The following is a 72,089-nucleotide window of genomic DNA, read 5'->3' as shown; positions in this document are numbered from 1 at the left end:
TTTCTTGATGAGTCTGGCTAACGGTTTATCAATTTTGTTTATCTTCTCAAAGAACCAGCTTTTAGTTTCATTGATCTTTGCTATTTTTTCTGTTTCTATTTCATTTATTTCTGCTCTGATCTTTATGATTTCTTTCCTTCTACTAACTTTGGGTTTTGTTTGTTCTTCTTTCTCTAGTTCCTTTAGGTGTAAGGTTAGATTGTTTATTTGAGATGTTTGTTGTTTCTTGAGGTAAGCTTGTATTGCTATAAACTTCTCTCTTAGAACTGCTTTTGCTGTATCTCATAGGTTTTGGATCGTCGTGTTTTCATTGTCATTTGTCTCTAGGTATTTTTTGATTTCCTCTTTGATTTCTTCAGTGATCTCTTCGTTATTTAGTAGCATATTGTTTAGCGTCCATGTGTTTGTGTTGTTTATGTTTGTTTTTCCCTGTAATTGATTTCTAATTTCATAGCGTTGTGGTCGGAAAAGATGTTTGATGTGATTTCAATTTTCTTAAATTTACCGAGGCTTGATTTGTGACCCAAGATGTGATCTCTCCTGGAGAATGTTCTGTGTGCACTTGAGAAGAAAGTGTAATCTGCTGTTTTGGATGGAATGTCCTATAAATATCAATTAAATCTATCTGGTCTATTGTGTCAGTTAAACCTTGTGTTTCCTTATTAATTTTCTGTCTGTATGATCTGTCCATTGGTGTAAGTGAGGTGTTAAAGTCCCCCACTCTTATTGTGTTACTGTCGATTTCCTCTTTTATAGCTGCTAGCAGTTACCTTATGTATTGAATTGTTCCTATGTTGGGTGCATATATATCTATAATAATTATATCTTCTTCTCGGATTGATCCCTTGATCATTATGTAGTGCTGGACTGCAAAATTTTTATTGTCACATTATCATTTAGCAGTTAAATCTCTTCCATTACAAGGCAACAAATAACATCAGTATTTCCTCAGTAAATAACAGGGACCTGCATTGTTTTAGGCATTGAGATATTACAAAGGAGAAATTAGACATAGTCCCTTGACTTCTGGTTTCTGAGATCTGACCAAAAAGATACGACAACTTAACGGTGAAATCAATAGAGAGGTGGGGAGAAGGTCAACTAGAAATAGGCTTAACAATTTTTATAATTAATGTAGACTTTTTACAAGGCCAAATTTGAAAGGAAAATATTTTGTTATTTTTTTTATATTCTTCTTAGCTTTGTTCACATTTATCATAATTTCATTATGCTTTTATTTTCATGCTTTTTTTTTTTTTTTTTGGTTGTGTCTTCATTGCTGTGTGCGGGCTTTCTCTAGTTGCAGCAAGTGGGGGTTACTCTTCATTGTGGTGCACGGGCTTCTCATTGTGGTGGCTTCTCCTGTTGCGGAGCACGGGCTCATGCATGTGGGCTTTAGTAGTTGTGGCACGCGGGCTCTAGAACGCAGGTTCAGCAGCCATGGTGCACGGGTTTAGTTGCTCTGCGGCATGTGGGATCTTCCCAGACCAGGGCTTGAACCCATGTCCCCTTCATTAGCAGGCAGATTCCTAACCATTGTACCACCAGGGAAGTCCCTTGCTTTATTTTTTACTATGCCATATTCATTATGTTTTAAGAGGAGATGATGAGACCAAGGTAAAATGAGGCCCCCCAAAAATTCAGTGACATATATTTTCTCCAAGGAAAGAAGTCTTTCAATGACAGTGTTTGTGTTTTGAATTATACATCTATAAACTATTGTTAAAATCTTTGCATTACAATATTTGCTCATTTACTCATTATATGGAAACATTTCTTAGAGGGAGTTTTGCAGGTTACATGAAGCCCATTTTACATAAAAGAAAATGTACGCAAGCGGTCATGTGACTTCTCCAAATTCTCACCACGAGTCATAAAAGCAGAAATCAAGTTTCCTGACTTAGTCTTTTGCTGTGTCCACTTCATGCTGTGTTCACTGATTTTAAAACATGGCTACTTCAATCCATTTCCATATTCTTTTCATAGTTGATTATAGTTATACCTACAGTGGCTCAGGAAAATATCTGTCTTTTATGTGTCCAGCTTTCTCAAAGGATATTGACATTTTCACAGAACTTCAGAGCTGGAGCGTCTCTCTAAGATCTAGTCCAACACTCTCATTTTATAGATTAGGAATCTGAGGCCCAGAGTGGTTAAGAAGCTCCAAGAGAAGCTCCAAGGTAAACAGTGGTGTAAAAATGGATCTTATGAGAAAAGGTGAAAGGCACCAACATTGTTTCCTCAGAACAGCTAATTTAATACTGACCTCTGAGTATTAGAAGAATTATGATTCAGGAAGTTTAATAAGGATGTTTTGTACTTCTCTCTGTCTCTACCAAAACAAAACACAAAAACAAAAAAAAAAAAACAAGAGGGAATGAGTTTTGATTAGACTGAGCAAAAAGAATGAGGATAAATATGAAAAAGAATTTTCTGGCAGCCAGGATGATTAAAAACTGAGATAGGAAACCTAGAGATATGGTTCACATACCACACAATTCCCCTATTTAAGGTGTAAAAGTCAATGTTTTTTAGTATATTCACAGTTGTGCAACCATATATATAATCCATTTTAGAACATTGTCATCAACTCAGAAAATCCCCATACCTTTTAGTTATCACTCCCTGTCCCCCCCTTTCTCCTAGCCATAGGCAGCCACTAATCTACTTTGTCTCTATAGATTGACCTATTCGGAACATTTCATGTAAGTGGAATCATATAGTATGTGGTCTTGTGTGACTGTCTTCTTTCCTTAGCATCATGTTTTCAAAGTTCATTCATGTTGTAGCATGTATCAGTTCTTCATTCCTTTTTATTGCCAAATAATACTCCATTGCATGGATATACCACATTTTGTTTATCTATTCATCAGTTGATAGGTATTTGAATTGTTCCCACCTTTGACTTTTGTGAATAATGCTGCTAAGAACATTCATGTGCAAGTTCTTGTGTAGGCATATGTTTTTATTTCTCTTGGGTATATTCCGAGATGTGGAATGACTGGGTCAAATGATAACAATTATGTTTAACTTTTTGAGGAACTGCAAGACAGTTTCCAAAGTAGCTGTACCATTTTCATTCCCACCAGTGGTGTAAGAGGGTCCCAATTTCTCCACATTCTCACCAACATTGTTATTATGACTTCTTGATTCTAGCCATTTTAGTGAGTGTGAAGTGGTATCTCACTGTGGTTTTGATTCTCACTTCCCTGATGATTAGCAATGTGGAGCATCTTTTTGTGTGTTTATTGGTGATTTGTATGTCATCTTTGGAGAAAGGTCTATTCAGATCCTTTGCTCATGAAAAAATTTCTTTTTGAAAGGTTAAGTGTAGATTAGATTCTTAATCTCTTGGTTGCTTCAGATCTGGTCCTCTATTACCTGAATTATATGAGTCCTAGTTGTATGAATTTGAATTGTACCAATTCTTTCTAGTTCCATGAATCTACAATTTGGAAGAATTTTCCTATCTTAAATTTGATTTTTATAGAATGGAAGGTGAAGGATAAAATGTAGCAAAAGGTCCCCACTTCCTGCAGAGATGAACTTTCGAGTTAAAAGTGCTATCAAGATGCATTTCTGGAAAGTCCTCTGTTGGAGTAGTAGGTCCTGCAAAACAGGCTTCCATATTGGTGCAAAACCTGGCCCAGAAATGAGCCAGTGGGCAAATGTGCTTAATTTCCCATGGCCTTTGAAAAAATAAACCCAGCTTTTGTCTGAATTACATTATGGGGTGATCCATCTTCAACCAGCTAAGAGCATAGCTGAGTTGTTTCACCAAATGTATGATGTAGCATGAAAACATACATCCCAAGAAAAGCAATTCAGCAAGGTCTCAGTATAGACATGTTCATGAAGGGTGCAGCCTTGGGAGGGGAAGCCAGCACTTTGCTTCCAGACCACTCCCTTCCTCTGAGTTATTATGTTGCTTAATTTAAAGATGAACATTTAAAATTTTTTAAATTATTTTTTAAGGTCTGCAGGCTCTACATTCCCCTAAATAAGGCTAATGATGGTAGGAAGGAAATAAGTATGTACCAGTTTGTGAGTGGGTAGATGTAGTGGTTTGAGGTTTGAGATTTTAGGGTAAAAAGGTATGACCTGGGGCAGGTGAAGGCACCACAGTTGATCACTTGAACACAGTATGAACTCACTGAATAGTTAAGAAATAATGACAGGAGTTTTTCTTTTTTCAAAAACAAAAGATATTTGCATTATCCACCACTAACCTCCCCATCTCCATCTCAAATAGTAGTAAAATGGTGAAGGCTAAATGAACAGCTTGAAGGATCCAAACCTATTGTTAACTGAAGAAGGACACCATATCTAAGTAATCACTAGAAGGTTTACATTTTAAAAAGAAAAAGAAGAGATCATGGAGTTTTCTGATTATCCAAGATTCTCACAGCTCATCTGTGACTAACGTGGAATATAAGGCAAATAAGGCCGTAAGGCAAAACATCCACCCCAGTTCTCCTATACCTGATTTTCTAGCCTACCTTATCCACCATGATGCTCCTTACTCAACTATTTTTCCACCTGTTGTACCTGCTGATGAAGAAATCAATAGATATTCCCCATATTCCAGTCTTTGGTGTAGGCTTGAAATGTCCAAAGGTCAGCCAGGGCAGCTGAGGTCAGCCAGCAACTGGTCAATTTCCCAGGGACTGAAGGAATGGCTGAGATTCATTTTTTTAATATGTTCGTCATACATCTTACAGTCAGTTTGTAACTGTTCAGTCCTTGCCTCTTAACCTGCAAAACTTCTGGTTTTGGACTCTTGGTAGGATCCTTAAGCAAAACGCCATGAGGGTACCTCACTGCCATGACCCCTGCCCACCAGCCATAACGTCAGAACAAATAACACGTGATGGAAGTGAGGACAAAGAAGCAGGGAATTGCACCAAAGAACTTTCAGGATTTGCAGAGAGACCTTGAAAGTGCTTAGACCTCATATTTTACCAAGAAAAAAATCCAACCTTTATAAAGTGGTCTGCATGTGTCTTATAAAACAATTTCATAAACCAAAAAGTTTGATTTTCATTAATTATCGATGAAAATTAAGAAACAGAATGAAGAAATATTAAATGTAGTGGTCATCAAGGACCAAGACAATCGAGGGCAAATCTGATAAATCAATATATCCTATAAGAACTTAAACACAGACTGAAATGCCATAAACTTATTTAACAGGGAATTTCCTTTTGCTTCTATGTAAATTTATCTTTGTCCGTTTGAGAGATGAGTTTCTGTTTTTAGTATTGAGTAGTGGAATAGAATTGAAATCCTAGGTAAAGAAACTGAGTAGTTTCAAAGGTGAAGTTGCTGATACGTTTGGGGTCCTAGTAACCCCCAACCACATGTTTTGAGTTCTCAAAGGCCAGCGCTCCTGTCCCTTCTATGGCTTTGGGAACAGTTAGGTCAGCCGATAACATCTGAATGACTGAACCGCCTGGAAAGCTTGTATGGCAGGCAAGTTGAAGTGGGCCGGCAGCATGGCACTGCTGACCTGCAGCGGGTCAGAATTGTAGTCAGAGGTCTCCATGGTGATGTTTATGAGCCATGAGGTTAGAACTGTGGCATTAATGACATTCCACAACTGGAGCAACTATAGTGCTGAGAATAGCTTGGACTACGGTAAGTCATCCCCAGACCTGAGATTTAGATGAAAAAAATGTAAGAACTTATCAATCCACACCGAGGGACAAATTAGGGTGATTCTGGAGGGCAAGTCTTTCTGTGTGAGATCCTGGAGGGCCTTTTCGCTCTCTCACCATGCAGAGTCCCCATAGTTGTTCCGACAAGAGAGGAAAGGCCAGAAAAAGTGATTCTGAGAACTGGAATAGACTGAAACCAAGAATGAAAGAATGCGAATTCAATGATTGCAAGTTGTTCCTTGATATTGTGTTTTAAATTAGCTGGTGACCGCCTCCGTGTACTTAAGGAAACATCACTTGATTAGAGTTGCTCCAAAAAATGTAGGCTACTGTCCTAATGATCTCGGTAGTCGTTCTGAAAGAGTCAGAAATGAGTTTTTATTTCATTTAGGTGGTTCTGGAGAAAAACCTTTCCAGGACCCATGAATGGGCACAGCTGTTTTCCCTGATCAGGATCCTTGCAGCACCCAAGTTAAGACTAAAACTAGCAGATATATTTTGTTCTGTCTCCGGCCCCTGTGAATTGCATTCTTTATCTCCTTTAAAACAAAAAGCTCCTACTATTTTCTTCTACAATTCTGATATTCATTTCTTGATCATTTCACCTTCTATTCACTCAAGAATCAAAATCCAATCCACCAGGATTTTCTACCCCGCTTTCCTACAGAAAAATAAGTACTTAAAAGCAGTTTGATTCTTTAATTTCTCAAGCGTCTCAAAATAAGTTGTTTCAAATCTTTAGAGTTCCCATCTTAGGCCTCTATACATTCTGGCTATTCCCTCTCAGAGGCTGAGGACAAGTTATCTTAATTTTTTGGGACCACAGGCAAGTAAATGAGGAAAAACATAATTCATTTTTATTGTGGGAAAACTAAATCACTAAGTAGTCAAAAGACTACTTACTTGATGGACTACCTTACTTAAATGCTTCTCTGAGAACTTAGCCCCCTAACTAGGTATAAAAAAGCCAAAATTACAGAGAAAAGTATTAGATACAGGGGACTTGTCAATGGCAATACTTTTATTATATAAAGTCTAATTTAGACCTTCCTAAACAGTTTTGCTTCATTGCTCTGTCACTTGTGTTTATGTGTATATATGTTGGAACCTCCATAACACTAGCAGTAAGAGACAGCTTTGTGCCGGGGCATTGTGTCAGCATCTTAGCAGAGTTAAGCTTCTGGAACACAGTTAAGAACCCCTAAATGAAAAATACCTAAGTGGCCAATTGTAAAGCTCATGCATGGGACTCTACTGAAAATATGCTCAGCTTTCCCTATTTCATATACCATTTAATGTACTTGGTTATTTAGTCTCCAAAGCACATAGCAAACCAGCTGATCAGAGCAGCTGACAAGTAGAGACAGCTGTCATTTTACGTTGGCAGCTACAAGAAGTGGCAGCTGACTGACAGGAAAAATGGAAGAAGAAAAAAAAGAAGAAGAAAAGAAAAAACTTCTAAAAAGCAGTCAGATATAAGACCTCAAATCCCAGAGACACAGAGCAGTTTTGTTTCAGGACAAGCAACTCTAAGTGGCCTCTGTAGTCATCTATTTCAACACAGTGCGATAATTGACTTAATTACCCTCAAATGTTGGAGCTGGAAAGATGCCCTTGGGATCTAGCCCAGCTATCCCAATTTACAGGTGAGGAAATGGAGACCTAGGGAAGCACTGAGAGCCCAGGTCAGCATAACAGCTGGTTAGTGGTGGAGCTGTAGCTGGAACCAGTTTGATCCTGACCCCAATGTACTTTTTCTTGACAAAATGGTTGAAGCCTCATTGGTTAAAGATGAGGATCAAATGAGATTAAAATACAGAAGGTTAGCACAAACACAGAAAGAGATCAAAATCTTGTTAGCTATTATTATGAATTTTTAAATCTGATCTAAAAGATGGTTGAGCATTTTTAATATGAATCTTTTAAATAACGTTTCTCTTTCTGAAAAGTAATTTCCATGAAGCAATCCATTCTTGGGTGCTAAAATGTCACCTCTCCAGAAAGGTCTTCCTTGACTACCTTATTAAAAATAGTACCTCTTTCACTTTCTATCTCCTTACCTTGGTTTAATATGTCTTATAACCTATCACCATATGAAATTATACACACACACACACACATATACACACAGAAGACTGATTATAACAAGCCTGATTAGTAACATATAATGGAATCCCTTTATAATGATGGTGTTTAGATACAAGTACCAATATTCCCATCTTAAGCTAAGTTCTATCAAGATTTTCTATCTGTAGTTAGGTTTAAGAGGAAATATTTGGCCTGTGGTAGAGCTGGATCCCTGTAACACTAGCATTTTTCTGACATGTTTCCAATGTCACTCTTACTGTACATGGCAGATAGAAATTAAAACACATTCCTGCTTTTCCCACTTCCTTTCTACGTTCCTTAAAAGGGCCCAGGCTATTACCTCTGATGACCGAGCAAAAACTTAAGTGTAAACAAAAATTAGATAAGAGCTTAGATTGAGACGGGAAGAGGACAGCATTTGACATCTTAGATATCAATTTGATCTAATTTCTTTAAAGAATTATTTGAATTCCATATTGTTTAAAGCGTGGTTTCTAAGTGAGAGGTGGAGAAGTAGATGAGACTGTAGGAGGGCTGAATGGCTGAAGGTTTAGAGAACATAGTATTTCCTTAGCAGCACCACCACTACTACTTTTCCTGAAATATGAAAAATAAAAACAATTCCCCCAAATAAAATGCTGTGCAATTGACCTTCTCTTTAACATTTGTACTTACTTGTTCTTCCAACTATCTTTACATTCATTAGTGGACTCCTAGGTGTTAAAAGGCCCTTGCAACCAGAGATCAAAGGGAATTAGAATATGAGGTGACATGTTCAATGTGCCAGTTCTCTCTTATGATTACATTTGTATTATGAATGAATTAGAAACCTCCTCTGCCTGACCGCTAGTGTTGGGATGTCTCAGGGCTGAGTCCTTGGCCTTCTTTTCTCTTCCCCAGGCAATCTCATCCACATCCACACCTTTAAGTGTCATGAATGTGATGACTGAAGCTGATATTTCCAGCCCTGCCCTCTTCCTGATCTCCTGGCCCCTCTGTCCAACTACTTGCTGGACATCATCACTCGAATGCCTAGTGGCATCTCAAATTCACCATGAACAAAGCCCAACTCTTGTTTTCTTCTCTCCAGACCTTACCCCAAACAGATCATCTTAATGACATCACCGGTGCTCAGACTCCAAACCTAGGCATCCTTGATTCCTCTGTCTCACCCCCATCAGAGGAGGACCTTCCATGAAGCTCGTGAAGCTTCAGCTGCCGGGCCCTTCACTTGCATAGAAGCCTTGCAAGGAACCTCATTTTCTGTTCAGATTTTAATTTTTCTTACAGAGGGCCCTCAGATTGTGTACATTTCAGGTCCAGTAAAACTTGGATCTGCCTCTGCACCCTGCGTCCTGATGTATTTTCAAAAGAATACTATCTAAATCTGACCACTTCAGACATGATCTCTGTTGATCCAAGCCACCACCTTCTCTGACCTCGAGTACTACAATGACCTCCTAATGCTCCCACAGCTTCCTCACTTCCCTCCTACAGTCTATTTCCTATATAGCAGCCAGAATGATCTTTTGAAACTGTTTTTCAGGTCACATTCCTTACTTAACCCGTTGGCTTCCCATTCCACTTAGAATAAGTCACACCACTGAACTATCACAGTGCCCCTGGGTCATCTGGCCCCTGCTTACCTCCAAGCCCCTTTCCTCACAGCTGACTCCCCTCTAGCTGTACCCTTCTTTCCTTGCTGGAACACACCAGACTCTTTTTTTGCCTTGGGGCTTTTGTACTCGCTGTTTCCTCTGCTTGGGGGATTTCCCCCATTTCCTCATGTGTCTCCTCATCATTCAAGTCTCAGCTCAAACATCACGTCCCCTCAAAAGACTGTGTCCTCTGGGTGGAGACCCAACTCCTCCCCGGTCATTCATGATCCCATTATCCTCTTCTTGTCATGTGTCACAATAAGAAGTGATCTACTCAGTTTACTTTATTGTCTGGCTTCTTTCAAAGGACTGTAAACTCCGTGAAGTTCCACTTGTTCACTACGCATCTCTGCAGTGCCCACTGCAGAGAAGCTGCCATTAAATATTCGCTAAATAAATGAATAAGGGAAATGCTTGTTAAATAAATAATATAGTAAAATATGGTATGAAGAGGTACTACATGGAGAGTGGGTAGAATTGAGGAATATGAACTATTATGAAGTTTTTTTGTTTGTTTCTTCCTTATTAACTGAAGACTGTTAAAAATCTATCCTGCCAGTGGATGCAAATTTGAGATGTGCATTGATGTCACAATTAGTATTCCATTTTGTATGTCATCATAATGCATGAGGTAAAATGTATATGTCATTGGGTCCAAACTGTAAGGTACTTGCCATAAATAGCAAGTAAGTGGAGAGGAAAATATACAGACTAAATCTCATCTGGATCTCCTCTTCCCCCCACGTATTGGCTTAGGAATGCCCAGAAGGTTTGAGGGTTATGAATGTTATCAACCATGTATTCTGAACGGAGCTAAATATATTGTGGAAAAATAGAAAAAATAGGAAAAAAAATCAGTAATTGAGATCTGCATCAATTTCCTTCAGCTCTCTAAGAAAAAGCACTTTTTAAAATATCAGCTTTATTGGGATATAATTCACATACCATAAAGTTCACTCTTTTAAAGTGTACAATTGAGTGTTTAGTATATTTACAAGAGTTGTGCATCCCTCACATTCCAGAACATTTCATCCCCCCAAAGAAACTCCATACCCATTTCTAGTCACTCCACATTCCCTCCCTTCCTCTCCTGTCCCCTCCCCTCCTCTTCTGTCCCCTCCCCTCCTCTCCTGCCCCCTCCCCTCCCCCAGGCTCCTGGCAACCACTAATCCACATTCTGTCTCTCTGAATTTGCTGATTCTGGACATTTCAGATAAATGTAACCAAAAAAATGTGACTTTTTATGTCAGGTTTCTTTCACTTATAATGTTTTTAAGGTTCATCCATGTTGTACCATGTGTCAGTACTTCATTTCTTTTAATTGCCAAATAATATCCCATTGTATAGATAAGCCACATTTTACCTATTCATCAGTTGGCGGACATTTGGATTGTTAATTCTTTTTGGCTATTATGAATTATGTTGCTATGACCATTCATGTACTGATATAAGTTTTGTGTAGACATATGTTTCCATCTCACCTGAGTATACACTTGAGTAGAATTGCTGAGTCATACGGTGGTTCTATGTTTAACTTTTAAAGAACTGCCAAATTGTTTTTCAAATTGACTGCACCATTTTATATTCCCATCAGCAGTGTATGAGGGTTCCAATTTCTCCACCAATCTCTCCACCAACACTTGCTATTGTCTTTTTTATTATAGCCATCTGAGTGGGTATGAAGTGGTATCTCATTGTGGTTTTGATTTACATTTCCCTAATAACTAATGATGTTGAGCATCTTTTAATGTACTTATTAGCTATCTGTATTCATATATCTTCTTTGGGGAAGTGTCTATTCAAATATTTTGACCATTTTTTAATTGCGTTGTTTTTTTGTTTTATTTATTTATTTATTTATTTTTGGCTGCGTTGGGTCTTCGTTGCTGCGCACAGGCTTTCTCTAGTTGCAGAGAGCGGGGACCACTCTTTGCTGCAGTGCACAGGCTTCTCATTGCAGTGGCCTCTCTTTGTTGTGGAGCACGGGCCCTAGAGCGCAGGCTCAGTAGTTGTGGCGCACGGGCTTAGTTGCTCCACGGCATGTGGGATCTTCCCGGACCAGGGAGCGAACCTGTGTCCCCTGCATTGGCAGGCGGATTCTTAACCACTGCGCCACCAGGGAAGCCCAATTGCGTTGTTTTTTTGCTATAGAGTTGTAGAAGTTCTTTATACATTCTGATACAAGTCCCTTATCAGATATTTGATTTGCAAATATTTCTCCCATTCTATGGATTGTCTTTTCACTTTCCAGATGGTTTCCTTGGAAGCATAAACGTTGAAGTCTTATTTATCTATTTTTTTTCCTTTGTCTTTTTGTGATTTTAGTTTTCTTCTGAGAATGTTATAGTTTTAGCTCCCACATTGAGGTCTGTGCTTCATTTTGAGGTTTGTATTCGGTGCAAGGTAGCGGTCCAGCTTCATTCTTTTGCATGTGGATATCCAGTTGTACCAGCAACCTTTGTTAAAAAGACTGTTCTTTCACGCTGAATGGTCTTGGTACCTGTATACATCAGCATTCTCCAAAGAACCATTAGGATATATTATAGAGAGATTTATTTTAAAGAATTAGCTACCATGATTGTTAGGCCTGGCATGTCTGAAATCGTCGGGCAGGCCAACAAGTGGAAATTCAGATAAAAGTTGATTTTGTAGTCTGGAGTCTGAAATTTGCAAAGCAAGCCAGCAGGTTTTTCTATGTTGCAGTCTTGAAGCAGAATTGCTTCTTTCTCTGTAAACCTCAGTCTTTGCTATCAAGACCTTCCATTGGTTGAATGAGACTCACTCACCTTATGGAGGGTAACCTGCTTTACTTAGATCAACTAATTGTAAATGTTACTCACATCCACGATACCTTCACAGCAACATCTAGACTAGTGTTTGACCAAACAACTGGGCACCATAGCCTAGTCAGGTTGAAACAAAATCAACCATCACAGCACCCTTGTCAAAAATCAACTGACCACAAATAGGTTTATTTCTAGATTCTCTATTTATTCTCATTAATCTATGGGTCTATCCTTATGCCAGTAGCACAGCGTTTTGATTATTGTCATTTATGGTAAGCTTAAAAATCAAGGTGTGAGTCCTCCAATTTTTGTTTTGTTCAAGATTGTTTTGGTTCTTTGTAGTCTCTTGCAACTCATACGAATTTTAGGATCAGCTAGTCCATTTCTGAAAAAAAAAAAAAAAAAGAAGTTGAAATTTTGATATGTGTTGCCTTAAATCTATAGATGAATTTGGGGAGTATTGCCATCTTAATATTAAGTCTTCCAATCCATGCATATGGGATGTCTTTCCATTTATCTAGGTCTTCATAAATTTCTTTTAGCTATATTTTATGATTTTTATAAAAGTATTATACTTCTTTTGTTAAATTTGTTCATGAGTATTATATTATTTTTTGATGCTATTATAAATGGGATTTCCTTAATTTCATTTTTTTGATTGGTCATTGCTAGCATATAGAAATATAATGGATTTTTGTATATTGATCTTGTGTCCTGCAACCTTGCTGAATTCATTTATTTGTTCTAATAGCATTTTTGTGAATTCATCAGGATTTTTTTCTATACAAGATCAGGTCATCTGTGAATCTCCAGTACAATGTTGAAAAGAAATGGTGAGAATGGACATTCTTGTCTTATTCTTGATCTCAGGGAGAAAGCATTCATTTTTTTCCCAGTAAGTATGATATTAGCTGTGGGTTTTTCATAGATGGCTTTTATCAGGTTGAGGAAGTTTTCTTCTATTCTTATTTTGTTGAGTGTTTTGTTGTTTTTTTTTTTTAATCACGAAAGGGTGTTGGATTCTGTCAAAGGCTTCTTCTGCATCAACTGAGATGATCATGGGATCTTTGTACTTTATTCCATTAGTGTATTACATTGATTGATTTTCTTATATACTAACCTGGCATTCCTGGGATAAATTCCACTTGGTCATGATATATAATCCTTTTTATACTTTTTATATGTTGCTGGATTCAATTTTCTATGATTTTGTGGAGAATTTTTGCATCAATATTTATACTGGTATGTAGTTTTCTTTTTTATTTTAATTTATTTATTTTATTTGTTTTTGGCTGCGTTGGGTCTTCGGTGCTGTGTGCGGGCTTTCTCTAGTTGCGGCGAGCGGGCCTACTCTTCGTTGCGGTGCGTGGGCTTCTCATTGCGGTGGCTTCTTTTGTTGCAGAGCACGTGCTCTAGGCACGCGGGCTTCAGTAGTTGTGGCTCGCGGGCTCTGGAGCGCAGGCTCAGTAGTTGTGGCGCACGGGCTTAGTTGCTCCGCGGCATGTGGAATCTTCCCAGACCAGGGCTCGAACCTGTGCCCCCTGCATTGGCAGGTGGGTTCTTAACAACTGCGCCACCAGGGAAGCCTGGTACGTAGTTTTCTTGAGCTATTTTTCTTTGGTTTTAGTATCAGGTTAACACTGGCCTCATAAAATAAGTGTTCACTCTGCTCCTAATTTTTGGAAGAGTTTAAGAAAGATTGGTGCTAACTCTTCTTTGAATGTTTGGTAGAACATTCATTTACAGTGAGGACATCTAGTCCTGGAATTTTGTGAGAAGTCTTTTTAATTATTAATTCTATTCAGATCTTTGTTACAGGTCTATTCAGATTTCTATTTCTTCTTGAATTCACTTTCGAAATTGTGATTATCTAGGAATTTTCCCATTTCATCTAGGTTATCTAATTTGTTAGCATACAATTGTTCATAGCATTCCTTTATAATTCTTTTTATTTCTGAAAGTTTGGTAGTGATGTCCTCTTTTATTTCTGATTTTAGTAATTTGAGTCTTCTTTTTTCTTGGTCACTCTAGCCCAAAGTTTGTCAATTTTTTTTGATGTGTTCAAAGAAACAACTTTTTTTTCTGTATTGTTTTTCTATTTTCCTACTTCATTTATTTCCTTTTCTTGTCTTTATTATTTCTTCTGCTTGCTTTAGGTTTTGTTTGCCGTTTTTCTAGTTTCTAAGAAACTAGATTAGATTATTGATTTGAGATCTGTCCTTTTTAATGAAGATGCTTACAACTCTGAATTTCCCTATGGGAACTGCTTTCACTGCATCCCATAAGTTTTGGTATCTTATGTTTTCATTATCATTCATGTCAGTATTTCCTAATTTCTCTTGTGACTTCTTCAAGCCATTTGTTATTTAGGAGGGTGATGATTAATTTCCACTTATTTGTGAATTTCCTTTTGTTCTTGAAATCTAATTTCATTTTACTGTGGACGGAGAACATACTTCATATGATTCCAATCCTTTTAAACATACTGAGGTTTGTTTTATGGTCTAACATAAGATCTATCCTGGAGAATGTTCCCTATGCACTTGAGAAGAATGTGTATTCTGCTGTCATTGGATGGAGTGTCTTACAGATAGATATCTGTTAGGTCTTCTATTTCCTGTCAGTCTTCTGCCTAGTGGTCCTATCCATTATTGAAAGTGGAAATTGAAGTCTCCAACTATTTTGTTGAATTTCTCCCTTCAGTTCTGTCAAGTTTTACTTCACGTATTTTGGGGCTCTGTTGATAGGTACATGTGTTTATAATTGTTAAGTCTTCCTGATTGATTGACCCTTTTATCAAAATAAAATGTCCTCCTTTGTCTCTGACAACAATTTTATCTTAGAATTTATTTTGTCTGACATTAATATAGTCATTTCAGCTCTCTTTTGGATACTGTTTGCGTGTATATCTTTTCCCATTCTCTTATTTTCAACCTATTTGTGTTCTAAGGAAAAACATTAAACTTAAAAACTAATCTGTTCTGCTAAGTATATTTTTATCTCAGGTATTAAAATACAGCAAATGATGGTTTTTAAATCCATTTACCACCTTAAATGAAAATAATCAACATCAAAATAATAAAAAATATTCTTCCTTCCCCCATCTCTTAACCAGTCCTTGATTTAACCCATAAGGATTTATTCCACAGGATCAAATTTGGAGTCTTACTTACCTTCTAAAGGTTCACAAATCTGTTTAATGTCCATCCAGCAGGGAAAGGAAATTCCTAAGCAAGGAACACTGCTCAGAAAGTACTGTACCATGTCTCCAAATCCCTGAGACTCAACTCGGAAAACTGGAAGCAACGGAAAGCACTATAAGGTAACTGATTTTCACTTGGTGACAAGTCACTTCCTAAATCTAAATGAACAAGGTATTCAGAACACCTATGTTTAGCTAGTTGGTTATTTTATTCTCTAGGAAAGCACAGTCCAATAAAAATATAATGTGAACTACAAATGCAAATCACATATGTAAATTTTAAAGTTTCTAGTAGCCATATATTAAAAAGAAAAAATAGCCAAATTTATTAATATAGTTAATAATTATAGCTTATTAATAAATATAATAATATATTTTATTTAACCTAATATAATATCATTTCTACATGTGACCAATATAAAATTATTATTCTTAATTTCCTACTGTCTTTGAAATTTACACTTAAAGCACACCTTAATGCAAACTAGCCACATTTCAAATGATCAATAGCCATAATGGCTAGTGGCTACCACATTGGACAGTGCAACTGTAGTATTTAAAGCTGAAAATGGCCTTGAAATCCTCTATGATGATCAAGTCAAACCTAAAAACTTTTTCTTAACCGCAATTATTATGCATTGCTTATATAATACGAGTATTAAAATGTAATAAACAGGTAGATGTGCAATCAGCATTAAATTTACAAATTTTGGAGGTTCCAATTTGCATTAGTAATGACAGCTAACATTTATTAAGCATTTGCTCTATGCCAGGCACTATGCCAGGTATTTTAAAACATGGTGAAAGGTACTCCTGTTATCTCTATTTCATAGAAGATGAAACTGGGGCTAAGAAAAGTTAATTAACTTGGGCAAGATCAAGCAGCATGTAAGTTGTGAAGCCATTATTTGAACTCTCATGCTGGCTGGCTCTGGAGCCTGTGCGCCTGGCCTCCAAATTCTACTGCCTCCCTGAAATGAATCCAACCACCTGCAGACATGCGGTGAATTTCATATGTAAAACTATGAGAGAGAGAGCAAAAGAAACCGAGGCCAAATTTCCCCGGCCTGTGTTCCGTTCAGCAATTTGCTGAGGGCCTATTGTGTGCAGTGCCCTTGGGAATAAGGTTTCACTCGCCCCTGGCTGGCATGCTCTGACTGAAACTCACTGCTCCAGAGAGGGGCTTGAACATTTTGATAAAAAACAGCTGAAGAAATGTGAACTGTTCAGCTTTTTTATTTTCAGTAAACAACTTTTCAACAGTTCTCATCTTTTTTGCTGGCTCTTGTCTAGCCAACTGATAACCTCAGTACTGGAAAGAGAAATCTTCTTTATCAGCCCAGTGTCTATTAACTATTCTTTAATCCATCCACATACTATTTTATTCTGCATAATTGAAAGACTAATAGAAAATATACATATATATTTTATACACACACAACTGTGATTACACATTTATATCACATGTAGCTTTAAGAGCTATTACTTATTTAAGGTCTCTTTGTTATTTAACACCCAAATCCATCTAACTAATAATAGCTGACAATTACCTAGTAACTACTATGCAGACACCATGCTATGTGCATTTACAAATACTATCCTAACTTTTACAGCACTCCTATGAAGAAGTATTATTCCCATTTTACAGATGAGGAAACAAAGCCAACCTTTTTTCTTTGTACCATGTTAACTATTAATACAAACATCTGTCAATAACACCATCACCTTAAATCTGTGTACAGTTACAGATTATAATACTTTCATTTATACCATGTAAACTGACCCTCATAATAAGTAGTGATACAGAAAGTACATGTGCTCACAACTACCAGGACAAGTAACTGTAGTTCTCTGGAGTCCTGGGGCAACTTTAAAAAAATTACAGATTGTTCATTTGGGAGAATCTTACTTTATTTACATTCAGCACCCAATAAACCAGATATGACAGGCAAGACCAAATTCTACCACAGCTGAGAGAAGCTTTCACAGAAGTTTTATAGGCCTAATTTCTCCAGCCTCCTCCCATTTCTAGAACATGCCCATCAACAAGGAAGCCCATAAAGCCAAGAGCAGTAGCCAGAGAGGATTCTGATGCTCTCTCGTTAAGGAGTCTTGCCTCCTGTAGTATTATATCATGATCAAACAGACAGTGCAGTGTCTTGTAACAAACTTCAAATATCCTAAACTACCCAGATTTCAGGTCCCAGTTGAGAGAAACTTGCAGTTTTCCATTTTTCCAACCTCATTCTTTTTTACAGGGGGTTGTAACCTAGCAAATACACCTCCAGAACTTAAAAGAGGTCTCATAAGCTAAAGAGAAAGGCATCAAGAGCTGGCTGTTTTCCCAGTTAATCAGCCCAAAGCAAAGGCAGCTAATCGGGAGTGAGCAAGATTAAAAAGTTTTCTGCCCCTCCATTTCATTTCCAATTATAATGTGATGTTAGAACTTCTGTGATTAGTAATATCATACCTTAACAACCATTATTATTCCATCTTATAGATGAGAAATTGAGCTTTAAAGACATTAAGTGCCCTCTCAAGTTCACATAACTAGTAAGAGACTAAAGACCCAAATCCATTCAACCCAAGTTCAAGGTTCTTTACCTTATACCATCTAATCTGCTTTGGAAATAAATTTCTATTCTTGTGGGCTGCCTTTATACAATATGAGCTATTTTCTTTTGGGAAGAGAACACTCATAAAACAAACAGGACTCTCTCCATGGGAAATCAGTTTCAAGTGCAATAAATTCCGAGAAGTCTGAGCATTACAAACTCTCCAAAAATGGCAGGCAGGCCTGCTGCTGAAAGGACAGTTCCCACCTAGTAGGTTTTCTGGACACCAAAACTGGTCTCAGTTGTCAGGATGTCTGTTATCCACCCCAAGTTTATAGGAATTTCTCCCATTAGGGAATCTCTTTATTCATTACCCTTAAAAATCTCTTCCTTCCCTTTTGATTAGATGCTTACAATATTAAAATAAGGATGGGCTGTCACTGCATATTCTAGCAGTTGATGTCACCACTAATACTAACTTGTTTTGCCTCTAGCCTGAAATTATTTTATGCTTTTTTGCCTCATCAAAAAACAAGCTTCCTATTTAGACAAATCTGTAGAATTATGCCAGAATTTCTATTATTTAAGAATTATTTAACAAATATATGTAATCTACACAGTCATTGCCTATAAAAACACATATTACAACAGGTGTTAGATCAGGCCATCCTCTGAGCAAGGCTGTAGGCAACTCATCTTACTTCACTGGTAACTAGTCACTAAAAATGGTTGTTTTAGTATGTAATCCCCCAAATCTTAATAACCTTGGGTGAGGTAATTAAGCCTCCTCAAACTCCAGACATGCCCACTGCAAAAAAAACAAAAAAAGCAAAATCTACCCCAAATTAATGTACATAATGGTCTGTCTTTGAAGAAATGTATTATAAGAATGACAAATTGTCACATCTAAGAAACATCAAATCTACAAAGCTAGGTCGGCAGACCTCTTATAGAGAACCCTATCACTGTCACAGATAAAACTTTCTAAGGGATTTTTCTCCACGAGTCAGTTAGAACCCTGTACAATATCTTGGCTGGCAATCACAGTTTCATGTGGATCCCAAGCCTCAGCCCAGAGGTTCTGGACACAGTGGCCTGGATTCTAACGTACAGGCAAGGTTTATCATTCATTCAAAAGCAAACGTTTTAAGTGGACCTTCAAAGACCAGAACCTCAACAGAATAGTCAACAGGAAATTAAATTCCCTAAGTTAAATACTATGAGTGGCCAGAAGTGTAGTAGTCTCTATCGCACTCAGTGCGGAAGCTTCTCACTAGAAACTGTCTTTTTGAGGCAGAAATGAATTGTGTTATTTTCTCCACCGTCAACCTTAACCCAATGCATTGGACATAGTAGGGGCTCAACAGAAGTGTCCTTTGATTTGAACACTACTGCTCTCTCAGCCTTTGGCAGCTCCAGAAAAGGCAGATTGGGGTATTATCTATTCATTAGTCTACTTCAGTTGAAACCAGGTCTCTGAGCCCCTAAGGACGGGTGTGAACCAAACACATTGAGAAATCAACCCTACAAGCCTGTGTTTCTTTAGGGAAGGGGGCGGGTCTTAACTTTCCTCAATCATTGAAAGAATGGGACCCTAAAACAAGGAATTCAAAGGAATAGTCTAGGATCCTGGGGTGGGAAGAGGGGGAGGCAAGTGTGCTACGTGGCCACTGAGGACGACAGCGGGCTGGGAATGGGTAGGCCTGGCGGGGGGGCCTGGGCCTGGGTAACCCCTCTTCCGGGCAAGGCCAGGGCGTGAGTCACTGGTGAGCCTGGTGGGAGGAATGGGTGGCCTGAGGCATAGCCCTTGGGGAGGTCGGAGGGTCTGACTGATGGAGGGATCTCTGGAGCTGTGGGTGGAATTAAAGTAGGAAGTGGATTTTGAAATCCACTCTCTCCCCCTCTGCGGTGGGGTGTCTAGGGCTCCAGGGGCCGGGGGACGGGGGCTGGGGGCGCTCCTCGGGTCGCAGGGAGGGGCTGCCGGGCAGCAGGGGAGGAGACCTGCCAGCCCGCGGCGCCGAAATCTCCCGCGCTCTGGAGCTGGCCCCTCCTCCCCCGCCGGGCCTCACGCCCCTCGCCGCCGCCAGGCCTGCCAGCCGGCTCCTCCCGCTTTTCCCGCGACGCAAGCCGCGGCCACAGGAGCCACCACGTCCCCGCCCCGCCACCGCCCGCGCCAAGCCTGGCGGTCCGCCGCGCCCCGCCAGTGACGGCACTGCAGGGTGCGTGGCCAATCGGCTCGGCCCCCGAGCAGTCGGTGTCGGCCCCGCCCCTCGCAACCAGGGCCAATGGGGCGCCGGCGCCGGCGTCCCCGGCGGGGTGAGGGGTCGCGAGGCCCCGCCCTGTCCTCCCCTTTCCCCTTTGCCCCGCCCTTTCCCGCCCGGCCCCCTAGCCCCGCGTCGCTGCTGGTGCCGGTCCCCGCGCTGGGCCCGCCCCCGCCCCTCCCGCCGGCCCGCCAGCGCGCCTCACGGCTCCTGTCTCCCCTCCCTCCTTCTCTCTCTCACGCCTAGCGCAATGGCGGCCGCCGCGGCGGAGCAGCAACAGTTCTACCTGCTCCTGGGAAACCTGCTCAGCCCCGACAATGTGGTCCGGAAACAGGCAGAGGTAACCGAGATCGCCCCCCCCGCCCCCGACTCCGCGCCCCGGCCGGCGCGCCGACCCTTCCCGCGACGCCGCCCGCTGGGCCTTGGCCGTTCAGCCGCGGCGGCGCAGGCCGGGCCAGGCGGGCGGCGGCCGCTCAGCCCACGTGTGAGTCGGCCCTCGGCTCCCGGCGGTCCCCCCCCCCCCCGGGCTCTTCCGGCCCTTGCAGCCGCGGCGCCAGTTACCTCCCCGTCGCCGCTCGCACACACGTGCGGCCGCTGCTGACACGCTGCCCCCGCCCAGATGGGGAAGCCGGGCGGCGGGGTGGGGTGTGGGGCGGGCCCCGGGGCTCCCCTCGCCCCTTTCCCGCTTTCTCCCTCTGGGCGCCTCCCCCGGCCTTCCAGCTGCGGTCCCACCCTGCCCAGCGCTTTGGTCCCCCAAACCCTGGCTGCTCCCTGACCCGTCACCCCTGCTTCTCTCCTGCCCCTCACTCTTCACACACCGTCTGTCCATCGCTTCCCCATCCCTTCCTATTGAAATGTGCCTTGCCTTCTCGCCTTCTTTCCACCTATTTACATTTAGTCCTCTTTCTCGTTCTGTTTCCTAACATCAGAAGCCGGATTTCCCTCCCCCCCTCCCCCGCCTCCAGTTTTGTGAAGTTGCCTTTAGGATTTCTTTCTAAGCAGCTTGCACCGTTACTTTGCCCATCCTTCGGATACATTTTCTTTGATCTTTAGAGATTTGTGGTCTCATAAATGGGATGTTCTGGGTCTTCCGTTGTCTAACTGGGCCAATGCCATATATTTAAGCCTTTAATTTCACTAAATCTAGCCTGAATCTCTCTTTTTTTTTAACCACCTCTGGCTCCTGACCTCCAAAATGTGGGGCTGTGGATAAAGTTTCAAGAGACAGTATTTCAAATGTCTCTGCAAGTTCCTTTACCAGGTAGCTGTAAGGCACACTTGGTTCTGTAGAAGACTGTTGTTATACTAAGCCCTGAGATGCGATTTGAGACACCAAGGGAAGGGCAGAAATTTTCCAGTTCCTGTGAAGTGCATTATCAGACCCTATCCTCAAAGTTGATTATATATGGAGTTCTTTGCAACCACGTGATTGAAGATTTTTTATAAGAGTCAGTGAAGGATGTTCAGCCAGATATTCTTACGGAGCAAAAATTTATGTGGTACATAGGTAATGAAATTGGGGGACAAATCCTCTTCTAGATTCACGAGTTTTTATAGTTGTTTTTAAAATCACAACATCATTCTTACTTTAAATAGATGGAGGGTCTGCTGCTTATGCTTGGTGGTTTTCTGATCCGTGAAGTAAATACACTGGAAGTTCAGTTCTGAATGAAAAGCACTTTAAACAACTGTTAACTTTATCCTAATGACTTTCAATTCATTTCTTATACACATTCAGGGTAAAAATTCAAACTGCAAATAGTTTGGGTTTTTTTTTGGCTGCGCAGCGCGGCTTGCGGGATCTTAGTTCCCCAGCCAGGGATTGAACCCCGGCCATGGCAGTGAAAGTGCTGAGTCCTAACCACTGGACTGCCGGGGAGTTCCCTGCAAATAGTTTTTTTATGCCATTCCCCAAAGGTAACCACTTTTAAGTGTCCGGTGAATCTTCCTTGCAAATATCCTTATAGGCGTATATGTATACGTTGATTTTTTTTACATGAATGGGCTTGTAGTACGCATCCTGTTGTGCAGACTTGGAATTTTCACTCAGTAAATTTCACATTGCCACATAAGAGGGTTTTTTTTTAAAGCAGCAATGGATGCTCAACCAACCACCTATGAATGGATGTTGAGGTTTCCATTGTCCTGCTCGTAAAAATAGTGCTTTACATTGGAGTACATGTATATTATCTTTTCAGACTTTAACAGGTTTATTTGTAGAATATTTAGAAGTTGTATTTGTCCTTAGAAGTGATGTGCATTTTTATCTGCATCAGTTTGCACTGCTATCAGAGGGATGTGATGAGCCTATAAAAACATTTTAATGCTTTCTGCTAACTCTAGAGGTAATTTTTCACCAAAATAAGTTCTTAATCCCAACCCATAATAGAAATTTCCATGTGTTACAAAGCAGAACAGCATTGTAATTAGTAAGCTAGTTTAATTCTCCCTCTTCCCTCCAGTTGCTTAAGTCTCTATTGTCAAGCCTAGTGGGGAATCTCTCTTCTATTGAACTAAATACCAATGTCTGGTTTAGCTTGAATTCCGGTTGGTGCCTGTTGTAAATCTTTTATCACTCCCATCAATTTGGGGATGGTTAGCAGCATTCAGCACATTTTCTCATAAAGAACAATTGAAAATAAGTACTGTTATTCTCTTAGTCTTTTTATTCTGAGTGAAAACATTCAGATATTATACTTTTACTTTCATTGTATATCCTGGGACTGTATTAATATGTAAACTAAGTACTATAATATAGAATTTTCTTAATTTGACAGAAAAAAAGGTAAATGTTTGAAGGGAAGCTCCCTAGCACCATGTAATATAGTACTAAACTGGTCTGTAAATAGAGCTTCTTAGGAAAGCAAAATATTTGAAAAAGAAACAGCCACACATAACAATACCTTAATACCACATTTTTCCCTTTTTTGCCGTACGAAATGAGCCCTTTATAAGTGATCAAACTAAATAATGTTGAGTATTACAGTCTGATATAACAAATACAGATTTTTTTTTTTGAAGTAAAGAATTGGCAAGGGCTCAGTAAATATCTTTGTAATTTACTCAGTCAAAATAAAAATACTTAGTTGACACATAAATACCAAACTGTTGACTAAAGTGACTTGTTTTATATTCAAATATGAAGTCAAGTACAGTAAAAGACTTACTGTTATATATTGTTGAAATCATTGAATGGCTTCAAAACTTTTAAGAAGTTATAAACCTTTTTCCATTGTATAAACCATTTGGTAGGCTTTATATTTTATTTCTATTAAATCTTAAAGGATTTTTCTCTTTAACTTTACAAAAAAAATGTTTCTGGTATTTTAAGAAATGATTTAAATGCCCGTCTCAAAAATTTAATAATTAACATGAACACATTGAATAAATAATTGACAGGTATTCCAGAGTTGAATGTCCATGGCATTCATGACTAGACATTTTTATATGACATAAGCTTGAGTAATCACTAATCATATGCATGGATTTTATATTCCCAGTTTTTTCCATTGACTTGTTCCTCATTGATTGTAGTACAGCACTTCATTAATGAGATTTGAACTGAAAGAGGTCAATGTATTGAAAATTTTACCTGATTTTTGAGGAACCAGGGTGTTTACTAGGTAAAAGTTGTTTGTCCCATCTTTACATTTCCATATACATGGAGGCTTCCCATAAATATTTATGGAATAGTGAGATGAGTGCATTTTAGCATTTTTCCTTTCTGGGGCTGGGGGGTGAACTCCGCTTTCCATTGTGTGATTGTGTATGGTGGTGTCAAACGGAATGAACTTTTATGTGCAATAACACTGGTAACATTCATTGAACCTGCCTGGGCTAGAGCTAGAAATATTCTTAGAAAAATTCTTTGCATTTGCTGTACTCTAATGTGCCAGGTTCTGGGAATACCATGAGGAAGAGATACCGTCTCTGTCTTTGTGGAACTCAGTCTACTTAGGCTAAGAGAAAGTTGTTCTTTTGACTTCATGGCTGTGTTCTTTTTGCCAGGCTTTATCCTTGACTAGTGTCGTGATGTAAATGTAATACTAGATCTGGATTGCCATGCTGGAACATATCAAATGGGGAGAACCCTCTCTCAGGAGTCAGATGTCATACTAAACTCTCCTTCCATTGACTTTTAATTTGTTGTGGAATACAGTTTACTATTTGATTTACTGTTTATAACAAGTTTCCTGAGACTGGTATCTTAGTGAAGAATTTTTTATCCCCAAAACTTGATTTAGACCACTGGAAATTTAAGTGTTAAACATATAAAGCATCTACAGGGCATTAGGGGCTAAGCTAGTACAAGGAATAAAAAGACATTTTTATTATACTGTAAGAGACTTTGTTTAAATGAAAACGCTGCTGGTTTTTGAGTTGCTTTGATAAAGATTAAGTGAAAAATCTCAAGGTACATCCATTTTTGCAATCATCTTGTAGGTATCTTTACATAAATTATCATTTCTGGATAAGTAAATTCAGACCATCTTCTCAGCTGTGAAAACTTTTTGTCACAGTTTTCAGCATTATTATGTTCCTGTGTGCTTATGTACTAGAGGGGAACTTGAGGTCATCAGAAGATTTTGAATTGTCCTTTTCCCAAAATGTGTTCTTCCCCAGATTCAGATATGTTTGAGAAGTTTGAAAACTGTATAGCATTGCATAAATAGAACTGGTTGTTTAGTGGAGTCAGGCGCCAGAGGTGAAACCCAGAGAGGGCATTCAGTGTCAGGGAGATTTTGGGTACAGCTGGCCTCAGAAGAACAGAATTCTTTCTACTGTTTATTGTCTGTGACCTTGAGCAAGTCATTCAACTTCTGAGCCTTTATTTCCTTATCTGTCAATATCCCAGGGATACCACAGAGCACTAGATAAATGGGAGATATGGATTCAGAGAAGCACAATTTTCCCTTCCTTGTCCTCATCACTTCTGTCTAGAGAGAAACTAGGTAGATTATAGAAGATGGTAGCAGAGCAGACAAGCTTTTTGAATTTAGACTGCTGAGAAATTAACATGTTATCTACATTATTAACCTTCAAGTGGATAGATGAGAATAGAATATTTACTAAGAGGCTTCTTGGAAAACAATTCCAAGTGTACTTAAAATAATGATTACTTTTCCACCTTAAAAGACTGACATTAGAAATTGTATGCATGCACGTGAATCTACACTTCAATTTACTTTTGTAGACGTCATATACTTAGGTCTTATTTTTTGATCCACTCTATCTACCTTTTAATTGGCGTCAATTTTTTTTTACCGTTAAACAATTTGCTCTCATTTTACATTATTAATGGAGAAGGAAAGAAGTGTCCTGAGTCACAAAACCTAGATGTCTAGATTTATTGAAACGATATTAAGTTTCCTGACCAACTTTATCCTGACCATATTCATTTGTTTATGTATATAATATGGTTTCGGTATAATCTTTGCTTGAAAGAAAATGTAGCATAAAGAAGTTGAATATTTTCCCTTTCTCTGACTTGCTTCATCTGAGGGTATTTCTCTGGTGGTTGTAAGTAGTAATTTGAACCAATTCTACATCATTTGGTCTAAAAAATGTTGACAAGATAAGCAGTTTTCCATGATGTAAGGGGATATTGAGTGAGCACTTCACAGCATGGTAGCTCAACACTGGTCAAGTTTTTGGTTCTCTTAGGCCTTGAGTTTTATTAATCACAGAGGAGCCTAAGGTAAGAAAATGTGCACATACATTAGAAAAATCTAGTTAAGAGACAAAGGTGGAAAGAAACTTGATAAGTAACTTCTTCAACATCCTCTTTCCTGACTTGTCTGAAGTATGTTCTGTTGCTCAGGAGAAAACTTTCACACCATACCTAGGGTGTTGGACTCCTCATGCATGGATCTTTCCTGCTCTTCCTTTCAGTTCTATAAATGGTGTACTCAGGAAATTTTCTAACATGATATTCTAACCTTTAATGTTTTTCTTTTTCATGTAGGAAACCTATGAGAATATCCCAGGCCAGTCGAAGATCACATTCCTTTTACAAGCCATCAGAAATACAACAGCTGCTGAGGAGGTACTACTTTATTTATTTTATTTTATTTTTTAAAGGCAGGATTTCATTCATTTTTTTTTTTTTAAACTTTTGGGTTTGTTTGTTTGTTTGTTTGTTTGTTTATTTTTGGCTGTGTTGGGTCTTCGTTTCTGTGCGAGGGCTTTCTCTAGTTGCGGCAAGTGGGGGCCACTCTTCATTGCGGTGCGCAGGCCTCTCTTGTTGCGGAGCACAGGCTCCAGACGCGCAGGCTCAGTAATTGTGGCTCACGGGCTTAGTCGCTCTGCAGCATGTGGAATATTCCCAGACCAGGGCTCGAACCCATGTCCCCTGCATTGGCAGGCAGACTCTCGACCACTGCGCCACCAGGGAAGCCCCGGAGGTACTACTTTAATTCTTTGAATGTGACTTTCTTACAAACAGTCAGGTATTAGGTAGTCCTCAGAGTGGGTAATGAGAACTGTTGTTTACTGCATAGACATTACCAGAACTCTGAACTTAATTCTTTGCTAAAAGCTACTTTGGAGTTATAATTTTTTTGAAATACTCTGTATTAAAAATGAGAATTTCTTTTTTTCCATGTAAGATGATTACATAAAAATTATTAAATGTAAGTTATTTTGTTGGTAACTATAAAAATTTTTCTTCCTTGGAACAATTCATTCTAGAGGAGGAAATTGAATTCATTCAGTGTTTTAATGTGTTGCCAAATGAAAAATTACTTTTTGTCTTTAAAACTTTTATGCTTATAGCTATTTCTGGGTGGTGAAGAATACGTGCTACAGATGTGTAAGGACAAAGACACACTTTGTTAGAATCCTTTAAAAATCATGGTTTTCAGCAAATTACTGTACTAAATTCAAATTTATAGTATGTTACTGCTTCTCTGCATTTAGCTGCTAACTTTTTCTCAAAAGTAATATCCTTGTATATAGTTAATGTTAATTGAATATCCTCTTATGGAAAAGGCGTCAAAATACCCAAGTGTAGAAAACTTACTCCACCTACGAAACATTGCATTAGAATTTGTAAAGTGATACTTCATTGCTAACAGTCACACTATATGTAAAATGCTTATATTAACACATGATGGAAATGAAGTCACACTAAATCTTCTATATAATGTTACACCTGCCTTCTTCTAGTCAGTCAGTTTAAACTGGCAATTTAGTGTTTTCTGATAACACTTAGAAAACACTATAATAAAGTGCCCTCGTTTTTTTTAAAACAGGTGACAAAAGGCACTTCTTCACCTTTGTAGCATACTATTTTTCTTTAATTCAAAATAAATGTCAAATATGAGGACAAACATAGAAGTAACTTAAACCTCTAAAATAGTTGGCTATTTTAATTCTTGAAGATTGATGCAGGTTAGCTGCAAAACAAGTTTTAAAGCCAAGAATAATGTGAAAATTACTGAATTTTATTTCTAAAAGCCTATTTTGAACCCTATTTAGATCCTGCTTTGACTTAGGAATTAGGTGATTATGAACTAGCCTCAGCATCTTCATGATTCAGTATATGTGTGAGAAGAATTGCACCAATTTTAACCACTGTTTAACCTCTCTGAATCCTTTCTAGAGCATAAATTAAAATTTTTAAAAAGTTTGCTATCAGCCAGAAGTGATTCAGATAAGATTTCTCAGTGAGAAGTAAATGGAGGGGAAAAAATGGCAAATTTTATTTGTATGGCTTGATTCTTTTTGTTGTTGTTGGTCACAGTCTCAAAGTAATTATAGTGATAATGAGTACCTGCAGTCCAGAAAAAAAGAATATGAAAAATCGGGTTTAATGTTTTCAATGGCTTATTGACTTCTTATGATAAAATTTTAGAATGGCATTTGTCTCAGCTTTTCTTTTGATAATCTGAATGAATATTATACAGAAAGTGCCAAATTTAAATACATTTTACAAATTTGAAAATGGGATAAGAATATACACATTGAGATTAGGGCTTTTTAGATATGGGGAACTTGTGAGTTTGCATGAATGAAGTATAAAGATAAATGGATTTTTTTAATTAATTAATTAATTTTTATTTTTGGCTGCGTTGGGTCTTCGTTGCTGTGCGTGGGCTTTCTCTAGTTGTGACGAGCGGGAGCTACTCTTTGTTGTGGTCCATGGGCTTCTCATTGCGGGGGCTTCTCTTGTGGAGCACAGGCTCTAGGTGCACGGACTTCAGTAGTTGTGGCTTGCGGGCTTTAGAGTGCAGGCTCAGTAGTTGTGGCTCGCGGGGTCTAGAGGACAGGCTCAGTAGTTGTGGCGCACGGGCTTAGTTGCTCTGCGGCATGTGGGATCTTCCTGGACCAGGGCTCGAACACGTGTCCCCTGCATTGGCAGGAGGATTCTTAACCACTGCACCACCAGGGAAGTCCCAGATAAATGGATTTGTTAGCGCTTTATCTAAGAGGCTAATGAAAGGGCGATGATTCAGTAAGATTGGCCAGGCTGGGAGCATAAGATTAAGTAGGAAAGGTAGTTTATACACTAGAATAAGAGCCAGATAGGGAAGTAAGAAAAGAGCATTATAGGGTTTGCGATTTATATTAAGATTTGTTTTTCTCCAAAGAATATATTTAAAATAGGAATTAAAGACAGGTTTATCATTGCTAAGATATGTGTTCCTATTCAAGATCTAATATGTTCAAGGCTTTTCCTCAGCTATAAACAAATAGCTTTTGTGTGGCATTTTCTATACAGTAGACTAATGTGATTAGAAAGATTTTTATGTATTTTACCTATTATTTTTTTTAAAACTCTAGCGAAATGCTTTTGAAATGAATTGTAAAACTAGAATAGTAAAGTACATCAATGGCAGAGTGAATGTAGCTTGTTGGAAATTTTTTCTCCAGTAAGACACCAAGTTATTAACAATGTTATCTATTTATAGGCTAGACAAATGGCTGCCGTTCTCCTAAGACGTCTGTTGTCCTCTGCATTTGATGAAGTCTATCCAGCTCTTCCCCCTGATGTTCAGACTGCCATCAAGAGTGAGCTACTAATGATTATTCAAATGGAAACACAGTCTAGCATGAGGAAAAAAATTTGTGATATTGCTGCAGAGCTGGCCAGGAATTTGATAGGTATGTGTGCAAATACGTTTATCATTATGTTGTTGAAGAAAATGAGTACATATATCTTTTTTTTAAGTGGAATCTTGGAGGAAGACTCACAGTACTTGAGTATCATTTATTCTGTTCGAAATGAGAGTGATTATGGATTCTGCATTTAAAGCCAAAAGTTACAGATGTTTGTGAAATGCAGATATAATTAATACTTACCTATTGATCTTCAAAACTGTTTCTCTGTGTGGAGAAATAATTTTCTAGTTTACTTGAGAATTGTCAGTTTTATTTTCCCCTTAATCTGTAGTTTTGAAAGCATAGTTTAACTTATAAACCTGCCAATAGAAGTAGAAATCAGTGGACTCCAGGTCGTTTTTTGCTGTTAAAGTCGTGTTTATAAATTAAGCACATATGCTTATTATACTACTATAGTTCATTATTAAATACCCAGAAATATTTTTAGAGGATAAGGTAAATGAAAACACCTAAAAATGCATTTTATCAGCAGCCAGAACTCTTTTTGGTCACACTAAAAACATTAATGATATAATTGGATATGCTTTGTTATTTTTTTTGACAGATTCATACATGTGATTTTAAACTTGGTTCATTTAGGTGGCATTTTTAAAGGTTGAAAAGAATACCTCACTGAGATAAGGCTAACTGGGAGAATATTGCTAGTTGTGCTTAGTAAATTATGACACAATTTTTTAATCTCCACTACTAGTAATGCAGATGTTCAGTTCAACTTACTGATACAACGAATTCTTAAAAACCAATAGGAAATGTGTTAAATTTTTATATTTTAAGTAAGTTCTAAACCCACAGAAACTTGAATTTTTTTTAACTAACTTGGGAAGTTCTATTTTCAAGTTTTCTAAGTGTGCAGATAGGAATTTTTATAGATTACATCATTTCTAACTCAAAATCACTTAATAATGGAAGCATTTCCAGAATGTTTCAAAGTGCTCTCTCCATAAATTTTTTTGTCAGCACACTACTCACTTCAGAGAAGTTCAGCAAATGGGGGGGGAATTTTTTTTTAAAAATGCATAACTCGTCTGTGTTTTCTATAACTCTTAAGTTCTTTGTGACAATAAAACCAGTGAGTCTCTTAACTGGTACAGTAGATTTTGGTGGTGGTTCATTTTTATCACAAAGTATCACAAAAATCTGTATTTTAAAATCTTGTTAAAACACAACCACATTGATAACATCCTATAGTACTTAAAACTGCACAGTGTGATCACAGCTCTGGGATTCCCATTCCCATTCTCCAGTTTGCACGTAATAAATATTTTGATTTTAAGACTTGTTACCAAATATTGGCTTTGCCTGCTTTTTAAACTCTTTAATAACAAATAGTACGTATGAAAGACAACCAGTCCAGTAGTCAAAGTGTGCTTCCTTTTCTCCAGATCCCCCTCCTGAGAAATAACCACTGCTGATAGTCTGTGCTTATGTAACCCAGATGCACACAATTGCTTTTACTAGATTATAATGCCAGTTTATGGTGGAAGGACTTGATTTTATTGGAATTTTTGTAAAAACATAGAGCGGGTGACATTTTCTACAGCCACATATTTTGAATGAGGCTTACGAAATGAAAGCATTCACTCTTGATATTTTGAAGTTTTGATTTACACAGGTTATGCCTGGATTTCTTTCCTTTTAGATGAGGATGGCAACAACCAATGGCCTGAAGGTCTGAAGTTCCTTTTTGATTCAGTCAGCTCTCAAAATGTGGGACTGCGGGAAGCTGCCCTTCATATTTTCTGGTATACACATTGATCTAATTTTGGGGGGGATGTTTAATGTTATGAGTGCCCAAAGCACATTTTAATTGATTATTTTAGTCTAGCTTAACTTTTTAGCCTTAAATAGTGCCTTTAGATAAGCTTTGTATTTGTGTTGGAAGCAAAATTGAAAAGAACAAAGCTTTTCATTTTACATTATGATCCTTTTTTGTATACGGGGATTCTCTGCAATTTTATTTCTTTTCTTTGTCTTTTATGATTCTGAAAAAATTTCTGGGACAGTTTCTTCCGTAGGAGATTGACACAGTACCAGCTGTAGCTTTTAGAAAGCCACTTTAATAATGGCATCTGGAAGAAGAGAAAGAAAATGCTGGTGAATCCCCACTGTCTTCTGGGTCTTCTGTGACCAAGCTTTAGAAAAACATAATATTTTAATAACCTCATTTATAAGTAAATGATCTAAGTTTAGAATTAAATGATTAACTGCATTTTTAAAAATTTGGCCTACTGTACAGTTCTATTTCATTTAAAATAATATACAGTTGAATTTATAACTTATCAAGATCATATACATTTTTTTTTGAGATCTACCTTAAGACTAGATATTACACCATTTTCTATTTTAGTTGTCAAGTGTATCTTTATATCAGTAGTCCAAATTGGAGAATTAAGTAAAAATATTCAGTTTAATTATTTACCACATTTAAAGTAGAGCAGAACTTGGACTGCCTGGATCACCAAGGCTGGGAGCAGAGTGTGAGCGTGGTTACTACAGTTACCACCTGAGCCCCTGTGCTTGCTCTTGTCCCCTCCTGCACTTCAGGTCAGCTTCCCCCTGAGACGGAGTGATAAGGATAAAGCAGAGAGCTGGGGTGGGCGTGCACTTGGGTCGCCTCTACTCCCAGTCTGATTCCACTGTGTTTGTTTTCTGTTCACCTGACCCCAAAATAGGTTTGCTTGGAAAATGGGTAGATGAAGTCCAGCCTTAAGGATTAATGTAAATTTTAAGTCAGTTAAACACGTAATTAGATGTTCTAGCTGACACCTTACTAAGATATAATGTAGGTTTTTTTTTAATAAATTTATTTATTTTATTTATTTTTGGCTGCATTTGGTCTTCATTGCTGTGCACGAACTTTCTCTAGTTGTGGCGAGCGGGGGCTACTCTTTGTTGCGGTGCGCGGGCTTCTCATTGCAGTGGCTTCTCTTGTTGCGGAGCACAGGCTCTAGGTGAGCGGGCTTCAGTAGTTGTGGCGCATGGGCTTAGTTGCTCCGCGGCATGTGGGATCTTCCCAGACCAGGGCTCGAACCCATGTCCCCTGCACTGGCAGGCGGATTCTTAACCACTGCACCACCAGGGAAGCCCCTATAATGTAGTTTTTAAAGGATGCCTTGGATCATTTTTTCAGGAACTTTCCTGGAATTTTTGGAAATCAACAGCAGCACTATTTAGACGTCATCAAACGGATGTTAGTTCAGTGTATGCAAGATCAGGAACATCCATCGGTAAATAATTTCAATTCCATTAATATTAACACCTAATTTAATATAGCACCTAACTTGTGAAAGAAGTCTATGTGTTTGGAGATCGTCTTTGCTTTTATACTTTAAAATATAACTACTAGTTTTACTGATAAAGAAAATTTTCAACTTGAGTAAGAAAACTTGAACTTGCATCTATTAAGAATTTCTCATGATTGGCATTTTTGCTGTCTTCATTTTAGATCAGGACATTATCTGCTAGAGCTACCGCTGCGTTTATACTTGCAAACGAACATAATGTTGCCCTGTTCAAACATTTTGCAGACTTGTTACCCGGATTCTTACAGGTAAGAAAACAGTTTAGAATAGGTGATAATTATGTCCTTACTGGTTTTCTGTTGCTTACATTCTCATCAGAGTTCTGTAATGCATTCATTTATTCAATAAATATTTGTTGCCTACTATGTGCCAGCTGGGGATACAGCAGTGAACAAAACATGCAAATCTCTGTCCCCATTGAGTTAATATCTTTTGTCTTTGATAGACCTTTGGTCTCTTAGTTTCAGATTTTTTCTATAAGGCAAATGATATGAGCAATTTATGCTTACTATTGAATATGTAATCACATAGGTTATTTCCATTAGAACAACCAAATAACCTATGAAATGTAATGCCCATTTTTACATAAGGAGAAACTAAGGAGGAGAGGGTAAGAAACTTGCCCAAGGTCACAGTGTTGGTAAGTGGTGAAGTCATGCACAATTGAAACCCAAATTGGACTGCAGTCCTTACTGTTAAATACAGGGCTTGTAACAGTTTGTCCTGTAAAGTAAGTAGTTTATGGTTAGTTGACGTTATTGGATTCCAAGGATAAGTTACTATTTTAAGGACATCTGCCTCAATCCGAAAGTGACATAAGCTTGGGTGAGTTAGAGTAGTTACGCTCAACCTTGTCAGTCCTCAAACCCCCTTTTATAACAAGTATTTTATAACTTTCCATAGTCTTTCTTAAAATGAAATGCATAGTAACAACTCATGTACACATACAAGTTTTTAAAATATCAATGTATGGCCTTAAGTGGATACAAAGAAGAAATAGAAAGTGATGTCTAATAAAATGACATGCTTTTCCACATATAAATGCTAGGGCGTGACCACAACAAAGAGACAGTAGACTGGGTGATTTCTAAGTGATCTATACAAATGCAATCGCTAAAAATGTGGACTGATACAGAGGTATCATTGGCGGTTCGAACACCACGATTTCTGTTACTGTTGGTGATTTGAACTGGTGATTTCCAGAAATGGTGAAGTTCTGGACAAAACAAAATATCTATTCCTTCTCAATTTATACAATATTTACATTTTGCGGGGGGTGGGGACATCATGGTACATTAAAACCAGGCAAAAAATAATTTGTGAGTTAGGTTCTAAGTTCAGATCATTATAAATGAGTTTTTCATTTATGTAAGTGTCTGGCATAATCATGCAAGATGCATGATAAAGTCAGATGAGTTCCTCGTAAGCATTTGTGTCACAGATGTAGGACGTATGGTACCCCTGGCCTTTGCATTTCCTCAATCTGTGACAACCAGTGAAGCACCTCCTGAGAGGAATAGTGCCCCTGCTGAGGACCAGGTTAGAGAGGATTTAGGGGAGCTAAAACTAAAGGTTCATATGTGATAGAGTTATTACCAGAACTTAGTAGAAACTTTTTTCCCCGTGCTATTAAGCTGAAAAGATAGTTTAGGTCAATGACAAAACATTAACTGATGAAACATTGTATTGTTTTAGTATATTATCTACAAGTCTTTTTTTTTAAATTTTATTTATTTATTTTTGGCTGCGTTGGGTCTTCGTTGCTGCGTGCGGGCTTTCTCTAGTTGCAGCGAGCAGGGGCTACTCTTCGTTGTGGTATGCGGGCTTCTCATTGTGGTGGCTTCTCTTGTTGCAGAGCACGGGCTCTAGGCACACAGGCTCAGTAGTTGTGGCTCACGGGCTTAGTTACTTCGCGGCATGTGGGATCTTCCCGGACCAGGGCTCGAACCCACGTCCCCTGCTTTGGCAGGTGGATTCTTAACCACTGCGCCACCAGGGAAGTCCCTTATCTACAAGTCTTGAGTTACACACTGTTTAAGTCTAATTTCAGATTTTTCTTCCTCTGAATTTAGGATAAGGTAAAATGTTAGCCAGAACTTTTAGGAGTTGTGACTCTGAAATAGGCAAAGGTAGATACAAAATGCGTACTTAAATTCCACAGTGACCAGACTTGACATCAAAGAGAAATAAATCGGGTAATATTGGACACTTCAAATGTATCACAGGATCTAGTATTTACTATATGTGTGGGTATTGGAAGGACAGAGAAAAAGGGATTCCTTCTGGTTATGAAAAAATTCTTTGCCAGTCTTAAGTGTTGTTGTGGTTATTATAGTTGCACTGATTTTAATTTTTACTTAGGTTTAAATCTTTATGTGTTTCTAGTTAACATTAGGCAAAAGGAAAATATATATGTGGTTGTAGGTAGAATATCTGCATAATGTTGATTGCTAAGTTATTACTCAGTGAAAAATAATACTAGTATTTCTTTGTTGTCTGCCTCTTGATGTTCTGGCCAATGAGGCATCATAAAGTGACTCTTGAACACAGACCTTATTTTTTTATTCATTTCACCTTTTCTAGGCTGTAAATGACTCATGCTACCAGAATGATGATTCAGTCCTAAAATCCCTTGTTGAGATTGCGGACACTGTTCCAAAGTATTTACGTCCTCATTTGGAAGCAACTTTACAGCTAAGTCTGAAGGTAAATTAAATACTTAGGTAAATGTTCCGTTTCTTATTTTCCGTGAATAAACTACTAAATGTATACAAATATGTCTTTTTTTGTAGTTGTGTGGAGACACTAGCCTCAATAATATGCAACGCCAGCTTGCCCTTGAAGTAATTGTGACCCTCTCTGAGACTGCAGCTGCTATGTTAAGAAAACATACCAATATTGTTGCACAGACTAGTAAGTCAAAGGTCTTTAAGTAGTTGGTGTTAAGGTGGCAGAATTGTTGGATAAGTTTGCTGAGAGTTGTGCAAGTCCGCAGATTTTATTGGTAGAAGGAATGTCCTTTCAAACTCAGGTGAATCTGGGGAAATGCACTTACATATTCTTAACTGCATGGACCCAACATGATGGCCATGCAACAACACCCTGAAACCTCAGAATAGCAGGCATGACTTATAATACCTGGAAGTAAACCAAAAGATGTACAGGACCACTATGGGGAAAATTGGATGACGCATTGAAAGACTAATAGGAGAAGCAAATATCAGTACTCCTCAGAGTAACCTAAAAATTCAATATAATTTTAGCCAGAATCACAATAGAGATGGTCATGATAAGATTGATTCTAAAATTTGTGTGGAAGAACATAGGGCCTGGAGTAGCCAAGACTATTTTGATGAATAAAGTACAGATCTTGCCTATCAGCTCTGAAGATTTAGAGTTTGTTGATGGTGCCGGTAATAGATGAGTTGGATAGAACGAAAGGGTCCAGGAGCAGATCCACTCACTTGGAGACAGAATGGACTTAAAAAGATAATTCATCAAAGGTCGTTGGTACAACTGGTTATTTCTATGGGAAGAACATATCCCAACTTCAAATATCCTATGAAACCCAATTTTTGGTTGATTAAACGTGAAATAATAGATACATTTTATAAATAAAGCTTTTAATAATAGAAAGTGATTTTTTTTGAAGACTGAGTCAGAAACCATAGGTGCAAACATTACTAAATTTGTACTAGAACAATTTTTTGACCATCCAAATACATCATAAGTGAAATTAAAAGGTAAGCCACAGACTGAGAGAAAGTAGTTCATTGCACACAATCAACAAAGTTTTGGTGTCCAGAAAATAGAAGCTGGGAACAGGAAGTTCGCAATAGAGGAATCTGAAATAGCCATTGCACACTGCTCAGTCTCCATAAATACAAATGTAATTGTCAAATACCAATTGTCAGAAAGTTTGACAATATCACGTGTCGATGAAGGGTGTGGAGCATAGAGAACTCACAGGAGCACCTCACACCTTGTGCAATATACAGACAGGCCTCCTTTTGAACTTCCCATAGGACTCAAGTTTATGCTGCCACTATGGAGAGCAGTTCAGTGGGTTTTAGTAATATTAAAGATACTTGTAACAATTTCGTGCCCTGAACTCACACTTGTCAAGGAGATATGTATAAGAATCTCATCAAAGCAAATTTTGTAATAGGAAAAAAATTAGGAACAACTAAAATGTTCACCAACAGGATAGTGTGTTTATATAATGAAATGCTATGAAGTAATGCATGAAATCCATGTGTGTTGAGAAAAAAGCAAGTTGCCAAAGGATATATATAGTGATACCATTTATTATGTAAAAGTAAAATCTTGGAATAATACTATATGTTATACATAGAGAAAACTATAGTCCAAGTGTAAAAACAGTTTGGTAATGAGAAACATTGATTTTATTATGGTGCTTGCTTCTGGTGAGGGAGGAAGAGGATGTAACAGGATTTGGAATATTTGACTTTTATCCTTAATGTTACTTCTTAAAAAGAACAAGATCTAAAGCCAGTGTGCTAAAAAAGGTAAAAATGTAACAAACCAGATTTGGGGAGAACAGGCAAATAATTTTTTTGTTTTACTCTTAGAGGCAAAGCAAATCCTTTGTTTTTTACTTCTTAAAATTGTTAGTACATGGTGATATTGACAAAATTAAAGAGACAGTCTTCGGGTATGAAATACTTATTTTCTTTAGTTCCTCAGATGTTAGCCATGATGGTTGACCTTGAAGAGGATGAGGACTGGGCAAATGCGGATGAACTAGAAGATGATGATTTTGACAGGTAATCACACAGACCAAACACCGTGAAGGTTCCTTGACAGGATAGAGCAAGGTCAGGTGGCAGTGAGAGCTTAGAATTACAAGGCCTATCTCTTCCCCACACTGTATTCCATAAATCCGAAGTTAAACTTTTAAGTTTGGAATATGGGACATTTAGGCTTTCTCTGTTGTGTGTTTTTCTGTACCAAATTTTGTAAATACTTATCTTTAATAAAGTAGCTATCTTTATTACCCTGTTTTACTCTAAATTTTTTTCAAGAATTTTTTAAATTTATTTTTATTTATTTATGGCTGTGTTGGGTCTTCGTTTCTGTGCGAGGGCTTTCTCTAGTTGTGGCAAGCGGGGGCCACTCTTCGTCGCGGTGCGCGGGCCTCTCACCATCGCGGCCTGTCTTGTTGCGGAGCACAGGCTCCAGACGCGCAGGCTCAGTAATTGTGGCTCACGGGCCCAGTTGCTCCGCAGCATGTGGGATCTTCCCAGATCAGGGCTCGAACCCGTGTCCCCTGCATTGGCAGGCAGATTCTCAACCACTGCGCCACCAGGGAAGCCCCAAGAAGTTTTTAATAGTATCTTCTAAAACATATATAAAGAAGCTTTATTGTGATAAATGCCTTTATATGCATAGACCTTAACTTAGAATAGTTGTTTCAGCAAATCCCCTGTATTTTCCCCAAATAGTGCAATTTATGTTTAGGATAGAGAGGAGGCAATGATGGTGAGATTTATACACTGGGTGACAGTAACACTGAAATTACTATTTTACTTGTTTCAACTTAGTAGGTACCCATGAATACAGATTCCTATGGAAAAGTCAATCAGAATTTGTATTCACTGTGAAGTAGTGATAATGGCTCCTTACATATATGAAACGTAGCACTTCAGAGCAGCTATTTTAATTTGATTCTTTCAGTGGTCCTAAAGGGTATAGTATCATATTATAGATGCAGAAATGGAGAGGGAGGATTGAGTGATTTGTCCAGGGTTGTATAGCCAGTTAGTAGACTGGGCTTAATACCATTTCTCTTACTCTTCCCAGTGCATCATACTGCCTTACCTCCTTTTCTTAAAAAGAACTGAAATTATTTCCCCGAAAGACTGGTAGTTGGTGTAAGCTACTATAACAGATATTAGATAGAATTAGACATTCGATTTATAGAATATATGGTGTCTTTTTGAAACTTAATCCTATTATTAAAAATGACTGACTTTTGGCCTAAATACTCTTTAGAAGTATGAAAATAATCCTTGACTGGAAATCATCAAATAGGGCTGAAGAGAAGACTGGGCTCCAATCAGGTTTTCTTGCCCTGGTTCAGTTACTGTTATGTGCTGCTACCTGGCTTAATTTGCCCTGTAAAAGGCACTTAAATTTATATGGTTATGAAGCTATTTTTTTTCTGGACTGGGTGAATAAGATTTTATCTGTGAGTAAATAGGGCGTAAATATATTTTCAAGATCAGTTTAAGTCTAAGAACCTGTTCTGAAGGTCATAATTTCATCTTTCTGGTCTTGCCTTCACACAGAACAGTTAAAGATTATGCACATGACAAACTCATTGCTGATCTTGCAGTTCTAAAACAGAATAAATGTGCAAAGGCTTTTATGCCCAAATTTTTCGTCAGTTTTCAGGGAGAAAAACTAGAATTGACTTTCACCAATGCATAGTTTTTTGCAATGCAAATTGCACCCCTTAAAGATGAATAAGCTCACAGGGAGGAAAAAATCACATACCGGCTCAGTACCTTTTTCAGTTTTCTATGTTATCCCCACTGATAAGTTTGAAGAATATATTTCCAGGAAATGAGATACACAAGGCTCTCCTAAACACTCTGCTTACCCCTCTGAGTCTTGAAAGTGTCAGAAGCTAAGTTTTAACCAGTGAGTGGTGTGTGGGGGGAGAGTAGGAAAAGGCTTGAAAGATCAGATTCAGACATAAGACTTAAACCACAATGAGGCATGATAAAAATTTTATCCCCCCTCTTTTTTAAACTCTAGGGTTTTTAACCCACAAATTCACTACATATATTAGAAAGACCACTTGAATTAATTCTTCAGTCTCAGTTTAATAACATGTTTAGAAATATATCTGTGCAGTGTCCTATTCTTGTGTATTTTGCTTATGTCGCGATTACATCATTTTGTTTGTGTGTAGCAATGCGGTTGCTGGTGAGAGTGCTTTAGACCGAATGGCTTGTGGACTTGGTGGAAAGCTCGTCCTGCCGATGATCAAGGAACATATTATGCAGATGCTTCAGAATCGTAAGCTGTTATCTCTTTCAAATGCTAGAATTTTGGAGTGTGGCTTTCCAAATCTTAAACTCTAACAAATGCTTAGACTGTGTCTAAAAGTCAGTCTTTGCCTTTTTATATTCTATGTTTAACCTAATTCTCATATTGATAGAATCCTATTCAGTCATCTTTAGAACCACTCAGTCTTACAGTAAAGAATATTTTTTCCTCAATACTGCAAATATTTTTCAATTCTCCTTCCCCAGAATGGGCTTCAGTATATGGGAAAAAATTAAAAATTCTAAGGGAAATTGACAGATTTACTCCCTAGCCAGAAATATCTAAATTTGAATTTAAATAAAACACCATTATTTGAATGTTTACGAAGTATGCATGTATTTGATTCACAGTCTTCCTTCATCTAAAATCTTTTATTTTTTAAAAAATACCTACTTCTAGAGGAGAAGCTACTTCTATATTTCTCCTTTTATATTCCTAGCAAATATTTGGTCATTTGTTAGCCTTGTATCTGTAATTTGTATCAGTAACAAAAGTTGTTGTTTTTGTCCTTTTAATTACAAAGTTAATGTGCTTGACGTTTTTTAAAAATTCAGATACAGAAGTGTATGAACTGAAAGTCCCTTAACTTAGATTCAGGGGTGGCCACTGTTAACAGTCCTCTGAGACTTGAGTCTCTGACCTCGTTTACGCACATGTGCAGTTGTGTTTAACGTGAGTATAGCATACAGATCCCATGCTTCTGCTCCACAGTGTATCATATCACCACACGATGGCTTCCCTTTCGTTTAACAACCACCTAGCATTCCACAATTCCCCATTAAACTGTAATAGTTCTGTTCATAAAAAATAATGCTACTGCATACACTCTTCTACAGAAATCCTGGCTTACATGTATGAGCATGTGTATCTATAGCATGTATTACAAGAGATAGACTTGAGGGTCAAACCATTGATTTGGGATCTTAAAGTAGTGAACTGGAATCACAGAATACCAGCTTCACATGAAAGTGAATTTTTGAGAACTCCAGCCCTTAGCCTTTACCTAGGTCCTCCTTATCCTGTAAGATTCTTATTTATCCTAAGAAGGCGTGGTCCAAAACCATTATTCCTTTTTAATGATGTCATTTTACATCTGGGTCTGGAATAATAGTTTTTCCTGTTTTTAGTCCCTAAATTTTGAGGGGTTTTTCCCCAAATGGATAGAGACAGTCAACATCACAGGTTGCTCAACCTATAAAAGCTACTAGACAGAATCTAGCTTTTCCATTTTTAAGATGAAGAAAGTAAAGCCCAGAGACATGAAAGGTGACACATGGTCACCCAGCTATCAGTGTTTCACCACTGCTTAATGCCATTCTTCAAATATGTTGTGGAACTGCTTGTGATTTGTAGTTAAAGAATTTAAGTTCCTGCTACAACATAACTAGCTGGCTGCAGAAGCCTTCACATGTATGGCAATGAACTCTTAATAAAGATTTGTTGCTGTTTAAATGTATGGCTTTGAGCAAGTCTGGACCTTTGTTTCCTTGTCTGTTAAAAAAAAAAAAAAATAGGAAAGTGATGCTTGCCCTACACCCAGGTTTGGAGTTAGGATCCAAAGGTGTATTTAATACTTCATATGAAAAGGGCTTTAAAACGATGCATATTTTCTAGTAACTTACTATATACCCCACTTTATTTTAAAAATAGTTTTATTTTTTCTTTAAATAGTAAACACCAATTTTTAAAAAAATTTTTTATTTTATTTATTTATTTTTGGCTGCATTGGGTCTTCGTTGCTGCACGCGGGCTTTCTCTAGTTGTGGTGCGCGGGGGCTACTCGTCGTTGTGGTATGTGGGCTTCTTATTGTGGTGGCTTCTCTTGTTGTGGAGCCAAAGCTCTAGGTGCGTGGGCTCAGTAGTTGTGGCTCACGGGCTCCAGAGCGCAGGCTCAGTAGTTGTGGCGCATGGGCTTAGTTGCTCCGTGACATGTGGGATCTTCCAGGACCAGGCCTTGAACCCGTGTCCCCTGCATTGGCAGGCAGATTCTTTTTTTTTTTTTTTTTTTTTAACATCTTTATTAGAGTATAATTGCTTTACCATGGTGTGTCAGTTTCTGCTTTATAACAAAGTGAATCAGTTATGCATACACATACGTCCCCATATCTCTTCCCTCTTGCATCTCCCTCCCTCCCACCCTCCCTATCCCACCCCTCTAGATGGTCACAAAGCACCGAGCTGATCTCCCTGTGCTATGCGGCTGCTTCCCACTAGCTATCTATTTTACATTTGGTAGTGTATGTATGTCCATGCCACTCTCTCACTTTGTCACAGCTTACCCTTCCCCCTCTCCATGTCCTCAAGTCCATTCTCTAGTAGGTCTGCATCTTTATTCCCGTCTTGCCCCTAGGTTCTTCTGACCATTTTCTTTTTTTTCTTTTTTTTTTTTAGATTCCATATATATGTGTTAGCATATGGTATTTGTTTTTCTCTTTCTGACTTACTTCACTCTGTATGACAGTCTCTAGGTCCATCCACCTCACTACAAATAACTCAGTTTCATTCCTTTTTATGGCTGAGTAATATTCCATTGTATATATGTGCCACATCTTCTTTATCCATTCATCTATCGATGGACACTTAGGTTGCTTCCATGTCCTGGCTATTGTAAATAGTGCTGCAGTGAACACTGTGGTACACGACTCTTTTTGCATTTATTTATTTATTTTATTAATTTTTTTTAAACATCTTTATTGAAGTATAATTGCCTTACAATGGTGTGTTAGCTTCTGCTTTATAACAAAGTGAATCAGTTATACATATACAATATGTTCCCATATCTCTTCCCTCTTGCATCTCCCTCCCTCCCATCCTCCCCATCCCACCCCTCTAGGTGGTCACAAAGCACCGAGCTGATCGCCCTATGCTATGCGGCTACTTCCCACTAGCTATCTTTTTTACATTTGGTAATGTATATATGTCCATGACACTCTCTCACCCTGTCACATCTCACCCCACCCCCTCCCCATATCCTCAAGTCCACTCTCTAGTAGGTCTGTGTCTTTATTCCTGTCTTGCCACTAGGTTCTTCATGGCCTTTTTTTTTTTTTTTTTTCCCTTAGATTCCATATATATGTGTTAGCATACTGTATTTGTTTTTCTCTTTCTGACTTACTTCACTCTGTATGACAGACTCTAACTCCATCCACCTCATTACAAATACCTCCATTTCATTTCTTTTTATGGCTGAGTAATATTCCATTGTATATATGTGCCACATCTTCTTTATCCATTCATCTGTCGATGGACCTTTAGGTTGCTTCCATGTCCTGGCTATTGTAAATAGAGCTGCAATGAACATTTTGGTACATGACTCTTTTTGAATTATGGTTTTCTCTGGGTATATGCCCAGTAGTGGAATTGCTGGTCGTATGGTAGTTCTATTTTTAGTTTTTTAAGGAACCTCCATACTGTTCTCCATAGTGGCTGTATCAAGTTACATTCCCACCAACAGTGCAAGAGGGTTCCCTTTTCTCCACACCCTCCAGCATTTACTGTTTGTAGATTTTTTGATAATGGCCATTCTGACCGGTGTGAGATGATACCTCATTGTAGTTTTGATTTGCATTGCTCTAATGATTAGTGATGTTGAGCATTCTTTCATGTGTTTGTTGGCAATCTGTATGTCTTCTTTGGAGAAATGTCTATTTAGGTCTTCTGCCCATTTTTGGATTGGGTTGTTTGTTTTTTTGATATTGAGCTGCATGAGTTGCTTGTATGTTTTGGAGATTAATCCTTTGTCAGTTGCTTCATCTGCAAATATTTTCTCCCATTCTGAGGGTTGTCTTTTCGTCTTGTTTATGGTTTCCTTTGCTCTGCAAAAGCTTTTAAGTTTCATTAGGTCCCATTTGTTTATTTTTGTTTTTATTTCCATTTTTCTGGGAGGTGGGTCAAAAAGGATCTTGCTGTGATTTATGTCATAGAGTGTTCTGCCTATGTTTTCCTCTAAGAGTTTGATGGTGTCTGGCCTTACATTTAGGTCTTGGCAGGCGGATTCTTAACCACTACGCCACCAGGGAAGCCCCCAATTTTTTTTTTAATCTTAAAATTCAAAGGAGGAAAACCATTTTCAAATCCCAGTACCATCCCATTACATTTGCTGAACATACTTCTAGGAGCTCTGCACATTGAGAATATATGAGACATAAATTTTAAAATGTCTGAACTAAATATAGACATCTTTCTATTTCAATATTTATGCATTAAAATTTTTTTTCTTTACTATTTATTTTTGTGTGTTTTTTTAATTTAATTAATTTATTTGTTTGCACCGAGTCTTAGTTGCAGCTTGCTGGTTCCTTAGTCGTGGCCGGCAGGCTCCTTAGTTGTGGCATGCAAACTCTTAGTTGTGGCATGCACGTGAGACCTAGTTCCCTGACCAGGAACCCGGACCCCCTGCATTGGAAGCGTGCAGTCTTAACCACTGCACCACCAGGGAAGTCCCTTGTGTGTTTTTTAACTGAGTTATAACTGACATAACATTATATTGGTTTCAGATGTGTAGCGTAATGATTCAGTATTTGTATACGTTGCAAAATGATCACGACAATAAGTCTATTTACTCCTCTTTAAAATAATGTGTCCAGTATACAAAGATTAGTATCAGATATTGGTTTCTTAGAATTATTATTCCTCAGTTGAGAAATTTGGCTTAATGGTATATTGAGTAATTGAAATACAGTTAAAGCATATATGTAATAATGTTATAAATAATAATAAAGTTTTAATGTTTAACAGAAAAAATTAGCAATTTTTCAGAGGAATTAGTTACAATAGACTTCATCTTTTTTTTTTTTTTTTTTAGAGAGAAGTAGTTTGGTTTTGCTCAAGCAGAGTCTTTATTTATTTATTTATTTATTTATTTATTTATTTTTGGCTGTGCTGGGTCTTCGTTTCTGTGCGAGGGTTTTCTCTAGTTGTGGCAAGTGGGGGCCACTCTTCATCATGGTGTGCGGGCCTCTCATTATCGCGGCCTCTCTTGTGGAGCACAGGCTCCAGATGCGCAGGCTCAGTAGTTGTGGCTCACGGGCCCAGTTGCTCCACGGCATGTGGGATCTTCCCAGACCAGGGCTCGAACCCGTGTCCCCTGCATTGGCAGGCAGATTCTCAACCACTGTGCCACCAGGGAAGCCCAGACTTCATCTTTACATGGGTTTTGGGCTCCCCAAAGGAAAGGGAAAAATTAAGTCTAATGTCTAATTTAGGACTTTTCTACAACTTAGTTAACCCTTATACCAGCAGTTCTCAAACTTTCATTCTCAGGATCCTTTTACACTGAGGATCCCAGGGTGCTTTTGTTTTGGGTTTTTTGTTCTGAACATTTGCTCCCCTTTATAATATGGTGAGAGCATTTTTTTTTTTTATTGGAGTATAGTTGATTTACAATGTTGTGTTAGTTTCAGGTGTACAGCAAAGTGAATCAGTTATACATACACATATATCTACTTTTTTTTAGATTCTTTTCCCATATAGGTCATTACAGAGTGTTGAGCAGAGTTCCCTGTGCTATACATATACAGTACATTCTCATTGGTTATCTATTTCATATATAGTAGTGTCAATCCCAATCTCCCAATTTATCCCTCCCTCTACCCACCATATTGCCTTTTAACTTTCAGAGTAGAAATGCTTGTGTGACATAACCACTGTGACAATGAAGTAATCCAGTCAGGCACTTTTTCTATTTTTCTGGTTAATAAACATGTATAAAAGTATTTTGTTACTCTTTTCCAAATAAGGAGAACTTCCTTATACTTCTGACTACCAGAATGACGTGTTTGTAGTGTCTAATTGCTGTTCCTTCCTGTGTAATTCTGTTCTGTAGCTGACTGGAAGTATCGGCATGCAGGATTAATGGCCTTATCTGCCATCGGGGAAGGATGCCACCAGCAAATGGAAGGAATTCTAAACGAGATAGTAAATTTTGTTTTGCTTTTTCTTCAAGATCCTGTAAGTACCAGTAAATACTTGATTCATAATTATTGCCTTAGTTTCACATGGGACCCTGTTGCCTTTACTAATACAAAGGCACCTATTCCAGCATCCCAGAGTGAGGTATGCAGCCTGTAATGCCGTGGGACAGATGGCTACAGATTTTGCACCTGGTTTCCAAAAGAAATTCCATGAGAAGGTAAGTAATGAGTCTGCAGACACTCAAACTCTAAGAAGAGGAATGGCATTTGAAAATGTCTGTGTGTGTGACTTCATTTCACAGGTGATTGCAGCTCTGCTGCAGACCATGGAAGACCAGGGCAATCAGCGTGTGCAGGCCCATGCCGCTGCCGCTCTCATTAACTTCACCGAAGACTGTCCCAAGTCACTGCTTATTCCATATTTAGATAATTTAGTGAAACATCTGCATTCCATCATGGTCCTTAAACTTCAAGAGGTAAGTTTCGAGATCTTTAAGCTCCCTATTTATAAAGATTAATTTAATTTGGTAGGTAAGACCTGGAGAAAGAGGGACTTTTCAGAATGGCCATAAAGAATAGAAAGTTAGGGGGAAGACATTCCAGGCTGTTCTAAGTAGTATAATTCAGGCTTGACCAGAGAATGGGCCGCTCAGTATTAGACTTGGGAAAGATATGGACTAAAGGTTAGGTAAAAGCAGCATGTGAATTGCCTGGAAAACAAGCCAGAGTTATTTTTGAACTCTGTAAATTATTTATGTAAATTTGGAATTACATAAATTAATTGCTGCAAGAAACCATGAAAACGTGATTGTAGGAAATTAGCACAGTAGCAACATGAGACATAAACATAAATGGGGAAGATTTAAGGCAAGACCATCATACGATTATTGTTCAGTGAGTTTGGGTGGTAATAGTGGAAATTGGAAGGAAAAGTGATTCTGAAAGATGCTTCTCAGGAAGCATTAGCAGTTTCTTTCTGCCAGTTTGAATTTAAAAAGATGAAAGAGAAAGAAGCAAAAAGTGTTGACCACTCTCCTAACCTGGGTGAGAGAAATAGAGAACGTGTAAAAAAGAATATCCTTTTTGTTTTAAAAATGTTGAATTCTTAAAATAAGGCCTGGCCATCCACATAGAAGACAGTTTATAGTTTCAGCTTAAGTAAGAGGCAACCTAAAAACAAGTGAATGATGTCAGTGTAGCATCATGAGAGAGAGAAGATTCAGGTAAGAAAGGCAAAGATTGAAGCCCAGTTTGTTGTCAAATATAATGAAAATAAATTTCTACTCTAAAGTGAAATGAATAAAAAGGACATGCAAAATAAAAGCCATTTAACTATTATATTCAGCAGACATAAAGTTACTGTCAAATCACTATATTAATACTCAGTTTCTATACTTTGGTTCATGATGAACTGGTAACAGTTGGTAAACCACAGTGTGCCTAGCACTGGTCTCAAGGAGAACAGGGAGGAAGAGAGGAAGTAATGTCTCAGAAGGCAAAGAAGGGGGTTTAAAGCAAAGGATGGGTGCTCAGTGTCCAATGACAGCAAACTAAGAACATGATATAGGAACATGTGTGTATCTGAAAACAGACAGAGGTGGACAAGTTGAAGGCAGATCGGTTAGGTTAGTTAAATCAGGAATTGATGGATCAGATGTGACATTACTGGTAGATTTGGGTAAAGGGCTGAAGTGTGAAGGGTGGCTCTGTATAATCCCCCCTCCCCTCATGGGTCCAGTATGTGAGATACAGACTGAAGGAAGGAGTTGCTAAGATGGGCTGGGGCGGAGGGTAAAGTATGTGAGCAAGAGCAATGCAAGGAGAGTAGCCAAGGAAGAAAGGCATTCCAGTGAGATCAGAGGCCAGCCATGATATTAAACACAGAGCAGATGCTGAGATGCAAAAGAAGGGAGTAAGTTAACCTTTTAAAGGTGTGTTGGGGCCTGTGGTACAAGGAGAAAGAGCTCTGCCGAGAGTGGCTGTGGTTGACGAGCGGCATGAGGAGCATCTGGAGTAGTTCAGGAGCGCTGTGTTAAGGAGAGAACATCACACATAAATATAAATAGTTCAGCTTGGTTCTTACATTTGCTTTAAGACCTACAGTCTCCAGTGTGGCTGCCGGAGGGTGGGCTCAGCTTGCGGTTTCAGAAAAGCCCTCTGGAACTTTCAGGGAGTGTTTCTTCCATGTTCTCATTTGTGTGATTGATGTTGTGTGTCTTCCTTCTAGTTGATTCAGAAAGGCACCAAGTTAGTTTTGGAACAAGTTGTGACGTCTATCGCATCAGTTGCAGATACTGCAGAAGAAAAATTTGTCCCCTACTATGACTTATTTATGCCATCACTGAAGCACATTGTTGAGAATGCAGTTCAAAAGGAACTCAGACTTCTCAGAGGAAAAACTATTGAATGCATCAGCCTCATTGGTCTGGCTGTTGGGAAGGAAAAAGTACGTGATTTGTAGTACGTCGAATTTTTTGTTTGAATTTGGCTGCGGAGGTATTGAGGGTACCAGAGGGTTTTTTCCTTCTGATAAATGGTTTTCTGGATACTTGTTTTTTTCCATCATCTTACTCTCATATTAACTTTAATTTTATATATAAATAAATCGTTGCCTTCATTTTTTCATCGCTAATATTAAGGTTTCTTCTTTTTTTTTTTTTTTTTTTTTTTTTAATTTGGGAGTTTACAGCTCTCTTTTTTTTATTTATTTATTTATTTATTTATTTATTTATTTATTTATTTATTTATTTATTTTTGGCTGTGCTGGGTCTTTGGTTCGTGCGAGGGCTTTCTCCAGTTGCGGCAAGTGGGGGCCACTCTTCATCGCGGTGCGCGGGCCTTTCACTATCGCGGCCCCTCCCGTCGCGGGGCACAGGCTCCAGAAGCGCAGGCTCAGCAGCCGTGGCTCACGGGCCCAGCCGCTCCGCGGCATGTGGGATCCTCCCAGACCAGGGCTCGAACCCGTGTCTCCTGCATTAGCAGGCAGATTCTCAACCACTGCGCCACCAGGGAAGCCCTTAAGGTTTCTTCTTAACTCAGTTAAGCTCTTGAAACCTTCTCTTATGGGTACAGTCTGTCTCTATGGAGGCTTGTGGAATTCAAGACCCATATGTTTAGTTTCACCCACTTGAACATGTGCTTGGGAACATTCCAGTTGCTTTTCTGTTAATCCAAAAAGCATTGAGTGTCTCAAGAGAAATTTATATGCATATAGTTCTTCAGAAAATAATTAGCAAGGACGATTGGCCAGTGCGTTTTTCTTCCTAGCTAACATCTCAGACCTGTCAAAGCTTATTCAAAAGAAGCTCCCCTGTCATCAGCCCCTCATGTTCTGATTCTCAGAGCTTTCAATATAGAACCTTTCTGTCTGATTTCCTCCAAAACCAGCATTATTATCTTATAAACTGTTGTCTGGGAGACACTGAGAAACCAACCAATAAAACATTTTTATGTTCTGTTCTCTGCGTTTTGGCTTTCAAACTGTTTTTGAAACAGTTTATACAATGGAGATTGCCAGACTATGCAGAGAGTTAAATGAAAATCATATAGTTCTGTGGAGCAACCCAAAATTGTCTTTCTGGATTTGGATTATCTTTTTACTGCTGGAAATACATAAGCCATGGACCAAAACTTGATGCCACAGAACCGTCTTTATACTGCAATTCATTTTGACCTTCCCTGGAAAACGTATTTTTCTAGAAAAAGCACTAAGTCCATTGCAATATAGATGAAAAATTTTCAATATAATACTTTTATCTGAGGTGTTATAACCCGTGTGGGAAATGTAATAGATTTGGGGGGAAAGTTTTATTATTACACAAGAAACAAAAATTGGGTAGCAGCAGTGCCTCTCTGATGTGATATACATGAGTAATATTAGTGTCTTTTTTCCCTGAATATTTCCTTCCAGTTCATGCAAGATGCATCAGATGTGATGCAGCTGTTATTGAAGACGCAGACAGACTTCAGTGATATGGAAGACGATGACCCTCAGGTGAAGCAGCCCTCACATGCGCCTGCATCCTTTCGGTCGATAGCTCAAGGTTAAATGGATTAAAAAAAAGAAATCCGGTAATAGGTTTCCGGCGATAATATCAACCCGTGGTTTCAGAGACATTCTTCACTGGTTTTCCTTCTGCTTGGCACACCGTTTTTTCCTCGGTCCATTCCAGGCTGCTCCTCTTCTGACTAGTTTTTGGTTCCGTTGGGGTTCTGTCGTGCCAGGCTCTCTGACCTCTTCACTCTCCTTGAGCGGCGTCATCCATAGGCATGGCTTCGGTTTTCCTTCGTATGGTTGTGACTTCACATCTGTCGCTGAATTCAGGGTTCATTTGTCCAGCCCCTTACTAGACATCACCATGTGGATGTCTCCTGGCCCTTTGCATGCCGGATGACTTCCCTTCCCTGTCAAAAGCAAAAGAAATACGGAAACCCAGCAGTTTTAGAGCATGTCATGCTCTTTTCTCTGCCTGTGAACAAGCCCTCGTTGAGCTTAGAAAGAACCCTCCCCCCTCAGCCTGGCTAACTTCTGCACGTAGTTCACGGCTGGTACCAGTCTCGGTGGTGGGTACTGAGGACCCTGTAGTAAGAACTCCGTGAGTGTCTGTCGCGACCTTAATGATGGTCACAGTGTCTACTGTACCATGAGCATTCAATCCCTAATCGTTGCCTTAAATTTTAGCTTTGCACAGCCACCCTGTAATGTCTGCCATACTTCAAAATGCTTTTTCCAAGCACTTAAAAATTTGTTCTGTTTTGTTTTGTTTTTTTAAAATTAGGAGTGGGGAGTGCGTTTGCACATGTAGGCTTGTGAAATAGACAAATATATAGATGGATGCCGGAGGGTAAAAATCACTTTTGGGGCCATGGGGATGAATTAGAACCAGATTCTCTGTAGGTAGATTAAGTCTTTGTAGTAGAAGAGGTGTCTTAAATGTGGACAACCGCTTACACAGAAAACTTAAACAGCTAGGAGAAAGGGGTGTTTAGTGTTTAATGAATGGAACTTTAGGCAGTAGGCCAAGTCAGGTAAGTTCCTGCCTTCAAGAAAATTAGTGCTTAAGGGTTGATATGTTTAAGTGGGCTTTGTTACATGATTCAGATGCTATTAGAGAAAACGATGTATTTTGAAATATATAGTTTCTTGAAAGTAGGAAAAAATAAGACAGAGTCCTGGTCCCTTTTGCCTCAGCTGTTGTCTGTATCCTAGTGTAGAAGTTCACAGTGATTTTCCATGGTTTCTGAACATTTTAAGTATATGACCTTAGAAAATGCACTTATTGCTTAAAGAGCCATGAATGTAAAAACATTGTTTCCATGAAACGGGGAAGGGGCTTTCTTTATGTCTTATTTATCCATTTTTTATTAAAAATCAGTTTTAATTTAATTTTTAATTTTTCTCCCCAGATCTCTTACATGATCTCAGCATGGGCCAGAATGTGCAAAATCCTTGGAAAAGAATTTCAGCAGTACCTTCCAGTGGTTATGGGACCTTTAATGAAGACAGCTTCAATTAAGCCTGAAGTAGCCCTTTTAGATAGTAGGTGTCTTCATGAAGCCATGGCAGTTGTAGAATTCCTCTTTGTTATCATTTTTAACATGAATTTGCTTGCTTCTTTGTTAATAGCCCAAGACATGGAGAACATGAGTGATGATGATGGTTGGGAATTTGTGAACCTTGGAGATCAGCAAAGTTTTGGTATTAAAACTGCAGGACTGGAAGAAAAGTCAACTGCTTGTCAGATGCTGGTAATTATAATGTTCACTGAACTTTGTTTTACAACTTCTCATAATGAATACATATAATGTATATGTATATATTTCACTATATATATACTTATGTATATTACATATATATATTTCATAGGAGTGCTTTTCATGGGTGCTGAAGAAGTTATTTTGAAGAGCCAGGAATGTATTCTTTAATAAATAAAATATAGAAACCTTTAGACCCAACATTTCCACTTATGGATTTCCATCCTAAAGAAACGTGGATAAAAACCTTTCATTACCAGTGCTGTTTTTAATAACAACAACAACAGAAATGAATAGCCCAAATAACTATTGTTAGGAAGATGATCAGTAATTACTGTGCCCTGGAGTATTACACAGCCATTACAAAGCTACCTGAGGGGGAAGGATTTTTGCCTGTTTTGTGTTTAGTGTATAGTAGTGGCTAAGGAATATTTTTGAATGAACAGAAATCTGCTCACAGTATTAAAGTTGGTATGATTTTTTTGTATTAAAAAAGATAGACATGGTAGGAAAATCAAAATGTTTACAGTGATTATTTTGTGTGGTATTATGGGGTCTATGTATGTTCTCTTTGAGTTTCCTTTTTTAAACCTTCATGAACATGTGTTGTAGATAGCGAGTTTTTTGTTTTCTTTTTTTTTTACAAATAGAATTAAGAGATTTTGGTAACAACATTGTAAATCAACTAAACTTCAATAAAAAAGTATTTTAAAAAGAGATTATGGTATATTACAAATCTAGCAGTTAAGTAAGCCTAAATAAAAGTTAATGGCTTAAATTTTATTTTGTATTAGTAAAGTATTGTGTTTTCTAATTAATTTAAACATATTTCTTGAACTTATTCTTATCAGTACTTAATTGCCTATAATTTATAAACAATTTGGATTTTCTGTAATATCGCTCAACTTGAGAACAAATATAAATGTAACATCTTCTACAGAATTACCAACTCTTTTCATGTAGTGAAAGATAATAAAGAAACAATTATTTTAAGACAATTTTTTCTGTTTCACTGTTGAAGTGATTTTTTAAAAATTCAGAATAGCATAAGCCTGTTTGCTGCAGATTTACAGAAGTGATGTGCTGTGATTACATTTTCAGGTTTTGGGTTTTTTTTAAATTTTAGGTTGCCTTAATTAAGTGGCATCTTTTGTTTGAAGTATTTTCAGAGTGCTGAAACTTTTGCTAAATTCCCCCCCCCACAAAATAAGAATATGAAGTATTCCCCCCTTCGAATGACAATATATACTACAGTCATTTCATGGTCCTTTCCCATTTTACAATTCCCTTTAGTTAAAAGACTAATTTCACAGTCCTGCATACAGCTCGAAATGTAGTTAGCTCTAGTTAGGATATAACATTCTGTGGTCCTCATGGTTTTGCAGTTTGTTAATAAATATTAATACATCAAAATTAACATGGGTCTTGTTTTCTCTTCAAATACTTTGGTTTCAGGTTTGCTATGCTAAGGAATTAAAAGAAGGCTTTGTGGAGTACACGGAACAGGTTGTGAAACTCATGGTCCCTCTACTGAAATTTTATTTCCATGATGATATCCTATAATTTTTTAACAGAAAACATTTCTAGATTTACTTAAATTGTAGGCTGTTGAAGTATTAGACTTTGTGCTAACCAAAGTAAGCGTACATCACCAGTATTCTGTTTGCACTGACAGTGGTTTCCGGTTATAAACTTGGTTCTTTGCAAGTGCCTTTGTTTCACGTGTGCCGAAAACATGAAAAAGAAAATGTCAACTATCCTCTAGTTGACAGTTCTCTGTGGAGCACTGAAGAGCTTTAAGGATTGTTATTTTATTAGCAAATGTTTATGGTTGTGTATAATTGCTGCTTTTCCCGATTATCTTTTGGTGATGTTAAGCAAGACCTTTTAACAAGTTAGAGACCAACTTATAGTACTTAACTTTCTATATAGCACTTAACTTTCTATATAGCTCATTTCAAATGTGGATAATACCTCTGGGGAGAAATGTCTCTTGGTAAATCTGTGTGAAAGTTTTCCTCCTCAATGTAATGGTAGTTGTAATTAATATGTATAGGTAGGTTTTTATGCCATTTCGTGTGCACACACACACTTTCGTAAATGGGTTTAAAAAAATGACAGCCCAATGGAATGGTAGAGCCTGGACCCAAACCCAGATCTGTCTGGCTCCAGAGCCCCTTTGTTGTAGTTCTTCATGCAGTATCCTGCAGCGGCATCCTTTACAGAAGATGGCTTTTGCCCAGCAGACTTCCCATAATGCCTGAAGACAGAGCAGAATTATTTTTAAGAGGAAGTCTCAAGACCTTATTTTAGAAATGATGTTAGATAGGGAGAGGCAACTCATCTTTATCGAAAACTGAAGAGGCTGATTCAGGAAGAGATCCTCAGTAGTTTTCTTTAGTAAAGTCATTGCTTCAGTTGCATTTGTTAGAAACATGCATTACCTCAAATTTGGGGATAGGTACATTCTGAGACATACTGTGAGAGTCCCAGGTCCTTCCTCAGTCATTTTTATGTTTAGGGGTTACATTTGAGCCTTCATTCCTGTTACATTGTAGGTGACGGAAAGACAGGAGGTATGTCTTGGGGACAGGGAGACTTCTGTTTTTATACACAGGTTATATTTAACACAAGCTCTTGGAGAGCAGTCTTAGATGAACAGAAGTTGCCTAGCACTCCACAGTCTTGAGGATAGTGATTACACTAAATGTAATCTAAGGATAGTGAGTACGTTTCCTTAACAGTAAAACGTGTTCGAGTGGCAGCAGCAGAATCCATGCCTCTTCTCCTGGAATGTGCAAGAGTTCGTGGTCCTGAGTATCTCACACAGATGTGGCATTTTATGTGTGACGCTCTAATCAAGGCCATTGGCACAGAACCAGATTCAGATGTCCTCTCAGAAATAATGCACTCTTTTGCAAAGGTAAATATTTTCCTCTTCAAGAATATGTATAAGATTGTGTGTCCATTTATTAGTCTTGCTAAATAAATGGGATTTTTTTTTATGCTGTAACAGAAATTTTTCTTTTTCTACCAAAAATGTTTAATCTTTTGGTGCTTTCACTCTTTTTGTTTTTCTTTCTTTTCGAGAGTAGCTCTTCTTGTATTCTGGTCTTCATTAGTTTCCATCATCATTACCTGGTAATCCAACTACAGAAACTTGGCTGTCATCATCCAAGTCATGTCTAGTTTCTGTCCTCTTCTCTCTCCCCTAAATTCCCTTCTGTTTTTGCCGTATCTCTTCTTTTTGCTATTGAAATAGCTTCACTTGGTCTATTCCGGAAGCCATTCCTTCTTTTCCTCATAGTTCATTCGCCTTTCCTCAAGCATTAACTTGCTCTTTAAGTCACTCCCCTTCCCGTATTCTTGGTCATCTCCATTGCTCACAGCTCCATAGCTTGCTCTGCAGTTTGGTTTAAAAATTCTTTATTTGTCCCCATTTACACTCCTGAAGTTCAGATTTTCTTTTATTTTTCCAAAGAACACATGCTTCCATGTCTTTGCCTGTATCATTCCCTCAGCCTGTAACACAAGCGTAGCCTTTCTCCAGTGCCATCTTTGTACAGAGTACGCATGTGGTAACTGAGCCCCTTAGAAGCTGGTCTTTTCCATCTTTGAATCCGCAGCATCCACCATAATTCCTGGCACTTAAGACGTGCTCAGGACATGTTTAAAGGAAAAACATTTTTTAAATTCTTCTCTTTAAAATACTGGTATGGTAGCAAATACAAACCAAGTGGATTTACTCATTTAATCATTAATTTTCCAGGGTACTGAGTTATGTTAATTTTTCTCATGCCTCCATCTGATTTTTTTTTTTTTTTTTTGGCTGCGTTGGGTCAATTGTTGCTGCGCACAGGCTTTCTCTAGTTGCAGCGAGTGGGGGCTACTCTTCATTGCGGTGCGCAGGCTTCTCACTGTGGTGGCTTCTCTTGTTGCGGAGCACGGGCTCTAGGCGCACGGGCTTCAGTAGCTGTGGCTCGCGGGCTCTAGAGCGCAGGCTCAGTAGTTGTGGCGCACGGGCTTAGTTGCTCCATGGCATGTGGGATCTTCCTGGACCAGGGCTCGAACCCGGTCCCCTGTATTGGCAGGTGGATTCTTAACCACTGTGCCACCAGGGAAGTCCCTCCATCTGATTCTTAATGGAGTTTAACTTTTGACTCCAAAAACACTTAAACCTTATGAGTTGCTTTCTTTCCTCAACCTCGTTTTAGTGCATTGAAGTCATGGGAGATGGATGCCTTAATAATGAACACTTTGAAGAGTTGGGAGGTATATTGAAAGCTAAACTTGAAGAACATTTTAAAAATCAAGAATTGCGGCAAGGTAAGTTTTCCATGCTTTTATTTCTGAATGTAATCCTTGACCATTTTGGCGACCATTTAAAGACATTTATTTGGGTGTGTTTTAGTTAAAAGACAAGATGAAGACTATGATGAACAGGTGGAAGAATCACTACAAGATGAGGTAAATTATTCCATTTAGAACTTAATTTACACGACCATTTGCATCTGGAAGATAATGCTTAAGTTTCTGATTCATCTGACTTCTCATAAGATGTACTTCTTATTAATCTTTAGTAGAAAAATCTGACATGTATTTCATTTATTAATTTAGAGAATAAGTAATTTGAAATTAGCTGATTTGTGTTTTGGATGCTTTGTGTTCATTTTGTTGCAATGACCTCACATATGAAAGCACTTTGGAGTTCACCTCGTTTTTTCTTCTACACTCTCACAACAATCATGTATATTTGGTGGTGCTTTCACCATTTTAAAGATAGTGAACTCAAACTCAGATGTTAAATGACTGCCTACAGCCTCACTGTTGACAATCTCATGCTTAAGGCCAGATCTTTCTGTAACACCAGCTGTCCCTCCACTGGACCACAGAATTGTGCACATTTCCCCATAAATAATATACATGCAGTGGTTGACATAATTCTTCACATTGTTACTCAGTTCTGTCACCATCAAACCACTTGATGCCATCAAACATATTTCAGCTGTGTGTTTAGGGTCTGTCATGTGGCATGTGGCCGTCTGGGGGACCGGTGCTGACATGTGCAGGTCATCCCAGTCCTCTGCAGGGTGCTCGCATGCTGACGCACACATTGCTCCCAGGGATGTAAATAACTGGCCCCACCATCCTGCTCCAAAACCAGAAACATTCTTGCAGAAGACAAAAAAATAGTAAAGTAAAATCACTCTTGTTTCAGATCTTTGAGATTTGGTTTAATTTTTCAACCATATATTTTAAATATATTCCAAGAAAAGTATTTGCAATAAGTGCAATACTTACCACACTCCTTCCTTTCTTTCCATAGCCAGACAAGAGACATCACTGGGGTAACCTCAGTCTCTGGACTCTTGCTATGCCCTTAAGAAAATGAAGAGGAATTTAATTTTGTACTTTTCTTATGTTTTTTATAATAAATGTTACTGTTAATAATAGTGGGGATACTTTTTAAATACATATGGGTATGTATGTGTTTGTTTTTTTTAGGATGATAATGATGTTTATATTCTGACCAAAGTGTCAGACATTTTACACTCAATATTCAGTAGCTACAAGGAAAAAGTGTTACCATGGTTTGAACAGCTGCTTCCGTTAATTGTCAACCTAATTGTAAGTGTTACCTCTTTTTGACAGTTATTTTAGATAGTTGACCTGGAAATCTTTCCTTACAGCATTTGAAAACTTACACTTTCAAGTCAGAATGGATCGTAGAAATCATGGTTTCCACTGTACCTCTTTAATTTACCAAGTTTATTGCATTGCCCTGGATATTTTCTCCATCAGTATATGCTTGAAGTTTACTGATTAGGTTTTCCATAGTTCAGTTAATTTATAATACAGTCTGAAGGCATAGAACTGATTTATTATTATTTCAGATTATCTATACCCTGCTGAATTAACAAATGGAAACAAAATGGTTGCAATTTTTTGTTTTTCAGTAGACCCTAGAAAATTCCGTTTTGATCCTTATTGTATACCACCAGCAATCATAGATTCTGGATGATAGCCTTATATGTTCAATTTTAAAAATGTATTATAAATTATAAGCAATCATCAGATATTTATGGGTTTTTTTGGCTTTCAATTTTGTGTCTTATGAGATTTAGTACTGCAGTATCTTTTTTTAAATGATTTAGGCACATATGACATCCTGTTGAATCAGTACTATAAAGTTAAATCTTTGCAGCTTTTACTGTTGTTGTGTTTTTTAAATATAGCATTGCTGTTATCTTTTTTGTAAAGTAAATGTATATACATAGCTGCTGCTGTCAGTTCTTCCTGATACTTGGTAATGTCAGATTGTGGAATTCTGTAACAAATCACCCAAGTCTTTTAAACCTATACTTTATTAAATCTATGTAGTAATTTGAAGGTTGTTATTCACAAGAACTGATTGTTGCTATGTTGTTTTTCATTACCTATATCAGGAATATCCATGTAAGATGACAGCCTATAGTGAATAAGTGTTTCTTTATGATCTTTTTTTGTTGTTGTTCCATTAGTTCATGTCTTTTATTAACTAATACACAGTTACTTGTCTTCTGGTTTGTTGAAACAATAGGTCAGACAACATTTGCCACAGTAATGTCTGTCAAAGTGGCTGGCCATAAAAACTCCAGCACCACATTCATCTGAATAGTCAAAGCTTAAAAGAGTATCTCTTTTGTAGTGTCTACATAGACCGTGGCCAGATAGACAGTGGGGCTTGTGCATCTTTGATGATGTCATAGAACACTGTAGTCCAGCCTCATTTAAATATGCAGAATATTTCATAAGGCCAATGCTCCAATACACATGTGACAGCAGCCCAGAAGTCAGGCAAGCAGCTGCGTATGGCCTGGGAGTCATGGCACAGTACGGCGGAGACAACTATCGTCCTTTTTGTACAGGTACTTTTGTTTGTTACGTTATGTGCATCTCATCCCAGGCACCCCTGTTATCCCTGCCTTGCTTCCCCCCCGCACACCGCCCGCCCCCGCAAACATACACTGCTTCGTTCTCTTTTCCTTTTTCAGACACCTCACTGTAGCACTTAGGAGTTTACCACCCTCGTTCTCATAGAAATGGAAGTGAGACCTGGGTGGAGACAGAGCCTCCTCGCCCCAGTCCCAGGGTGCAGTCCATGTGGGGCTTGGAGGGTGTACTTTCAAAACCTACTGGGGTCCCTGTAAGTTCAGCGCAGGAATATAGCGGGGCGGCTTTCAGAAGCTGCAGTACACCGAGGTGATGAGGAGGGTGAATCTGGAGGCTGCTGACCTACTGGGGCCGGTAGACGAGTGGAGTGCAGGTGCTCTGAGCACGCCAGGGCGCCTCCCTTTCCCCGTGGCTGGCTCTGCAGTCACAAAAACAGACATTTCTTACACTTGAACATTGCCTCACTGTAATTCATAACTGGACCAAAGATAAGAAATATTTATGGGCATTTGCATGAAAATGTGAGACTTTAAATGACTTTTTTTCAAATGCTTTTTTAGAAGCACTTCCACTACTGGTAAGAGTTATTCAGTCTGCTGATTCTAAGACCAAAGAAAATATCAATGCTACGGAGAACTGCATCTCGGCAGTAGGGAAAATTATGAAGTTCAAGCCTGATTGTGTGAACGTTGAAGAAGTCCTCCCACATTGGCTGTCTTGGCTTCCACTACATGAGGATAAAGAAGAAGCTGTTCAGACTTTCAACTATCTTTGCGACTTGATTGAAAGGTAAGAAATGGGGCAGGTTAGGCCTTATTTCCTTCCCTTCACGTGACGCAGTGCTTCCTGTGCACAGCTTCCAGGTGTGTAGGTTATAATAATGCCGTCTTTATAAATCAGGCTAAGAAGCCGTATCACAGTTAAGAGTGCCGTATAAGCACATCTAGTTTTGAGTTATTCTTTATGGAACTCAGTTCAACAGATCATTATAGAATGTGATGTTCAAGGAAGGTTCTGTTCTGTCTCCCACCCCACTCATTCATTCATCCATTCACTCACTAGCTTTACTGAGGTATAATTGACATACCATTCATTAGTAGAATGGGATCAAAGAACATTGTTAGTACTATTATTTGACCCTCTGAAATACTAGTGTTTTTCTTTGGATTAAAAAATCAGTGGTATAAGGGAAATATACCAGACGGGTAGTCAGGATCTGGCCCCAGACCTCTGTCATTAATAGTGTTATTTTGTGCCTGTGAGTATAGCTAAGAATTGCAACAACCTTGGAGGTTATAGAAGCTATCAAATCAAAGGCGTGTTCATTGGTGGTCTGTTTTTCTAAGTCCAAGTTCCCCTAGGTACTGGATCCGGGCTCTGGCACTATTAATGACTCCTTTTAGTTCATAAATAAATCCAAGGGCTACAACCACTCATCTCCTGGAGTTTGTAGAAACAGGCCAATGGCTATATTCCTTCGTGCCTGTTTAAGTTCTTGTTCACACAAATACTGGGAGTCTTCACAGGGAGGACATCATCATTAAGGAACGTAACAGCCATCCTGGAGATGCCTTACCTGCTCCTGCCTCTGAAGTGACCAGTTCTCCATCATGCTATTTAATCTTCTCCCTTGGAAATGACTACTCTGGAATTTTCTTAATGAAAAAGACTGGAATTCTAATTAGATTCACTGTTAGGTTTCTTTCCATCAAACTTGACTGGAGCTTATTTCCCAGCTTACATTTAGAATGCCTGTATTATCTTTTTGAACTTCAGATTTATTTTAGAAACCATTTTGCAGTGTCTAAATAAAATTTGTGTTAAGGAACTGTTCTTAGTAATATCTTGGGGTTTTTTTAACATGTGTGTATATATATATATGTATATATATAAAATTTACATGGGAAGAAACTGAAAAGCTAATAAGTAAAATTAGCTGGTTTTCCTCCTACTGAATTTAAAGGCAGTTGATTTTAGTGAGTGCATAATCATTGTATAAAGACCTAATAACAAAATTCAGTGTTGGGGGAAAGGTGTAGAAAAGTATGAGTGCTTGAGTGATTTCCTATTATAATTTTCATTTACAGTGGTTTTCTTCTCTTTCTTTTTTCAGCAATCACCCAATCGTTCTTGGCCCTAACAATACCAATCTGCCCAAAATATTCAGTATAATTGCAGAAGGAGAAATGCATGAGGCAATTAAACATGAAGATCCCTGTGCCAAACGTCTGGCTAATGTAGTTCGCCAAGTACAGGTAAGCTGGTTTGGTTAAACTGGGGAAGAAGAACTAAAAACGTTACTTGGTTTTGGCTTTTTTTTTCATATTCTTCTCTATTAGAGGAAGGAAATAGAAATCCAACTAGCTAAGGAAATTTCATTTTTATATTCTCTTGTCATCAAGCCTCAAATGGATTATACTTATTATAATCTACCCATATATTCTCATTATTTATTAAAACTAAAACCTTTGTCTTAAATCTGAGACTAGCACGTACTCATTATGTAGAAGTTTTTCTGCCTGTCTGTGAAGAAAAAAAGATGAGATTTTAATAGTAATAAAACTGTCAGCTACCAATGACTTTTCCTACCTAAATTCATGTGTATAGATTACTTGAATGTGTCACCTAAAGCTAAAGTGTAGCTTTATCAATGCAAAAATGAGAAAACTTACTGTAATGAAATAAACTTTATAGAAATGAAAAGATTTCTTGCTTTTGCAATGACGTTCATGAGGCTAATCTACTGGAAAGAAGGTATTTTCGCATTATTTCAGTCTACCTAATGATGATTATTAAAATACTTCCCAGTGACCATTTTCGCCGAATCTAAATGTTTGACAATGTTCTTTCCCTAGACGTCTGGAGGACTGTGGACTGAGTGCGTAGCGCAGCTTAGTCCCGAGCAGCAGGCAGCCGTACAGGAGCTCCTGAACTCTGCCTGAAGGGCCTTAATATCACCACCAGAGAACTCACTCCAAATAAACGTTTACCCTTTTGTTTAGGTTTCTTTGTTTTGTTTTTGAGCAAAAGAGAACGGTAGAGTTGTGTGTAGGCCATTCTTCTGCAAAGCCACAACAGCAGGAAGAGAAGCCCTGGGTTTCAGGATGGTGTTTAAGTGGATTTCTCCCACACCACTGAGGAAGTCCCATGAGCCCTGCAGTAGCACTGAAGAGTATTTTTCTATTGGTATAACCCACCCATGTGAAGGTGAAAGGGAAATAAAATTAAGTTTTCTCACTAGATATAAGGAGATGTAAGACAAAAACAGCTTTAAGATCAGTTCCTCAGCGTTAGCTGTGTGTTAAAACAAGTTGCTGTACATCTAGTGTTAATTCTATTAATTGGAGTGTGAGTCTTTCTGTACAGTAGAAAGAAGCCTTTTACCCAGCAAACTAGTAGATCCAAAAATTGAAAAAAAGCTGAAGACAAAAACAACAAGCATGAAGATGTTATTTTATGTCAGTTTCGATTCTTTTCCCCAAAAGGCTTATGCAGTGACTCAGTTTGGAAAGCTTTTCAGCTTCCAGCCCTTGAATGTGAAGTGTCGTTGGCATGTCTGGCAGTAGTCTCATTCACTCCTCAATAAACAACGTTGAAATACGAAAGAAGTTTGTGTAAAAATTTAGTACTGTCTGGCTTTGATTCATTTAATGTTTTTAATATAAGAATAATCTAGTATTTTTTAAAGTAATAAGGATGGCTCTGAATTTTGTTCCCCCCTGATATTTTCCTTGTGCAATTCAAAGTTAAAAGCATCTAGTTTTTACCATCTTCCACTTTAATTTAAGCTAAGTTATGATACACCTACTCTGTTCACAATCGGTGTGCAAACTTCAGTCGTTTTAAAGCTAGCATTGTTCCTGTTAGAAAAACAGATTTGGTTTAGTATTTTTATTGCAAATTGTAATTGCTACGGAACCACACGCAACTTTTAAACTTTTAATTTTATGATAAGTATTATGGCTAAAATTATTGACTGATAAATTCAGTAAAATGTGTGAATGTGTTTTTCTTTATGTATTAACCTCATAGCAGTAAATGACTTGCTGTTGTTTCTTTAAATAATTTTTCTAAGAGGTCTTATTAGATTTCTGTTGAAACTCCAGTGTTAACATTTTTATAGTTTGTACTGAATTTAACCGTGATACAAAAATGAATTTTATGCCTAGATCAGAATTTAAAATTAAAGGTTTTTTCTTTAAATGATTTGCATTACTTTATTAAAACTAAATCTGAAATGGAATGGAAAGTAGAATAAATTATATTAAGGTGGTTTGGTTGGGGGCAAATACCCCTCACATATATTTTGTTTCCGGCCCAGAAGCTTTGGTATCTCGCAGGACAAACGCCATGTTGAGTGACTTCTCTAGTAAGATCATTGCTTTCATTGGGTACCTGTGTGACTCTCAGCGTGTGTGGGGAAATCTGAAGCTACTTTATATCCTGTCTTCCTGTCGGAGTAAAAATGTGGTAGTTCAACCCCTCTGTACTTTCTGAGATAGAATGCTGTTTGGAAAGCCCATTCGTGTACTGATGCCAAACAACTGGAGCAATTCAGGTTTGCTTTTTTAAAATTTATTACACTACTTAAAACGTTAAAAATGTGGTGTGCTCACCTAAGTTGAGATGGAAGTATGGTCAGAAGATGGGTACATGGTTTTCGGAGAGTCTAGTGTTTGCAGAGCACTGTCCTAAGCACTTATGGCATATGGCAGAGAACCTCGTAGCTTCAAGTTTAAACATTAGTGGGGAAAGTAGGAAGATGTACCCATCAGAGGGGTCTAAGGTCCCTGAAAGAATCAATTGCAGACTGACTACATCCTTCTGGATAGAAGTAGGAAAACAAGTAATTGGACTTGAATCAAGTTAATCAGGAAGGTCAGTTTTAAAGACTTGATGTGACATGATCCTGAAACTCATAACTGATTTTGTAACACGAACTAACAATTCTTTGGAATTATCTGGGGTGACATTTTTAATACCTCATTTTGTCTATACAAGATGAAAATTCATGTTTTTTTCCTTTTGTACCAAATTTAGTGGCCTAGTGGCCTTGCATGTCAGCCAGTAATTATATATTTATGAGTCCGAGCTATTTCTGGAGGAAAAAATCGTGTGTGGCCCTTACATTTTCTGGATATTTTGTAACATAGAGGGTTAAGTTATGTGCACAAGTGTCAGAAGTTTTTAGCATAACTCATTTGGAATATTTTTTTAACGCTAAATCTAAAGAAAAGCAAAATTGTCTTAAAGCTAGTTTGACATTTCTGTAATGAGAGGCAACTTTATCGTAATTCTGTAGCTGTAGTTTGACTAACAAAACCATCAGTAAATGCATAAGCAAATAAACATTCTCCATGTACCTGGTCTCACAACAGCTAGCTAAAGAGCTAGCTAAATGATTTACTTAGTAATTAGTACTGCTTCATTCTGCCTATGAGTATTGCATCAAACAGTCTGGCTCTGAGCTTGTTCCATGGAAATCACTTTGTTCCTCTTATCCCTCTGCCTCAAAGGAGTCATAGCCAAAATCTGCCATCTTTCATTTTCTTAGTCCCAGAAGTATGAAGGTTTAGAAGAAAGTGAATTACCTGCAAGGAGTGGGCTTGGATTATTACTTCCAACACTTGAACTTCTGACCAGGTGACGGGGAGGTGGGCGGTTAACTCTAAAACCATCCTGGACTGACTCTCTCCCCCCACTTTTTTTTTTTTTCTCACACAATCTGTAATCCTGACAGTCATTTGCTAGACAATATTTGGGCATATTATATTTTCTATGTATGTTGTATATTTGAGTGGATGAACGCAAACACTTTGAAGATAAATTATAGCTCAGTTATTCATTTCTAAGAAATGAACCCCAAAGCAGTGTGATAAGTTCTTATCACTTAAAAGAACTTAAAAATTAAGTTCTTATGTAAAACTCCACAAAGTAATGTTTTTTTTTTAAATTCCAGTTAGAGTAGCAGAATATAATTCTGAAATGTGTGTCAGTGATTCCTTGTATGGTTCTTGATCTTACACATGTCTGTCCTCTTAACTAGCATTCAGATTGTAATGGAAATCAAGTCCAGTGGACTTGTGGACAAGTCCATTTGCTATAGATTAAAAATTAGTTCCCCTGCTTCTCTTAGAGGTTTTGTAACAAATAGGTACAAAGTGTAAGTTTTGAATTACAACCTGACAGCAATCCTGCGGTCTTAAGGTACATGGTGAAAGATGGTGCTGTTGAATGGTTAAGAGCAGGGGTCAGCAAACTTCTTCTGTAAAGGACTGGATGTTAAGTATTTTAGGCTTTGCAGCCCCTAGGATCTTCATCACAACCACTTAGCTGCTTTTTTAGACAATACTCAACAAACGGGTGTGGCTGTGTCCCAGGAGACTACAGAGACAGGCTGGCACCTGATTAAAACCTTTGCTCGGGTTCCAAAACCTCACTGTATGCATTCTGACACTTTGGACAGGTTAACCTCTGTACCTCAGTTGCCTTCTCTTTAAAATGGGAATAATAATAGTACCCACATTATAGAGGATTTAAATGAATTTAGAAGTCAGGCATGGTGTTAGCTGTCATCACTTAAGTTCTCTTAATTTTTCAAAATCAAGTATTTTTTTTTTTTTTGCAAATTCTCTGAAGAGCCTCGGTGTTGAGAGGAAGCCTAGGAAGTTGTGAAAAGTATCAGCAGCTTTGCCGAGTCTGTGGAGTTGTACCACGAGTGTATGTGGCCGATGGAAACGCAGTTTTACTTTCTCAGCACCAAGGGACTGGTGTCGGAAGATCCTCATCTGCCCGTGGCCCAGCCCCTAAATGCACCCATTACCTCATCTGCACCGCGACCTGAAAAAGAAGCAGTTTGTCCCTGACCGGGGAAGGAGTTCCCGTTGGACTCACTGTGAGCGCTGGGTGGCTCTGTCCACCAGACTCAGGGTCACCAGGGACGCGTCCTCACGGTGACTGGCAGGCGGAGGTCCCCGTGGCGGCCATCCAGGGGGAGGAGGAGCACTGGGGAGTCTGGACCCTTTGCAAGCCCTTCAGCCTCTCTGTGCCTCCGTCCTCACTTGTAAAGCAGTCCGTCAGCAGTACCTCCCGCACAGGGCAGCTGTGAGGTCTGAGGTGATGATACCCATGAAGCCCCTAGATCAGTGCCTGGCAGTGTCAGTTTGCTATTATGAGTACACGCGTTTGAAGAGACGGAATTAAGTTTGGTTTACAACTGATTAACAACGTCATAAAATACTCCATGGACAATGGGTGCAGTACTTATACCCAGCAAGACAGATACTCCGGTCAAGAATTTTATTGAATGAAGCTATGTAACAAAAACTGATGGCTTGAGGGCAAAGGCTGAGCAAAACGCACGGGCGGTCTGCCTTCACGTAGGGACACATCAGAATTTCAGAGCAATGAAAGTAGAGGGTGTGGAGTGTGTAATAGAAGAAATCAGGGAAACAACATTCATTAGTGCAAATAGGATGTGTATCCAGTGGCCTCAATCTAGTCATTCTAGCAAACTACACCAGACACTCAAAATCTGGCCTCTCCTGGTCATTGAAAAGCCCACCCTGAGTGGAGGTCGTCTCTCCAGACTTGCCACCGCGACTGGGACTGTCCTGGGGCTGTGTCACAGAGATGGCTCACTGGCGAGCATTTGGGACCAGCGTGTAGCATGTGCTGCCTTGGAGGGTGAAGGAGCCAGCGGAGCAGAAAGTCAGGAAGGCTGGGCTCCAAGCCCTCCCCCCACGCCCACCTCTGGTTCCTGCCAGGGAGGGTATTGCTGCCAAGTCATTACTGGGTTGACAGTGAAGAGAGAATGTGCTAAATTGTAGCCCATTTACATTAACTTGGCCCCAGTCCCTGACTGCAGTTACCCACTTTTTTTTACCTCCTCGTAGGGCAACTAGTGGCTGCTGCTTTCCACTCAATTTCACACTCTCCTGGATTTTCTCTAAGCCTCTCCCCTTGGAGGAAAACTGTAGTTTTAAACCGCCATTGAAATGAAGTAGAGCCCCCGTATGACCAGGAAATAGTGAAAGAGTTTATAGGGTTATGACCCTATTGCATTTTGTTATTAAAAAACATGCACTGAAAGTTTATTATTAAAGGGCCAGAAAAGATGGTTCTCTGTTAGGAAAAATAGAGCCCATCAATGTTTTAGTGTTTGTGAGTTGGGTCTCATGGGGAAAGATTACCACCACTATAAATGATCAATAAGCCATAAGACGGAAGCTCTTCTTGAAACTGCTGTTTCAAGAAGAAAGTAAAGATAAAATAGCAACACAAATTTGGAGACATTATAGTGATTGAAATAACTAATCGTTTCTTAAAAGAGCAGTAGCGAAGGATCATAAGGCAGAACGAAGGTTGCATTTGAAGATACTTTTTTGTGTCACAAAAGGGATTGCTCCTTGCTCCCCTCCAAAGTAGAAACTTCAGGGTCTCTGTCAGCAGAGGCAGTGAGTGAGGAGCCCCTCCCTGGCCTTCAGAGATGCCACTCACCCTGCAGCGACTTGCTCTGCCCACACAGCCTGCCCAACTCGAGTGCAGCGGCCGCCTCCTAGAAGTCATTCCCGAAGGCCTGCAAAGCTGGGGGGACGGCCAGACAGGCCTGATTCTACCCAAGCATCTGACTCTGGCCACCGTTCCCTTCAGCCCCAACTTCCTTCCCACCTGATAAGGGAGCCCTGGACCCACAGGCTTCCTGCCTGAAAACTGCAGCCTCCACCTGCAGGTAAGGCCTGTTTCCCTTTATGCCCGCTTCTGCTTTATTATACAGTAGAAGGAGCGCATTCGCTTCTTACCTGGACCTGTTTCATTGCAAACGTCCCATCTTGGCCTTTGAGCTATCTGGAATAGATTACGTTATTTCCAAATAGTTTCTTTTGGACGCTCCAAAGGCTTCCTCTGATTTGTCTGTGGTGGAGGGCGGGGGTGAGGATTGGATGGAATGATGTAACCAGAGTGCAGCGTGCTCAGGGGACTGAGGTAGTGGCTATTACTGTGACAGCTACTCCCAGGCCCTGGGGACCAGCCCCCAGTCATGCAGACATTCCAGAAACCAACCAAAATTGAGAACCTACTAATAATCTGAGCTTCCTGCTTCTGAACTCTTTACTGGAAATACTGTAATTATTTATGAAAAAAAAACCTTGACATATTTTCTCAGATCAGGTGTTAGGAGCAAGTGGGTAAGTAAGGGATGCTCTCTCCCTTTAGTTCTCACACGTGACAAAATTTGTGGGTATTTTGAGGAGAGGCCCAAATTCTGGAGAGCCTTCAATTTTTTTTTTTTTAATTACTTTACACAAAGGGCCACCTGTACCTGGTTCAAAATTCAAGGTTTATAAAACATTATTCAGTGAAAAGTCTCTTCCCACATTTGCTCCTCAGCCACCTCTGCCCAGCTCGCCTCACAATGAGAACTTTGCAGAGTTGGTCCCACCAGAACATTTTTGCTTAATGCAATTCATAACCTTCTGGAGGGAAATTAGCATTCCTGATGAAATGCAGGTGTATCTTCTATGGATATGAGTCAGGTTAAGAACTACTCTGAGGGCTTCCCGGGTGGCGCAGTGGTTAAGAATCTGCCTGCCAATGCACGGGACATGGGTTCGAGCCCTGGTCCGGGAAGATCCCACATGCCGTGGAGCAACTAAGCCCGTGTGCCACAACTACTGAGCCTGTGTTCTAGAGCCCGCGAGCCACAACTACTGAGCCCACGTGCCACAACTACTGAAGTCCGTGCGCCTAGAGCCCGTGCTCCCCAACAAGAGAAGCCACCGCAATAAGAAGCCTTCGCACTGCAACAAAGAGTAGCACCTGCTCGCCGCAATTAGAGAAAGCCCAGGGCCAGCAACGAAGATCCAACACAGCCAAAAATAAATAAATTTATAAAATTTTTTTTTTTTAAACTGCTCTGAGAAACTACCCACCCTCCTAGGTAGCCCAACCTGAATTCTTTAACGGGACATTTGGATTATCCCTTTTTTCCCCAATAAGTCAATTGTGATTAACCTAATTTTTATTTATTTATTTATTTATTTTGCCTCTAAATACCTCTGCTGTAAAGGAAATCCTTGAAATTGGCCAGCTCGAGGTCTATGCCCTTGCAGTTTATAATAAAATTCCAACATAACTACATTATCTGAAAATGATTTTTTTAAATATTCTCAAAAGGAAAAATTATGTTTTTATGTATGCTTCCAGGGTTATAAATATTCAAATGCCTGTTTGGAATAAAAGTAACATCATTTTGGCTAGGAATTAATTCTCAATATCCAACTCTATTAAAGATGGAGGTTAAATATCTCTTGCCCTTTCCAATAAAGATATATAAATTGATATGCACAGTTCTTGGTACCATCAAAATGTTAAAACTAGATCATTATATTGATTTAGAACCCCATTTCATCTTAAACTAAGTGACATCAGGCTAAATATTCTTTTATTATTAAATCAGCACAAAAAGTTCCACTCTCTTTAGGGAACATATTTTCAAGTATGCATTTTTATAAATTAATTATCCTGTCATTACATTTTATTTTTTAAAATTTAATAACTTTTTTTTAATGTATGTATTTTTGTGGTTGCCTGCTATTTTTCTATAAAAAAGTCAGAGTTGACTTTAAATTATAATGTAAACAGAGGCACAGTTGCTTTGTGGCAAGTATGCAGATGGTACTCATGAGTGAAGTTCAGGAAACACTTTTCCTTGGCTGCTGAGGTTTGTAACGCAGTCACATAGGTTCAAGAAGTTTTGTTCTACTTGGTTAGGAGAAATACAATGCAGTAATTATCCTGTCAGGTCAGATGAACAAAACTCAGCAAGAAAAATATGGCTCAGCCGCTGAGACATTTGGAGGCATGAACCAGACAAAGATAACAGAACTGGACAGGTTTGGGGCTGGGGGGGGGTTACTTTTTATTTTAAAATAATTTCCAATTTATAGGAAAGTGTAAAAAAAAAAGAAAAACTTCCATGTATCTTTTGTCTATATTTTAAAATATTGTGACATTTTCTCTCTGAATCCCTTGTGAGTGACAAAGACTCTCTGAGCTCTCTTCCTTCACCTAGGCCTCGACTTTTCAGACTGCCATGTTTGTCTCTACATTGTCCAGTTTTAGCAAGAATCCTGCTAAGTCTGTCTAGCCACCCTGTGAACAGCCACATACAGTTTTTGTCGTTCTCTGACTTATTTCACCAAGCATAATACTCTCTAGGTCCATCCACATTGTTGTAAATGGCAGAATTTCATTCTTTTTTATGGCTGTGTAATATTCCAGTTTATATATATGTGTACTATGTCTTCTTTATCCATTCATCTGTTGATAAATACATGGGTTGCTTCTGTATCTTGGCTATTGTAAATAATGCTACTATGAACATTGGATATACTTATCTTTTCAAATTAGTGTTTTCATTTTCTTTGGATGTAAATCCAGGAATGAGATTGCTATATGGTAGTTCTATTTTTAGTATTTTGAGGACCCTCTATACTGTTTTCCACAGCGGCTGCACTGATTTACATCCCCACCAACAGTGTACAAGGGTTCCCTTTTCTCCACATCCGCACCAACTTTTGTTATTTGTCGACTTTTTGATGAGGAAAACGCATGGACTTTGCAGTCAGATCAGCCTGGATTTGAATTGCATGTATCCTCTTTATTAGTTGTGTGGATTTGGAAAATGTACTTGGCCTCATAACCTCTCTACCTCAGTTTGCTCACTGGGAGATGGGGAAATACCTGCTCTGCTGGATCTCTTGTGAGAATTCAGTGAGGTCAGGCATGCAGAAGTTCTGGCGAAGGATGGGTGCCAGGTCAGCTCTCTCCCCGCCCCTCCCACAGACATGTTATGCCTACGGAACCAGAGGGGGGCCTGTTCACAGTACTGTTTACAAATAACAATACCTGAAAGTTGACCTTTTACAATGTCTGGTAAATTCTTGTATCTCAGAACAGAAATTGAGTTGGTAGGCTGATGGTGGACACAGTAAAATAATAATCAAAATGGAATTTATTGTGACAGATTTATACTGTAGATATCTTAAAACCTAAAAACATCTGAAAAAAAAGGTTTTGCTGGGAATTCCGTGGTGGTCCAGTGGTTAGGACTGTGCGCTTTCACTGCCGAAGGTGTGGGTTCAGTCCCTGCTCGGGGAGCTATGATCCCGCAAGCCGTGCAGCGTGGCCAAAACAAAAAAAGGTTTTGCTCTTTTACCTTAAAATGTGCACAATATATATTTTTTAACATTTTAAAGATACATCCTCCCTGAATTTTGCTAAATGGGAAGTAAACGGTCACCCCATGAAACAAGTGTGTGGAAGATAAGATTACTGTTTTTTAATAATTGATACTATCAATAGTTTGCCCTGCGAGCAGCCTATGTATGGCTTTTATATTCTATTTTGGGTGGCATTTGGGGTTATGTAAAATTTTGTCTCCCTGGAGAAAAAATGTGAGAACCTTGAGGGGGCAGCAGAGGAGCGTTATTGCTTTAAAGAGTTTAGAGAACAATGACTTTTTGAGTTTCATCATTTTGGAGAAAAAATACTAACATATATGGAAGCTGATTCTAAAGAATACAGCAATTACATTAGAAACACTCCAACACTGAGGCCTTCTCTTCAGTCAGGTGGATAATATGGCTGCCATTTCCTTCACTGGTCAGGATTACACTTTCATCCTTGCGTGGTCAACTTTCAGAGCATAAATAGGCAAGAAATGCAGGTTATCGTGAATTAGAGCCCTTGGGGCAGAAAAGACAGCAAATGATTCTCAAGTGGAATGATTCTCTCCTGGACTAATTATTAGTGAGTTTCTATTATCTTTTCTGATCCTCCTCCATTACTGGGACAAATAATCTAATTAATAATACACACTTGGTAAGGCTTAAGTCCTGAGCTATTATGTTGAAAAATTTCCACAGTGGAGGACTTCAAAAAAAAAACAAAAAACAAAAAAACTTTCTATACATTCAGTGCCTGATAAATGCCAACCAATTATTTGATCTTCAATAAATATATGATGGAGAATTAATTGCTGTTTGATATCTAGCATTATTTTTTTACAGCAGTATTTAGAACCCAGGTTCTATGCATTCCCTTCAGAATTACAGCCTGGTACAATATGGTTAAGCAAGTGAGCTAGAAGAATTTGGAGAAACCATGAGCGTTTTCTAATCAAATGAATAACACAGTAGAATTAAGCGATTCATTGAGGATAAATGTTAGAAAATATGAAAAATAACATCTGTTTCCCTAAAATACAGGTTAAGCTAGCTCTGTGTACTTAACACATTTCTGAAAAAGAATATGTATACGATATGGTGAATACTTTTTTACATTGTTATAAATTTGGCATATGCCTATGGAGAAAACAGTAGCCTTTGTATATGATAAAAATACATAATTTTGACAGTACTGAATTTGATAAATTATGTCTTTTGTCATTAGTGGTCAATATGAATACATTTAGTTCTCCCACACTAAGCAGGCAATACGAACGTTCGATGTATTAATTTTTGTATATAATCAAAGCTTGTGTGTATTAAAATATGATGTGGTTAATGATGGTGAACATCTTTTCATGGGCTTAGTTACCATCCATGATTCCTGTTTGGTGAAATATCTATTCATATCTTTTGCCCATTTCACAATTAGATTGCTAGTCTGGGCTTTGTTTTGTTTTTTTCTGTCACGATCTGAGAATTCATTGTACATTACAGATACAAGGTCTTTGTCAGTTATGTGATTTGCTAATATTTTTTCCCAGTTGGTAG

At 38.5% G+C, this 72,089-nt stretch overlaps 1 protein-coding gene across 1 annotated transcript; it reads left to right on the top strand.

Moving 5' to 3' along the window:
• The first annotated feature begins 20,347 nt into the window (after positions 1 to 20,347).
• Positions 20,348 to 61,309, top strand: IPO5 (importin 5). The gene is made up of 26 exons (XM_057532934.1): positions 20,348 to 20,547; positions 26,173 to 26,253; positions 29,120 to 29,312; positions 30,970 to 31,072; positions 32,461 to 32,557; positions 32,776 to 32,880; positions 35,216 to 35,338; positions 35,425 to 35,545; positions 37,332 to 37,419; positions 39,573 to 39,679; positions 45,534 to 45,658; positions 45,750 to 45,839; positions 45,924 to 46,097; positions 47,849 to 48,067; positions 49,532 to 49,615; positions 51,028 to 51,160; positions 51,248 to 51,369; positions 52,831 to 52,927; positions 54,126 to 54,298; positions 55,590 to 55,701; positions 55,787 to 55,842; positions 56,881 to 57,003; positions 58,064 to 58,283; positions 58,869 to 59,097; positions 60,422 to 60,563; positions 61,164 to 61,309. Exons 1-26 carry the CDS (start codon positions 20,458 to 20,460, stop codon positions 61,248 to 61,250), a joined length of 3,294 nt encoding a protein of 1,097 aa, XP_057388917.1. The 5' UTR covers positions 20,348 to 20,457; the 3' UTR covers positions 61,251 to 61,309.
• Positions 61,310 to 72,089: the final 10,780 nt, after the last annotated feature.

This window comes from Balaenoptera acutorostrata, chromosome 18 (genome assembly GCF_949987535.1).
Source record: "Balaenoptera acutorostrata chromosome 18, mBalAcu1.1, whole genome shotgun sequence".
Classification (NCBI taxonomy): domain Eukaryota; kingdom Metazoa; phylum Chordata; class Mammalia; order Artiodactyla; family Balaenopteridae; genus Balaenoptera; species Balaenoptera acutorostrata.
The sequence above is the reverse complement of the archived record's forward strand: the minus strand, read 5'-3'. Positions and strand labels throughout refer to the sequence as shown.

Excerpts from the sequence above, each read along its gene's own strand:
- IPO5 (XM_057532934.1), top strand. The coding sequence starts at position 20,458 with ATGGCGGCCGCCGCGGCGGAGCAGCAACAGTTCTACCTGCTCCTGGGA. Across the intron at positions 32,558-32,775 it reads AAGATCAGGAACATCCATCG|ATCAGGACATTATCTGCTAG; the intron begins GTAAATAATTTC and ends TCTTCATTTTAG. Across the intron at positions 54,299-55,589 it reads TAATGCACTCTTTTGCAAAG|TGCATTGAAGTCATGGGAGA; the intron begins GTAAATATTTTC and ends ACCTCGTTTTAG.